Here is a 72,089-nt window from a genome sequence, read left to right as displayed (position 1 = left end):
ATTCTAAAAAGCTGAAAGAGCTTGAACAAGGTTTGGGCACGTCAAGTTCAGGGATTTGTTATTCAGCAAAAGTCCTTCCAGCCACTACCTTCAAAGTAACACTCAGTGAAGATAACAACATGATAAATCCCCTTCCAGTCCTATGCTGGGCTCTGGATTATGAATGGGAATTGCTGTAGGAGGGCTGAAGAAGTTAATGATTCCAGTTGTCTTTCACCTCTTGTGCCTGAATTCAGCTGTTGGACAATCACAGCATGAGGCTTTAAATACAATCCTCTCTACAGACCTCTATACAATCCATTTTACTCTAATTTTTAAGTAACTTGAAGCATAACTTGGGAACTGGCCTTTTATGGAGCTCTTGATTATGAAAAGATGAGTTTTGTAGGTTTTCTAGCTGATTCTTCACAGTGTCATAAACTGATTTCTCTAGGGAAATACATTCACTTATATAGTTAGGCAAGGGCTGTAGCACTGGCAGACTGCTGGCAAAGCAATCATAGATTTGACAGCTGTCCAACAGTTTTAAATCTAAAGACACTGAGATCTGTTTTCCTTTATTATAATGTACATGTTGTAGTGTAAGATACATTTCCAAGCCTGCACATAATTTCTTTGTTTAACTGCTATCCCTAGTATGAATTGCACACCTGTTTATTTCACTGTTCTCACTATTGCTTGGAAAATGATAAAACTATAAAACTACGAAACTACAAATATCCTACTGCTATTAATTGCTGTTTCTAAGGGCCCAGACTTGTTATTATTACTGATTTAAGTCTAGTTTTACATACTACATCTACATACTCAGATTCATATCTTTACCTTCATTTTAAGGTGACCCCAATTTCATGCATACAGCTGTTTATACATCAATGACTTTAAAACAGAAATAAAAATTGCAGGCCTTGAATAAATCACTCTTAATTTTTTGATCAAAATATAAATGTGATCACTGGACTTCACGAAATTATGGCTGTTTCCCCCTTAGAAACCAACAACGCCAAGAAAATAATATTGAACTAATGAAAATAGCACCATTTGAAATATTCAGTGAAACATTTTAGCAATCACTGAAGTAAGACTAGCTATTAAAGAAAAATGGGATGAGTCAAAAGAGAAAGCCTTTTGCTGTGATCTCTTCTGCAGCATAGTGACAAGAAAAGTACTGAGAGAACTAGGAGGTGAGCATATGCTATTGTTAAATGACTGCATGTGCTGATCTAGTTCAGCATGTACTTTTGGTATCCAGCTAGTTCCTTGAATGCAAAGTCAGGTACAGTTTTTCAACATCTGTGTTCACGTGGGTCCCAGTGCTGTCATCAAATGTTCAGAGCACAGGGTAATAAAGATTTATGATATCTTCTGGCAGTTCGAGGGAACACAAGGCACTCAAAGTGAATCTGAAAAAATGTTTAACCCGACTTGTCTGCTATAGTATACATTCAAAAACACCAGATAGAAAATATTTCTAATGTTAAAGATATTTTATAAAAAATCCAATTTAATAGAGACTAGTATGTTATCATTCTTAGTATCAAGTGTTTTACTTAAAATCTAGTACTATGAGTCTGTACAGAAAAACCTTGATTTTATCAAGGTCTTTGAATTTCTCTTTTATTTCTGTAGTCTATAATTCTATAATCTGATTCGAAGCACACTCAGATATAGCAAACCTAATTTTAGGAAGAATTTATTTTAGTGAAAATCATCTCAAATCAGCAATTAGAAATGCAATGTAGTAGAAAACAGAAATTCTATTTCTGTTCTCAGTTCCTTCTGAAGCAGATGTTAAGTGTTTGCCAAGAGGGAATGGCAGAAGAGTGTAGTATTTGCCCTGTTTTAAGTTGCAGAAGGGAGTGCTCCCTTGTGCTGGCGCTGCAGTGAAATAATCTAAGCAAAACATTAAATTAAAGAATTCTCCATTCATAATGTCAAATGTCAAGTACAAGTCAAAAAAAAAAGATTAACAATTAATGTTGCCCTTAAAAATCTTTTGCCTGGGGGATCTGAAGTCATGTACTAAAAACAGAGAATGGAATGCAAGTTCCATTTGGGGCTTCTTCCTTTTTCAGGAAAAATAATGTTTTACTTTGGCATTACATTATATAACCAGGAGTCTGTGTTCACTTCTGATTTAATGAGGGTGTCAGGTGTCTGGGTACAGACAATCTCAGCCACTCCAGCCTAGGTGTGAGTGGGTGTATTTAATGCTGTATGTGAGTCACAGCGAGTCTCACCAGTACTGCCTGTAAGGCCCTGGAACTCATGGGAACTCATACAAAGCTTTACATATTACTGCAGTACTGGGGTGCATGGAGGCTCTACACAAAGTCAGCAGATGAAGGCTTCTCTCTTCTGTGTAGGGCCATGCATTGCAGGTGCTCTGGCCATACTGAGCTGTGTGGCAAGAACGCACTGCCCTGGGGGCTCATAAGGCAGGCAGGCCCCCGCGGCAGGCACACACAGCGTGCAGGCAGAGATGGACCTTTCTTAGAGACAGCCACAGCTTCTTCCCAGGTGCCTGGGACTGGTGGCTCTGAGAGAAGCTGCAGTGCTACACTCACAGCACCAGCTCCCTGCACTACCACAGGGAACAACCTGGTGAAGGCCAGTGTGGAGGTGTGGGAGGATTCATCCATTGCTTTATGAAATCCACACCTGCAGCAGCATGATTCTTTCTCACTTAACTCTGAGAGAACCTGACTGCTCTTCCAGACACTCTGGAAATGTGGGGAAATACTGAGTGACTGTCAGCACCCATTTATGTTGTCACTCTGAAGCTGACATCTTGCTATCAGAAGAGTAAGAAGCAGGGCTGGTTCTGTCCCCCAGCTGAACCAGCTTGTCTGAACTGAAATTCCACCTCCAGACTGAGTGAGGTGGTTTCAGGTGTCCACAAGCAGTCACCATGCCAGTGTAAGTGCACAAGTAACACGTGCAATCCCTCAGGCACCACCCCCCTCCTATATAAAGGACTGGTGGTAAGGGTTGAAAAGCTGCCCTTAGTGGTATTTAACAATATGTTTAGAGAGATGGTTTTCCACATGTCAGATGGGCAGGACCTGCAGAATTGAGGGTCTCTGTATGTCTGGAAATGTGGATCTGTGCAACAACTGGTAGGACAGGCTGTTCTGGGCCAGTTCCAGCTTAATATGTTTGTGTACTTGGAAGTGGATGAGAATTTGTGCAGCTGCAGACCTTTACCAAATCAGGGAAGTTGGAAACTCACACTAACCTAGGTTTGAAGCATCTAAAACATTCTGGGTGTTTAAGGTTCTTAGAAGCAGGGTGATTGGTAGATGGCAGAATTAGGATGGGTACTGGCAATATTAGATGGTGTCAGTAACAGTATCCCGTGGTGAAGGTCAGGGTCCACATGGCAGCACTGACCTAGCATGCTGGAATACTATAGATATCAGCATCATCTCTCCAGAAGAAAGACATCTTGTGAATATACTTGGATTTTGCATATCCTTTGCTTAGGCACCTCTTAATAAGCAATACTGAGTTACCAGATACATTGGATTTTTTTCCTTGATCCTTAGCAGAGCAATCAAATATACATCCCTCTGTGACTTGTTAAAGGAGGACCTTAAATTCAAAGGTGAAAGATGTTTTGCTTTCAATGGACAGTATTTGTGCCCATTTGGTTAAATGGTCTTTCAGGAGACCTCAATATACTCATGGGACTTTGTTGTAGAACCAAAGTAATGTTGTATGATAAATATGAAGAAAAACAACATGCTTAAGTTTCCCAAAAATGTTAACACTGATTTAAAAAATACAGAGCTCTTACAGTAAGATGTAATATCATTTGCACAATATAATTTAAATTATTTTTATGGACATTTTGCAGCTTACTTTATATATTACTATCTTTCTTGATTATGTTATGTAGATCTGCAATTGTTGTTTTATTAATTTTTTTATTTGTTTGTCATGGGATGATTACATTTAATTATTATGCATCATATTATGCACTGTGACATCATTCATTTTCTGAGGGATACAGTGGGTAATAAAGGTACTTCACCAATTTGGGAGTTTTTAATTTCAAAAGCCATAAACATTTATTTGTTATTTTAAATGTCCATGTTTGGTACAGGACAAATTCAACATCATTTGAACATATTTGAATAAGGAAGAAAATTGTAAAAAAAAATTATAGTTCCTTAAAAGACCAGAAGAAACAATACGTTAGCCTTTAACTGACCTTTACTAAAGCTTCTTCCATACTAGATACCAAAAATCAAATAAAAATTGAATCCAGGTAATGTATCCAGTACTGTACTCTTACATAACTCACACATGCATGATTTTTTAATGTGATTTATTCGTCTTGACTCCACTAAGTTCAGCCCATGTACTGAAGAATGAATGTTTATATTTTCAGGGCTACACATCGGTGCTCTAACACATCTAGGTGAGGAATTGCTTCCCCAGATAGGTTCCTCCACACTGCTGTTACCTGAAGGAGTGTCAGCCGAAGCTCCCCGGGTGACCTTTCAGCTGCCACTCACAGAGATTATTTGCACGATCTAGCGCCACTTGACACACCCTTGGGTATCAAAGACATCTGCAGAGGGCTGGCAGACACCACACGACTGAAGACAGACCTGCACCGTTCCGAAGCAACAGTGGGAGTACAGGACATACACCACACAGCAGTGAAAATGGTACTAGACAGATATGTTTAAGCAGCTTATTTAAGTTTTTGCTTCTCTAGCTAGGTGGGCATTTTATCTGTATTCTCAAGAGGCTTCTGCATCAGCCTCAAAAGCCAACAGGCCTCCACACAACAAGTTACCCATCAAGGACATGACTGCATACATTTTTCTCATTTTGATTAGGAAGCATAAGCACTATTTTTTTCTTTCGCACAGCCTACAGTAACACCTTCATACATACACCTTTCTATTATTTTTCCAGCAGAACAAACCATAATGAAACTTCGGGTGTGCCCACAAAGAAAATACACAGTATTAAATAAACACTCACATCAGTATGATTACTTACCACACACCGGTAAACACATGGAACATTTTGAAAAGAGTAAACTTTAAAAGTTTCCCCATTCTGTTCAGAATTGCTCTACATGACCAAACACCCTACACAACAAAATCAAGATATGCCTTAGCACAGGGAGGTAAATGTGTGCTATGTTTAATCCAATTAACATAGTTACAAGTATCAGTGTAGATGCAGCAGCATAGGCCAGACATTATATACATTTATACTTTATATAAATCAGAATACAAGCCATACAAAAATCTAGCAACATGCTCTGAACCTTCTTGGTGTTTCCTTAGGCTTCCAGCAATCAGTGACCAAAGGATTGAGAGGTGATTTGTCTCTGGCCACTAACTTCAATGCCAGTTAAGAGACACCTTCCATTGCCTACTTCCTTATCTACTATTGCCTACTTCCTTATCTGTCACCTCAGTCTTCAGCAGCACCACATTCAATTATTTCTGTCACATGAAAAAGTGCTTCCTGATTATTTTTTTTCATTTATACCATGATTCACAGGATCCTTCTAATTCTTGTATTGTGAGTTTTGTGAATGCTTGCTTCTCGTTTTCCTTTCCACATCGTCCACTGCTTTAAAGATTTTTCTTGTACTGCTTTCCATCATCACTCTTCTAGGGCAAGAATTCTAAACTATTTAACTTCTCCACACATTAAAGAATAACATGGTAGTTATTCTTTAACTCTGAATGTCTCTGACACCCTTCCTTCAACTTCCTCTTGTCCTAGGCTACTATACCTTTTCCAGAGTGGCATAAGCAACTCCATACAGGAGTAAGAATACTTCAGTCCCAATTAAAATGCTTGATTTATTCCTTCTGTATACTTACTTTCCCTATCCCATTACTAAAAGAGGAGAAGTCATATAAGGTATTCCAGGAAATAACTTGCAGCCACAGCACTACAAAAATGAAATTGAATCTCTCTCTCTCTATTTATTTCTAAATATTATTATTCTCATAAGTTACTCAGGGATTGGCCTTTACTTGGCATAATTGTGCCATTTTGGAACTGACTGTAAAGAAATGCAATAGTAAGCTGTTCAATGTTACAGAGGGTATATTATACCTAAACCCACAGATCTGCAATCAAATACAAAAGTTCTGCTGAAACCAAGGTGCCAGGCAAACCAACTACTACATTTAAAAACCCAAAAACATATTCAATAACAATCCATTTGTTGCCCAAAGCACAGAAAAAAAAAGCAAGATTAAACCAAGTATCTCATGTAGAAAAGAAAAGCGTATCCAAGCAACAAGACTAAGACTCAAAAGAAATAGGTCATGTGAAGAGAAGCACTAAATTTAGTAATCAAATGTATATTCAGCAGAAAAGATAAAGAAGCTTTAGTGAAATAACCTAAAGAAAAACAAAAGAAATTAAGAGATTTCTGAAGCTGGGAGACACATGAGACAAAAGATGTGCACTTGATTGCAACTGTGCTACTGAAAAGAAATTCCATGATAGTTAGCTGAGTTAAATTTGTATGAAACATGAAATAACTCAGAGCAGATTTCGGTGCAGTATTTTATTTTCGGTCAGTTTTTCCCCAGAAGCTTGATAAGAGCTCTAGCTCTTTGAGTCTCTGCACGAGCAGCCTGAAGTTATGATATGTTAAGCTGGTAAAAGTTTTACTGACATCACAGGGTCTTTTAGGCAGCCACTACTATTTGCTTTTCATTGTAATTGGGTTGGTGACAGAGCTCTCCTCCATTACACAGAATCACACACATGACTTAAGTAAAGGTGTGACCACAGCTGCTGTTGGCATCCCATCTGAGCCCAGTCAGTTCGGCTGAACTTGCTCTCCAAGGAGCTTACCTGGAGGTGTGACAGCTATAGCTGTCTTAAGCCACACATGTGGTAACACTGAAAGAATCACTCTATTGTCTGAAAGAATCACTCTGTTCCACAACTTGCTACCAAAAAAAAAAATTGTACTCTCTTCCTCCCTGAAGGATTTCTACTACATTTCATATACTGTCCTGTTAAATCCTTGAACACTCACGCATGACATTTTTTGTAATAGGGCAGTTTCTGCCACTTCAGATGCATCTGCTTTGCCACTCAAAAGAGCTTTTCTTCCACTCTTAAATTGCAGGTTTTCTCACCTTTGGAGAAGGTCTGAGCTCCATGGGAACTCCCTGCCCAACACAAAGGTAGATGATGCAGCTGTGATAGTAGCTGCAGAACAGCTAAATTAGGACCTCAGGAAGAACACAGCATCCAGGAAAGGAAAGGGCTGACTCATGAGCACAGAGCCACTTGTCCTTTCCTCCTACTTAGCTCAAGACTCAGCAGAAGCTGTGCTCTGGGGGTGCTTGCTTCCCACAGCAATAGTTCAGCACCATTCTGCTGCTGTGGGAAGCAGCAGTTTCAAAGCCAGCCCTCTCCTGAGGTCCTGTGGGAAATACCAGTGGGAAAAAGAGTACACTTCTCAGAAAGGACAGCATATTTCCATTCAGAAGGTTAAAAAACCAACAAGCAAATGCAGCATATATGCTGCTATATACTGCAGCAATTTGAACATTATGATTACAGAAATGCATACTTCATGACTAATATAAATTCATCCTGTAGATGTGCTGTCTCTGGGAGTAGCCATTGACTTTGCTCTGTGGCACTGCTGAATATAGTGGGCAGAACAGGATTATCTAATGATGCTAAATTTGCCTTTATTTATCAGTAAATGACATAGCAGAAAATACTGGCTGAAACCCAAACATGGCAAGTGTGGGGTGGGAACTAAGATATGTGGTGTAAAGGGTAGCACTGTGGTTTGAATGTGAATGCAAAGGTTGAGTATATTTAGGAAGGACAGTGCATATCTGTCTGTCATCAGCATCCAGTACACAAACAGAAAAAAAGCCATAGAGAGCAAGAGAAGCAGCAGTTGCATGCCTCCAAGAGAAAGCTGAAAGAACAAACTGTAAGCAGATCTTATGCTCTGTGTAGTTTGATTCTCCCTCTTTCCAAGGAAATAGGACTTTGTGAACATTTTTTGGTAAATTAAAACAGTGCACCATAAAAATAACTGGGTTTTCTGTTCACAGCATTCCCTATTAAAAAAAAAAACCCAAAACAACTCATAAGGCTGAATCTGGCCAGCAAAGGCTACAAAGTAGAGGGGGAAAAGTATTTTAAACTGAACTTAAGCAGTTACTCATCTTGACATTGCTTTACAAAAGTGATCTTTATGTTGAAAATGCTAAACTCCAAGGAGAAAAGTATTTTCCACTCTACTACTACTTACTATTGCCATTTTCTGCAAGCTAGAATGAGTACAAATAACAACTATTTCTTTTTTTGCCTTATTGAATCCTAATACTTTATTATCAAAAGAGAACAATAAAAAGGGACATTTTCTCTCAAAAGAAGAAACAACAATTTAAACAAAACAAGTTGATTGACTTTAAATACTGCTTTCAGTGCTCTCTTCACACAAACAAAGCAGAAGATTTTACTAGTAAAGGTAAATTATTCTTTACTCATGTTGTATACATAAATAACTGGGACCTAACAGGGACAAAAAACTCTGAGCTATTTTGATTAATCTGGTTGAAAACACTTATTGTATTTCAAGTACAGAGATATCAAAATAATATTGTTAACAAAAAAGCCTGCAATAAGAACTTATTGCACAAGAGAAATGATTGGAAATTCTCAGGTTCAGAGTTTACCAGATACCAAGTACAATACCCATAGGAGGCTTCCTGTATTTACTCATGGCAGATGCTTGGAGATTGTTGACCAGTTTAGTATTACAACATATGCTTTAGGGATCAAAATAAAACAAAACAAAACAAAAAAAAAGAGATGTGGTTTTATGTACAAAGAAAACCCCAAAACATTGCACAAGTTTTTATTTACAACCAACAGGCTGAAGATGAGATCAAGATTACACCAGAGAAGTTGCACTGTTTCATAGGTAAATTAATTTAACTAGGAGCGGGATTGTGAGGAGGATCTTTTGGTTTGAAATCTTCCACTGGTATCAAATGGAGTGGCATGGGCTCCAGGCCATTAGACAGGACAGGATCCACTTCTTACCAAAGCCTGTAGTAATAAGAAAAGGGGCTACATTTTCAAACTTTAAACCAGAAGATTTATAGTTGATATAAGCATGAACTTTCTTATGATGAGAGTAGTGAGATACTGGAACAGGTTGCCCAGAGAAACTGAGGATGCCTCATCTCTAGGGGTGCTCAAGTTCAGGTTGATAGGGCTTTGAGTAACCTATCTAGTGGAAGGTGTCCCTGCTCACTGCAGTGGGATTGGACCAGACAACCTTTAAAGCTTCCTTCCAATCAAACCCTTCTGTGATTCTATGACATTAAAAACAATCAAAACAGAGGGCTGAAGGGTCCTCAGAAAGTCATGTTAACAGCCTCACTATACTTCTAAATTTCTGATTATGAAAGACATGCACACAGCCTGTTCTTAAAATGACAATGACAGACTATGATCATACCACTGGCAACTTTTTTCCAGTACTCTACCCTTCAAAAACATTTTTCCTAATGTTTAACCTAAAATATCCTTGTTGCAATTTCTGCTCCTGGTGGGCATAGAAAAGAAGTTACTCCCATCTCATCAGTAACTTCTCATAGACTTGCTGACTGTTGTCATTCTCCTACTCTTACTCTTCCTTAATTAACCAATCTGAAATAATTTGCTATTATCTCTAGGTCCCTTGACATTCTGGTTGCTCTTCAGGTGGTCCACATAATTTTTCACGTGCAGCATTCAAAACTAGCTTTACAACTGTTAAGCAAAGCAGAATTCCTTGCCAGGTCTTGCAAACTCTAATCCTCGTAATACATCCTAGCAGAATACTTATCTTTTTTTTTTTTTTTTTTTTTTGCAATAACAAGCCGTGGTTGACTCACACCCGGTCTGTGACCACTTAAAGCCTGAATTACTATTGTACAGAATTTCTACCTAATCAGTTTGCCCTACCAGCTGATTATTCCTTCCTAGGGCTGCATCTGTTTTGGCTGAATAGCTTTCCATTTTTTCCATATTTCTAACTTTCTAACTGAAGATAATTTTTTATTTTGTCCCTGCCCTCCATACCTATTCCCTCCCGGCCTGGTACATATGTGAATTCAATAAGCCTTTTCCCTTTTATAAGAATGCATCCATGTCACCAGATGCTGAATCTGTGCAATCCAACTTGATACATATTTCCATTTTGATAGAAAACCACTCTGTAACTCTGGTTTTCCAACAAGTGTTGCACACACCTAGCTGCAGACCAACATGGAACACACATCATCAACCAACATAGAACACACATTCCATATGGGCAGCACATAAAAAGTTCTCTGAAAATCAAGACATATTGGATCTAGAGCTCTTCTCTATCCATAAGGTATGTCATGTGGTTGTAAGGGCAATTAGATTTCTAAGATGTGAGTTCTTGTTGCCAGTTACTCATCCCTATATTATCTTTCAGGAATGTACAAATACATTTTTCACTATTTTTCTAGAAAAATTAATTTGCTTAATAATGTCATACTTTTTTTTCTCCTTCCTCTCTCCACCAGGCTTGTCACTTTACAGCCTCCCTCTATCCTACCTAGCATCCATAGCTTCTCAAATATGTTGATTACTGACACTGGGATTCTGTTAGCAAGAGCTTTAAATACTCTAGGACATAATTAAAGAGAGAATTCAGGCTGATTTGAAAATACGTGGCTTAAACATTCTACCCTTTTCTTAACTGAAAATGCACCTCACTAATGCATTAATTTCATTATTTTACTACCTTAGATAGTGAAATCTAGAAGGTACTGCATTCCTGACACCTTTTAGTCTTCTCACTTCACAATTAGAGTACACTTTCTATTTCACACAATTAATGAGCTTCTGGAGTGATGTGGGGGTTTTATTTTGCTCGCTAGTTGCATTTCATCTCATGCTTGTCCTGATTTTGTTCTCACATGCTTCTGTTGTACTTTTATTGTCAGCCCTTGTTGCATTTCATCTCATGCTTGTCCTTCTGATTTTGTTCTCACATGCTTCTGTTGTACTTTTATTGTCAGCCCTAACAACCAACATAAAAGCTAACTTACTTTCTGCTTCCCTGTAGGTTTGTCTCTCCAGTTTGAGTGACTTTGCCAAGCTGGTTTCTTAACTCCCAAGTTCATTGAAAACTGCCTTCCAACTCCTGTGGGGTCTCCTTGTGGGGAAACTCCTTGTTCCTGCAGATCACTAATCTCTCAACACTCTACTATGTCATGTACAGTCTCAACTAATGCTTACCCTGACCTTTTCAGGTACTTGCTTCTTTGTGGATGTAATCAAAACTAGAATAGCCTTACTGCTCTGCGTTGACTTCTCCAGAAAATCTGGAAGGCTCAGTTATCTCCAGTTCATGTAGGTATTGACAGGCGAGGGAGAGGAAACAAGAAGGTCGTGACACAGGGACACTGCTTAAATTACACGCCCTGTGTCATGCAGCAAATGTCTCATCGTCATGGGTTCTTCACAGCGACCATGTATGACCCAGACAGACACAGTCACCCTCTCACCCACCTGAAAACATGAGACCTTGTCTCTCCACAGCCACTCCTGTGTCTAGGAGGGAATTTTAGGTTAGTCAGGTGTGAGTCATGAACTCTGGAATAGCCAAGCATGACAAGATGGAAGTTCTGCCTAGCAACACAGCCTGTCACAGCCTCAGCTGCTGAATATACTGATATATTAATAAATATGTATCTAGGCCCCCTCTTTGCAGTTCACTCACTCCTTGAGCACTTAAACTTCTCCTGGCCTTCTCGTAGCTGACTCTTGCACACAGTTACTCAACTTTCTACTGCAACTGCCATGGGCACGTTTTCAAAATGTTGCCTATAGGGCGGACAGAGGCTATGAATGCAAACCCCCTCTGAGATGATGTGAACAGCAGCTCAGTCAGGACTGCTCTGTTCTTTACTCCCATCACATGATCATGGTGAAGAAACCAGCAAAACTTTTCTTACAATTCTCTTCAACTATACCTCTTTTGTTCAAGTGCCAAAATTCACAGACTCTGGTTTGCCCCAAATATTCAGTCCAGGACTGGCCCCTTACAGTCGCGGCCACCGTGTATCGATTTCCCAGTTCACAGACAGCCTGCTCCCACAGTGGGATCAGACATGAGTCCTGGAAGGAGCACAAGAAAGCTTGCCCTCCTGTACAGCAAGGATGTGAAAGGACAAGAGGCTGAGACAGACTGCTTTCCCATGTAAGGCAGGCCTTGGGAACAAGGAACACAGTGAAGCACTAGCCTTGCTTCAAGGAGGGCCTCCCATGTCACCAACATCCCTCAAAGCTTCCAGGAGTTTGGGAATCTGTAAAAATAGCCTCCTTATCCTCGCCACAGGCAGACATGTTGGTAGGAAGATGTTGGCAAAGTGAATGTGAAGAAGGATCTCCAAGTATTGAACAATTCTTGGTCAACCTATACTCATTTAGAACTCTGTCTACACCCACATATGTCTAGGAAACAGGAAGACATGGAGCAGACACACTAGGAACACAACAAGCATGTTGCCATTGGTCTCAAACTGCCACTCCAGTTTGGAGGGGAGCACAGAGTTCACAAAGCAGTAGGACAGATCAGAAGTTGAATGAGCTGTCCAGGGCTGCCGTGGCCCTGTGGACAACTGGGGTCTGAGAGGGCCCAACAGTATGGGTCTCCAGACTCCACTGAAAACTGACACAGTCAGGACTTTTTGTTTCTTCAATGACTTAGCCAAGGCTGAAACATCCTGCTGCCATAGTACTGAGGTCCAGAACCAGGCAGAAGCTCAGTTAATGCCAGGATTCCTCCCACACCTCAGTTAACACAAAGAGCCCTCCCCAGAGAAACACAGCCAACAGGACTCTGGGCAGAATTCCTAACTTACATCTTCCAGTGCTATTTGGGCTTCTGCTTAGGCTTAGCCACAGCTAACTCCAATTCCTGCACCTCCAGTTCCTGATGCAGCTGACAAACAGCCTTTTGTCCTGAAGGAGCACAGCAGAGGAAGTCAGACCTCCAGTGACAGCAATATATGGACATGAGATCCCAGGGGCATTCTCCCAGGGCTCCAAGGTCCTCCTGCCATCACAAACAGGTTCATTTGCAGAAACCAATCACTTTTATTTTGCTTTCTCTCTACTATTCCGAGGCCCCACAAAATGTCAAAATAAGAGCAGGCATAATAAATGACCTTGCTTTCATATAAACATGTTTAAACAGTCTTAGTCTGTAATACTTGGCTAAGTCAACCCCCTCTGCAGTTTGTTGCTCAGACTGATTTTAGCAAGCTGCAAACTGCAACTGCTGCTGTCTGGAGAAGTAGCTCACTCATGGTTAACATACCACTTATTACATAGAATGGTAGTGAACTAATTCAGTAATGAGGGCCAGACAAAAGCCTCACCAAACATCAATGCAGAAAAGTGACAGATTAAACAGTAGCAGGGACCATTGCCTTTGAGATATTTTCAGTGTCCAGAATTTTTTTTGAAAAACAAAAATGGAAAAATTCATCTGAACTCTTTGCTTCCCATTATAATACAGCTGTACTTATTCATTGACACTCCACTGCAACATTAGCCAACTGATGCACAACTGTCTTTTTCTACCAGCATTATCACAGTAATTTCTTCACACACAGAAATCCAGCTGATTTATCCACATAATCAAATCAGCTCTAAAGAAACGGAGTCATTCCTCAGTAAGAGAAAGAAGGACTGCTAAGCGGGAGTAGGCTGCTTGTACAAGTATACTCTTAAACAAGTGCAACCAATTACTGTTCGGGTGAGCACCACTGAATTAAAACCACAGAGATAATTGTGTCTGAACACTTGCACATTCCGTAAGTAGGATGTAAATTTCATTTATGAGGTTTTAAACTTACTATTCCATTGAAATTAGAAAGAAATAAAATAATAGCATTCAGAACTATTGTTTCAGGCTGTTTGCAAATTTTAGCAACCATCTTTGCAAACCTTTGCCAGCAATCATATAGTTCTATACACACTGACAGTCACTTTTCTTGTAAATAAAAATTTTCAGAGCAATAATAAAAATAAATACACTCTCCTGAGAAAAATATCATATTGCCAAACCATTGTGACACAGCCAAACAAACTTCAGCTGAGGTTGTGTAATCTCAACAATCACTGTTGTTAAATTGCAGAATGGTTTTAGCTGAGAATTATTTCAGCTATTACCAAATTCATCTTATACTTTTTATCAAAGGATTTCAGAAACCAAAAGAAACAGTAATTATCATCCCATTTGTTTTTCTAAAAACAGCTTTAGAGGTCAGTGACAAAATTCAGAAGAAACGCAAGACTTAAAATCTTCTCGCCACTCCTTCCACTTGCTGCACTTTGCTGCTTTGTTTCAATTAAGGTTTGTTGATTGCCTAACACAAATGCAGTTCTTATGCAGCTGAGCAATAACACAACAAATATTATGAGGCCAAATGCTGTCTAAAACAAGCACACCCCAGCATTCTCCTCCCCATAGGCACGGCTGCACTTAAGTCTATCAAAACACTTGAAAATGACAGTCGCAATAGGTATTCTACTTGGAATCGTCTTAGGGACAGTTAATACTTAAGTTGCATCCAGAACTCCTTTTTATACGTAAAAACAAACATTATAACCTGGAACACCTAGTGCAGGCTAGCCCTGCTGCCCTCTTTGCAGGCCTTGCTGAGCGAGTGGGCCAAAGGAATGTCTGCGGGGGAGCTGAGGCTTTAGTTTGGGTTCTGCTCCCTCCCCTGCTTTACTTGTCAGCTGTGTGCTGGCTCGGGGGCTTTGACACCTCTCCAATGCCACTGCCCGTTGTTGTGCCCCCCCTACGCACCGCTCGGTGGGAAAACAGTGCGGTAGCCATGCACATTATGCCCAGTGTGTACGGTGTGTACGCAGTTATGTCTGCACAGTGTACAGTGTGCACAGTGCAGGCTACACACACATGCACCGTGAGCCCACACTCACGGGGCAGGGACGCCCCTCTGCGCGCCCGGGAAGACGCGGCCCTTCTGCACCGGCGTCATCTGTGCCGCCATCCCGGGATCAGGAGCCAACCAACGGGAGCCTTGCTCCAGCCATGCCGCTGGCGGGCGGCTGGGGAGCGCCCGGGACCCGCTCCCGTTTGAGGGGCACCCATGCGCCCACACACACACCCCGGGGTCCGCCCGCGGCGCTGCGGGCGCTGCCAGGCCGCGCACGGCGGCGCTCGGGGCTGTGGGCGGCCCCACGGGGATGACGCAGCCGGAGGGCGGGCAGGAGGGAGGGAGTAAGAGAGGGAGGAGCCCGTGATGGCTGGTGCCGCCGCCGTTGCGCTGTCCCTCGCTGCGCTGCCGGCCACCGCCACCGCCGCCCCTCCGCCGCTGTCAGCTGCCGACCACCGCGCCGCCGCCATGGCCGAGGAGGAGGCTCCTAGCGAAGGGTGAGTGGAGCGGCCGCGAGGTGAGCCCCGTTCTCTCCGCGGCTGTCCTGGACGGCGGCAAGAAGCCTTTCGGGGCGCCCGGGCCGTGCCATGCCGCTACGGGTGCTGCTCTCCCGCCTCCTCCCGCCGCCGGCCCGGCTGCGGGTTGCGGGCTGCGGCGGCCGGCCCCTGTGCCGGGGGCTGCGTGGGCTCCCGCCTCGCCGGGCTCCGCGCTCCGCTCCGGCCCTGCCCGCTCCGGCATCGCCGCTCGGGCGCTCCCCGGAGTGTGGGCACACTGCCTGCCATGTTTTGCTGCCGCACAGCCCGCCTTCCTGCCATGGCTTCCCGCCTTCTGGCACGGGCAGGCTCCCGGCAGGGTTTGCCGCCGGCTCCCTGCGAGCCCGTGTCCCCGCTGCTTCTCCTTCTGCCCTGGCGCTCGGCCGTGGCTGGCCAGCTGTTGTCATTGCACACCTGTCTGCAGGCGTGTCCCTGCGCCTGTTCTACCGCTTTGCTTTGGCGTGTGTGCGCACTCCGACTGTCATCCACCCTTCCCTTTGCGCCCCAGAGGTCACACGCTGTATACAGTGCTGGCCCATGCTCCTGTGTGCCTCTGCGGCTTTATCTGTGCATACAGATACCCCATCTTCTCCTTCTGTACGTTCACTTTGATGTAGAGCAGACAGTACACTTGTCAGCCTATCTGTGTCATCATTCTGTACCTCATATAAGTAGGAAATGAGAGCACATTGATAAATTACAAGCATGCGCTGTTGCTCTAACATTTCCAGTACTGTATGCTAACTTTTTCTTTCCTTTCACTCTCCCAAGGCATTCACATCTACTGAAATAACTCCTATGGCATAAGTTGCCCTGACCCTGTTCTTAACATGTATCTCTAATACTTGTTTGTAACCACTTACACCCTTGATAAATGACTTTATTATAGCTAATAATCATTCTTCTGCCTGAAATTACATAGTTCCTCACTATATCTTTTGTGTGTGTACGTTCAGATGGTTGTGTGCAACTTACTAATCAATGGTCTGTTCTTCAATTCATATGTTCTTTACTCAAGTTTGCCTTCTTAGTGTATGCTTTATTTCTTGTTACACTTAAGCTTCCATTGCAGACCCATTTTTACACCCTTCCATTGCCCCCAAGCATGTTGTCTGTACCTGTAGAATAATTCAATCATCCTATCTCTGAGTTTGTTTACCAAACGTACTTAAGATATCTGCTGGTCACTTATCTCACAGTTTGTTCCATCATATTTTTTATGGTTCTAATCCAAACAGTGCTTTCTCGGAATATGTCTAGCTCTGCTTTAGTCATACATGTGCTTTATTCCTTCTGTCAGATGTGTAAATGTGCTTTATATGCATTGTTTACATTAATTTTTCCTCTTTCTCTATGCTTTAAATGTTAGGTGGTATATATCCTGTTACTGATTGCCTAGTTCTCAAAAACTAATTTCTTGCCTTTTCTTCTACATCTCCCTTCTTGCATAATTAAGTCTTGTGTTATTTTGAGAAATCAGACTTAAAATTCTTCAGTTATTTGCATGAAAATCATGCCATGCATTCATGACTTCTTAATTAAGTATATTGCCATTTGCATGTTGTCATGGTATGTGTTTGTTTTGTTATCTTCCAAAACTACCTGCATCCTCAGTCTTGTTCTTTTTTTAGTCCTTTTTCCAGCTTGGGATTTTGGTATTTCATCTTACCTATTTTCCTGCTCTGCCAGCTCAATCTGACCAGATCTGGACTATCCATCTTTTTCCAAATTCCCTGTTACGCCCTTATCACCATGTGTACACAGCATTCTCATTTTAAAGGCAAACTCCAAAATCTTCCCTTTCAAAGCACTGTACAGTTTTGTCAGCTCTGTAACTCTGCACTCTCCTCCTCTCCTCAGACTTAAAATAGCTTTATCTTCACCTCCACACAACCTCTGCAACATTACCCACCTGAAACTACAAGTGAAACTCTTCTTGGTTCTTTGTTCTTTCTAACCCCTTCACGGTCTTAAATACAAGTAGTTTGTAAAGCTTCTTTTTGCTGGTTTACAGGTTTTCTAAGTACAAGTCTTAAAATAGCTCTGCTTCAGCCTGTTTTGTTTGTGTGTTCATTCAGCGCATTAGCCTGAACTGCATTATGATCACACAGTGCTGAGTGCTACTGAGACCGTGCCAAGTGCCCTCAACTCCAGTTGCCTTTCAGGATTGCAGGATCGTAACACTCGTTGATCTGGACATAGGGTTAGGCTGAATTTTCAAGAGGATTACTGCAAGTTTCTCGTGTGGTGTACACAGCTGGGTGGCTTTTAAGGGGTGTTAGTTCTCAGAACTTCTGAATTATGAGATGTTGTTGTGGTATTTTTCAGAGTAAACTTCCCAACTCACTAAAGACTTCTAAGAACAAAATGTCATCATCCTTTTCCATTAATTCAAAAAGTGCATTTGTGTTGAAATATTAGTGCTTTTATTGGTCAGTTTCTAGCAATAATTAAAATTAGCATTTGTTCATGTTTTGAAGTCGATCAGTGGTCAGTACCCGGGGGAAGTTTATAAACAAGAGAAATATGTTAAATGATTTTTCATTTAGAATGCCATGGCAGTGGTAGGAAGTTACAATATACCATCAAACCCCTAGATTAAATTACTAGAGACAGGTGCACACAAAGAATAAATGCAAAGTTTATCTGCTTTGAAAACAATAGTATGACTCAACTTGTTATGCAACACACTTGTTTTGTTGCAGTTTGGTAACTGTGCAAAGCATGGTGAAAACAGAATAATAGTGGTTCATTAGCTTTCTGGAGGATCTCAGCTGAAAAATACTCATGAAAACTATTCATGACCCTGTCCTAACTTTGAATTAGAAGATTAACTAAGCAAATGCTTTAGTAGTCACAGTGACAGTGATTGTTTGGTTAACATGTCACTTGCTAGTGATTTCCAAACCTGTTTACAGCCTTGGACCTTCTCTGTGTAGGTTTTAGATGGAGAGTTCTGCCTGTGAGGCAGACAGCCTCGTGTGAGCCTTTTGCCAGTTTTGAATTCACTTATTAATTGTGGATGCAGCAAGACTGCTTATAGCTTGTAATATAACTAGGAAGAACAGCTACTAAATGTGTGTATACATACAGAAAGAGATCCCCAAACTGCAATACTGGGGTTTTTTCCCCCTCTGAGATAAGTAGAATCATTTTCTTTAAAACAAAACTTTAAGACATCTGCAGTTACAAGCCCACATCAAATTGCTTGTAATTGGCCTTTAGTCTCACAAAATAGTGGCTTGGAGTAAAGACATACACTCTAACACCAGCGTTCACAATCATTTTTGTGTTATCCTTCAAGCTTGTTTGTATTACAGAATTCAGTTTTGAAGTGTGCTGTTTGATTAATAAAAGAGGAATAGTTTATTAGGCTTGATAGAGCCTGTGTCTTCTCCTGGTAGGATGGTTCACAGTGTTACAGCATGAATGGACACTCTCAACTCAGAATTTTTGCTGGTTACATGATGTAGGTTTTAAAGCAAACTGAGTGGGTAGGCTGCTGAAAGCAGGGTCCTCTTACTTTTCTTCTTTCCTGTAGTGCAGGTGACCAAACAGAAGTTTGGTAGCTACAACTTGCATTTTTAAAAACAGTGAGATGTAAGTGCAGTGTGGAAAGCAGATGTGGAAAAAGGTTAAAGGTCATTTCCTTCCTCTTTTCTGATTTTATCTTTCTAGCTGGCAGAGTTGTGTCAGTCACAGTTCAGTACTTAAAGCCTGTTACATGCATGAGCTCATCAGAAGGTATTTGTATGAGCAGGTTTTCAGGCATATATGGGATTATTTCTAATGGTTTCTGGTGCTTGTATGAATTTTGTGAGGGAAGGTCAGTGTTCATCAAGATCTCTCATTTCTCCTAATGCAGACTAAAGGGAGAGAGGAAAAGATGGCAAAATGTAGCAGGGGCTGTCTTCTCATTCTGGTAGCAGAAGAAAGATGCTCATAACCCCACTTTCCAAGTATCAAACAAAGACACTTCTTCAGAAGCTGCCAAAGTAGAATTACGAGAGATCTTAGCCCCAGTGGAAATGACAGTGAAGCTATAAATCCAGAGGGGCAACTAGCTGTGGGACTGCTATAGTGCTGGTGATTATGGGTCATTAGAGAACATCGGAACATCATTTCTAGCCAGCATTGCATGTATATTTGAGTATATGAAAAGTTGTTTTAGAGCCTGCTGGGGCTGATAGACCCAGTCAGAGACCTACCTGTTTGAAAGGGACAGTGTCTGTGTGCTGGGGGTTCTCTGACTGTTCTGAACTTCTGTGGGAGACTCTGAACAACTCTCCCAGCTGACAAACTATTAAAATGTCTATTATTTTATATAGTGGTTTATTAAGATTTCTTGCTGAGGAAATTTTGATGCTTGTGTTTCATAACTTCCGAGTATTTACTTGCAATTCTGACATTCTTTTGGGATGGTTTTTTGTACATGGTTTGCATTGACAGCCAGGGAGAAGAGGGCATGAGAGGAAAGGTGAGTGTCTGCATTTATATTGGCTCAGAAAGATCCAGATGAGAAGCTGAGCAGCAGGAGAGAGGTCAGTGGAGAAGAGAGATTTGTGAGTCAGTGAAGCTGTGTAAAGGGATGAGGTTGATCTGGAATAAGGTTAAGAGGGTAGAAGGAGGATTTGAAGTGGCAGCAAGAACACATGGTGACATGGTGAGGAATGGCAGAGAGGGAAGGTGCTCTGAGTGTGTTGTACTAGAAAATTCAAGATGATAGGAGACTGTGGAAAGGTGGGGAAGACACGAGCATAAAATAAATGCATTCTCTAAAAGGAGATGTAAGAGCGCCTGTTGCCATTGAGAAAGTCTGCTCATATATTGAAGTGAGGGAGAGAAGGGTGTGGCAAAGGGCAAAATACAGAAATGGGGTGGGTTAGAGCTCTAACAGACCATTGTAGCATTTTTTTCTTGGTTGCATTTAGTAATTTGGTGTCATACTGACACAAAAGCTTCTTAATTACATCTTTACCTTTCCATAAGGGGACTTTTGATGGGATGACTTTTTAGATCCATTTAACTTCTTAACACTATTTACACTTCCTTGACATCTAAAGCATTTGTGGTGTAAGATGTAGTAGTCTGTGGTCAAAAGGGTTGTGCACCACTTAGGTTTTCCAGAAAATGGAAATGGGGATAGTGAGTCCAAAATGTTGAATACCAGTTCTTAAATTTTGACATAGGTAACTCTTTGTCACCTTAGGTGACTATAATAAAGGAACACATCACAGAAGCTGCTCTAATGAGTTGCAGTGAAACAACCCTCAATGTGTATACATACTTGTGTACAAGTGGAGTTTGTGTATAGCATGTTTGGAGCTGAGGGAAGTAATCATATGCTTTAGGTAGTCTTAGATCTGTGTTTTTATATGGGCCCTTATGGAAAAAGGAAAATATTCACCTTCTACTGTTGTGATCTAAATTTTGCACAATATACAACGGAATTTTACTAAAAGAGAAGCAGTGTAGAGTGTGGATGGGCAATGGAGCAGGTTAGTGAGAGGTGCCTGTTGCATGTGTGCTTTGCTCTTGTCCAGTTTGATGGAATTTGGGAACAGGCTGAAATATGGGCTGCTGGCATGGTAGGTATCAGAAGCCTGACAAGGCTTAAGCAAGGTTGAAGTCATGCAATATCTGAAGGGCAGCAGGAGTACATCAGTTGATGTATGAATAAAATAAGAGCAGTACAAAGTTGAATAACATCTGAGGGGCTCCAGGAGGAAATTTTAATTTCCTTAATTTTAGTTATGTTTTTCTTCACAAATTCTTAGTGCAGCGTGCACTGTGTTGTTTGTAAAAACACGTGAAATAGGTGGCATTGCCAAGTTCTATCTGATGTGAGTTTACTGTGGAGGGGGCAGAGGTAGGACCTCTGTGGTACCTAACCCGTAGTCTCTGTTACAATGTTGAGGAGTTTTGGTAGAGCTGTGTGGCTTCCCCCTTCTCCTCTGCATCTTTATCTCTGTATTCTCGTGTTATTCCATACTTGGTATGTAGTTGCTAATATTTTTTTTTCTTTGGATATTTTTTTAAGCTTTTAAATAAGAATGTGAAACTGAGTTGGATGCTATCACAGCTGCTTTGTAAGCAGTATGAGCATTGCAGGTGGCAGGCTTGAGTGACACTCCATGGGTAAACTTCATTCTTGTGGTACGTACTGAAAAAGCACTTGCCCAGAAATGGGCACCTTTGGGTGTAGCTAGAAAGAGGGTGGAAGAAATTATAAAAGCATAGAAAAAAGGATATGTATGGTTTAAAAAAAAAAAAAAAAAAAAAGGCAGTCCTTGGAGACTCAGGAAAGGGGAAGGAGGCTGTAATGATGCAAATTATACTGCAAGGTGTACCTGTGTCTGAGGTCCAACATGGAAGGGAGCAGAATTGTAGGTCCTCTCCACTTCTTGAATGCTCAGGTTGCTCAAATGACTCAAAATAGTCACTTTAAAGTAAACTTTAATATCTCTAAAATAGCCAGAAAATCTCATTGGTTATGGATTCATGTTTGTTAGGTACATTTTCAAGTTAATTTTGATAAGTAATAGTTAATTTTGATAAAAACGGTAATAAATCTTGCTTCTGGATTTTTATATTAATTCTGATGTTGAATGTTCTGAACACAGAGTTCAAGATGCAGTAAGTACATGAGGAATGCATTGTTTTCACCTCTGCCCTAATGTAGAGGAATATTCTGCAATAACCTATCATGGGTTTTGTGTTGGAATGGGGCTGATGTATGTTACACTTCCTAGAAATATTATGCAGAGGTTTTCAAAACATTCTGTTTTAATATTACTGAAGTATCCAATAGTTTCACAACATCTAATTGCATGGAACATCTTGGCTCAAAACTCATCTAAACAGAACTTTATGGGCAGGGTTATAATGTCATCTGGGAAAAAAAAAAAGTTACCCTTTTTTAACATGTTGACAATGATTTCATCCATTTTTTTTTGTCTCCTTGTGAAAATGGTAAACAGACATTTCTTAAAGCAAGGAGTTTTTTTGTTTCCATACTGTTCCTGATGCTTGCTTCTGGGTCTTGCCTCTTTAGTATGCACTTCAAGGTCTTTCCCTGAGGATTTTAGTTTTCATGCAATGAAAGTGAAACATGGAATGTTTTTCTTCTCCTGATTTTTGTCTGCAACTGCCAGAGTGTTTTGTCCTAGGAACATCTCATTCAAATTGTTGTGGTTGCTACATCTGACTTCTATTGTACTTGCAGAAGCTTTGTCCCTGGCTACACAGCCTGCACAACAACAGTTACTGTGTATGCCTGAATGATTCTGACTATATGCACTTCTCTCAGAAGACATAAGCATGAAAGAACATGCTGCACTTTAGGGACAGGAATGAAGGACTTCAGGGACTCCTAAAATTGTTTATGCTCTTGAGGTTCTCATGAAATCATATCCTGAGCCTTGTTGCAGAAACATCCCTGCCTAGTTAAATGTGGACTTGATGTCATGATTATATGTTACTGTCTGTCAGTGGCAGCTCTGACTTAAAAGCTTCATGTCCACCACCTTGACTCACAGTCTTTCTTTCCACCTTGATAGTTCATAGGTCTGCTGGTTAACTTTCTGGGTTTTCTGTAGCTGTGTTAAACCATAATTACTTGCTTTAAAATCTAGTGCCTTTTAAACCTGAATCTCACAGATCTGGCCCAAAGAACAGCCACCAAGATGGACCTTGGATACACTGATTACTAAAATATTTTTCTTTACATAGGGTTCTTGCCATGGTGATGTTGCTGGTAACTCTTAACAAAGAAGGATCAATTCTTACCATAATCAGTCATGTAAACAGCACCCAATAGCCTCATATTGCAGGCTATTAAATTAATGAAATAGGAAAGGAAAAGTTTATTATAACTCAATTCTGTCATGTATAGAAATGAGCCAGATGTAAACCTGCTACTTTTCTCTGACATTTTGATACAGAAAGTTTTGTTTGATTGTGTCATCCTTAACTGTTTCTTTTGCTTTTTATTTTTTTGGGTTATTATCCATAAACTTGAAAGTTAGCAAATAAATATAGAATTTGCTCTGAAAACTTAGTGGTGTTGATGGTGGAAGAAACCATCCTCTGTACTCTTAAGCTTTGTTTAGACTACTTATGCTGAGGAAAATGCAGAAAGCATCCAGTAAAAAGGAGATAATGAAAATAATAAAAGGGTATCTGTAGTTACTTCATTTAAGCATCCATCTTGTGTTAGCTGTAAAGTGTTTATAGAGCATTATAATAAAACAGTTTTATTTTTAAAATTGGCACTTTGCCATAAATTTGATATGCTGACCTCTTTATCAGTTATGAATACCTGATGCTTCTTTTCACTTCTTTTCTGCCCATTCTTAGTATTTCTACAACAACTGAAAGGGCTGAATGAGTTGTGAGATTTAACATGGTGTTTTTATGGGACGAGGTTTATGTAAGACCTTAGAAGTGTGAACCTTATGTTGCTTATATTTAGATTTCAACATATTGGCAATTTTGAATTCCTTTGCTAGCACAGTACTGCAAAAGTACTTTATGCATAAACAAGAGAGTAGAATCTGAGCTGCCTTTCCAATAGTTTACCTTTGTTTTTTTCTGTTACAGTGTAAGAGTCTCCTAAAGTGGAGCTAGCTCAAATTGCTGGGTGCTTATATAGCTGCATTGTCAGCTGAAAGACCCTGAAAATCCCAATGCCATTCCTCTTGGTGCTGGGCAGAAACAGTACCAAATTCTCTGCATTAATTTGTTTTTCTGTCCTTACTTACTTCTAAATGGTTGAAATTAATTCTGAGAGTCAGGAGAGGTGGGGGTTAGGGTTTTTCAGAGATCAACTTCATTCTAAGAAGATTTAAGGGTAAAGGGTAAAGCTTGAAGTAGTTCGCTCTATGTTTCAGCCTTTTTGAGCTTGCTCCCTAGCTAAAATCTTGGTAGTTTGCAATATTGTCTGCAAAAGTTCAATTAAAAATATTAAATGCATTTGTTTCCTGAGAGGAAGACAAACAGATGTGCAGCTCTGTTGCTTGTGCATTCGGTTACTTTCCCATAAACCTTCCTTCACAAGTTGCTGTGTATTTGTTGTATAATCTGAGCACTGGCTTCCTTACTGATGTAATTTTAAAGTCCAAATAATTCTTTGTGACAGGAAAATCTGTTCTCCATGCTCCTGTCACTGCTGCATGGTTTTTGGTCTGTACTGGGAATTTTGATTACCATACTGACTTCAAAATTCTTAGTGAAAAGCTGATTTTATATTCAACACCTTAGAAAGGTTTTTGCATGTCCTGTCTTGGTGGGTCAGAAATTTTTGACAGGTAATCATGTAGCAAAGGGTATTGTATTTGTTTACTCTGCTTTGGAGGAATTCTGTTACCTTTTTGCAACCTGTTTGCAAACCCCAGGGTTTTTGGTTTGCTGTTCTGCCCCACAGACTTTCCATGGGTCATATCAGCTAGGTCTGCAATGCTGGTGTATGTGGGGAGATGCCTCCATTGAATGGTTTCAAGCTTGCTACATCTTGTAAGCCATGCATTCATATAACTTTAATGTAGGTAAATTGTAAGCTTGAAAAGGGAGAGAATGAGCTCCATTTCTGTACATTTATATCTCCTGGATAGAGTTATAAGCAACTTCTGCTGAATATTTTTATGTGATAGAGCTTCCATTTTTTAAATCCACACTACAAGCCAGAAATCAAATAGACTGCTCAGCTGTTTCAGTACATACCTCATTGTTAGAATGTATGTTTTCAATTCTTCAGCAGTATCTTAAGTTTTCACAAACTTTTTGTGAGTATTTGTGACTGGCTGCAGATCCATTAATTGTGTTGCATGGAGTCAATTCTCACCAAGCTGAGTTGGGTTAATGGAGCTGACAGAAAGCTCCAAAATTGGTGGTACAACCAATTTCCCACATTCTTCATTTGGTTTGATCTGAGTAGTGGAGGTGAATGGGTGGGTCAGGCTCACTTGTACTTCTGCCTCTATTTGATTCTCAGTTCTTTTGAAAGTTACTCTCAGGCAATTCAAGCAGTGCTGACAGTAAGATCTTGATTCAAATTAACCTTCAAGCATCCAAGGACAAGCAGTATTACCCTGAGCTACACTTAACACAATGTTTATTCACTCATTAAGTGTCAAAATATAGTAATAATTATTTATTTTTATCCTTTCTTATGCTTGCAAGCATGGTCTCAGAACACTTGCTCCAACCAGCCAATGTATTAGATCCTGCCTGGTGGCTTGGCCCCTGCCTGTGGTGGTTGCGGCTCCACTTAGTCAGATGTTTGTGCATGTGTCCCTTTTGTTTGCATTATTTATTACGGTGTTTAATCATCAACATAGGCTACTGATGGTCCCCACTAATCTCCTAGGCTGACACTAATCACCTTGGCTTTCGCTAAGGTCATTCAGTGGGTGTCTCCAGGGCTTTCCCTTACCTTCTGGTCTCCTTCCCTAGATGTGTTAGAACAAGTGTGGAAGTGTGTGTAGAGGTCTGTTGGCAAGAGAGAGTGATTTCTTTGAATGCCTGGCAGGCCAGCAGCCACCCCACCTGCTAGCCTCTGATTTTTCCAGCCTCTCTTACTCCAGGCATTTTCAGATGGATGTGAAGAATGTAACTAACCCCAAATTGAAGATGCAAGGAATCACCCTATGTAATGCTTTGCCCTACTGCTGGTTATTGATTATTTTAGCGTGGATGTGCACAATGGGTTATGTTACTACATGGCCACAAACACACACACAGGTTAAATTCCACTGGTTATGTGCCTTGGTAATTTGATATGTAACATCTGTAAGTACATTTGGTAAAAAATTACAAAAAATTGGGCTGTCAGTTGCCAGATTTATTTCCCACTTTCTGAACTAGCAAGCAGCTCAGGCCAGTGGACCTCCTAACTCCTCAAAATACAAGATTCTGCTCTTGACTTTACAAAAAGACAGGTGGGAACAGAGTGTAAGGGAAGTGGTGGGTGATGAGAGCAATGTGGGGTCTGCCTCTTCTGGCAGTGGGTAGCTCACTTTCAAAGTGGAGCTACTGCTGGAATCTTTTGTTTTCTTCCATAACTCATCTCCATTGCTGGTGTGCACACTGTTTTGAAAGGTCCATTGCTTCATTTTTGACATTATGTAGCACTTACGACTTTATATCACAGAAATAATAATGATAGACCATGTAAGCAATGGAGGTTCCTGTATGCATTTAGAAGACACATTTAGCACAGATGTACAAAAGAAATGATACAACTGTAGCCTTCCAAAGTTATCAGAAAAAATATTCAAATATAATTAAATGAATGTTTGTTCTCCATGTGTGGAAAGCATCTAGCGATGTAGTAAATCTTTTCTGGAAGGAGGCAAACAAAGGATTAAGTCTTGACTATAGGTAACAAAATATTTTCTTCCTAAAATAGTATGTCTAAAAAATACTCACTTTTTTTTGTCTGAAAGCCTTTACCGCTTACTCTTTTAGTTCAGCAAGTACAACAGGACAGAATTGCAAACATAGTTTTAATTTTAAAAGCTTCAGCTTGCTAACTGTATTTGTCAAACTGTACATGTATGCAATGCCTCTTCTGAATTAAAATCTAAGTATTTGTAAACAGTTCTTGTAAGTAACAAAAGAAGGAGTGGGCAACTTTACCATTCTGATATGTTTTCCTAAATAATTTTCTTAAGTATCCAGGTGCCTCCCTAAGTCTAGGAAATAGAGTTCTGGGACTGTGATCTGTAGACATCACTTCTATTTCATTGTGGCCATATCCCTGTACTATTTTCTTGTTGATATGTTGCAGCTTTACATTTCTGTGAATAAATAAATAAGATCGCTGATGTAGTGGTTTTTCTGAGAAGAAACAGTACATTGAGTTTCAGCTTAAGGGAAATGGTGACTGGTTTTGTTTCTCACCCAAGAGTTAAGAATGAAAATGCCTAGTTGAGCATGTAACTAGCTGAAAGCTTGACTCAGAGGAGTGGTGACCTAGCTGTTTTTTAATAATTTACCAGAGTAATTCATAGCTCTGGACACAATTAGTGTTGTTGTTAAACTCGGATTTCACGGTTACTTGTGGGTGAAATTACTTCTGGCTTGTCCCAGCTTTAACTTCTTAAAGATCTTACTTTTAAATAAATGCATAGTTTAATGTGGAAGCAGAATACTTGGATGCCCGTTTTCCTATAAGGTGCTAAGTTCCTTCATTTCTTAGACTGCATGAGCACATGGCATGGAAGGATGTACAAACATCTGTTCCCAGCCCCACAATTAAAATGATGAAAACAATTCCCGTGGTCCCTCCTTAGAGCAATTCCAGTGATCTGATGGGTCAGGAAGGTTATTTACAGAACAGCCAGATATCAGTGTAGAGGAGTAAATAATACTGAATAGCAGTGGGTCTGAGTGATTGGATGATTAATACTTTCTGTTCAGATATGGTTTGGGGCTTTTTTTCTTAATGTCCCCTCACAGGTTTCTATGAATCTGAAAAATGTTGCTTGCAGTTGCATTGTGCATTCCCATAAAACCTTCCATGTCATATCATCAACTTAAGGAGCTATGCAGCTGTAGTAGGTCAGCCCCTTAGAATGTGTGGAAAAGATGCCTTGGGTAAAGAACTTGTGGGGCCCAATCTTTAATTTATTACTGATGTGTTGTGCACACTGAAAAACTGGACATTAGTAACCTTAATAGTCTTTCAGCATTAGATGTTGTATAACTAATACTCTCAGTCCTGAAAATTCTGTAACTAACAGGAAAGCAGTTCAGTGTAGAAAAAGAGTGCTAGAGAAAGTTGATTTGGTGAGTGACATCCTCTTCCCTGCGAGGAATGGTCCTGCAGTGGCAGCTTTGCACTGGTAGTCTAAGCCACTTCAGAAGCAGTTGAGAGACGGAAAAATAAGATTCTGTCTTAAAAACAGGGGGTAGATTAGCACCCAGGAAGAGCTGTACCAAATTGCTGTATCCTTTGCAACACTGGGCTGGGCAGTGCTGCCAGCTGAGTCATTCCCCCTGTTCTCATGGTCAAGCTGGCAGTACCAAGATAGCAACTGACAGCTAGAAAAGCAGCTTCTGTTGAGGGAATTGCTGGTTTGTTTTCCTCTGGGACTTTGTTTCTAAGTTCATAATTAAACTCCTAGGTTTTTGCTTGGTAGGATAAACCTGCTTATTTTTCACTTTTTAAATTTAGAATAATAATCAGTTCAGGTTAGGCTGGTGAAGGCAGCTTTTTTGGAAAGAATAGGTTCATGCAAGGTTATGCATGTGCAGGCAGACTTCCAAAGTAACTTGAGAGGAGGCTGGAAACTCCAGTGATTGTTACGTATCCTGCCAAGCTAGTTGGGTTGATATGAGGGTTCATGTCTCCAGATCAGTATGCTGTGATAGGAGGGCATGGTGGAAAAACTGCTCACCCTTTGAAGAATGCCCCTGTTTGTGATGCTACCTTATAAAAAATGGAAAAATGAATTCCCTCCCACTGCAAAAATAGTATTCTTCACACCAGGTACTTAACGTGGGCTGTCTTATGAAGAGCAGCAAAAGAAATGTCTTCAAAGAATCAGTGCCAAAAATTACCTTACATGCTGCTCAAGACATTTTTATTCTGTATTGCTGTTGTAGGTTCGGATGGTTATTTAGCTGGCTTCCTGCCTGGTGTCCCACATCACTGCTACACCTTAAAGAGGCTGAGGACAAAATGCTAAAATGTAAGTCTTTGGGTTTTAATAAGTTTCATAGATATAACTAGATTTTTTATAAATTAACATTTAATGTAATGAGAGAAGTTTTTCATTATATCTTTCACACTGTGATGAAATAAACAGGTTTTAAATTACATTTTCATTTTTTACTTATGTAGATATTTGATTAGAAGCTATCTCCTTTGAAAGAAGCTCCTATTTGAAACGTGGTTTCAGTAGAGTGTACTTTATATTTTGTCAGGTGTGTGTAGCAACACAATTTTTTCCCCTTTTTTCTCCAGGTATTGCAAGCATATACAATAAAAGATACGTGTATATATCTAATGGAAATAAAATATGGACACTGACATTCTCTCCAGACCTTTCAAATAAAACTCCACTTGTTCTCCTGCATGGGTTTGGAGGAGGTGTTGGACTGTGGGCTCTCAACTTTGAAGATCTCTGTGAGAACAGGACCGTTCATGCTTTTGATCTCTTGGGATTTGGGCGTAGCAGTAGACCACACTTTGACACTGATGCTCGGGAAGCAGAAAATCAGTTTGTGGAATCCATAGAAGAATGGAGAAAGGAGGTGGGGCTAGAAAAAATGATTCTGCTTGGACACAACCTAGGTGGATTCCTGGCTGCTGCTTACTCCTTAAAATATCCATCAAGGTATGTGAAAATAAAGAAATAAAGGGATTCCTTTTCTGTATTTGAGTATTGATTTTAATATAGATTTTCTTTCATCAGGCTCTTTGTAGATAATCTTTATATAGATGACTGTGATGATTTAAAGAATTTGTACAGAATTCTAAGACCAAAGTATGAATTGTGTGGTTTGTTCCTTCCAGGTGAAGGAAACACGTAGATATATTAAACATGATTATATATGTATACTATTTCTGTACCTCTGTATACTTTTCTGTGCCTCTTCAGTTCAGTACCTCCTTGCCATGTTACAAGATGAAATAGCAGTGAATATATTTATGGGTGAATGTTTTGTTTTAAAGATGGCTTTGTGAAGGGAAAATAGGCCTGTTTCTGCCAAACTCCCCACTCTTACGGATAACATTGAAACTTCTGAATATAATTCCCCTAGATAATTTATGCCTATATCCTAGCAGTCAGCCTGGTGCCAGCAGAATGATGTAAAAATTATTTTAGTGATTCTTTGACTTAAATTGTCTGTATACCACTTCATATTTCTTTGTAAGACAACCCATCTGCAGCAGTTCTCTAATTTTATTTCATCAGCATTTTCTGCACCATATTTTGTCCAAAAGTAAATATTTTTTTCCCCCTTAAAGTAGAAATTTCTTTTATAAATTGGGTTATAAATTACATATCCCCTGCTGAACTAGGATTTTACCAACTGAGGCAATTCTGTATCAAAAAATGTCATTGCTTTTGTTGGGGTACATTTAGTGGTCTCCTGTGAAAAACTGAATGTAAGCTTAACTCTCCACATCATATAGCAAATTCTGTATTTTACTAAACATATCCTATTCTTTTCTATTCGTGTCAAGTTTCACTGTTTCTTTGTTTCTCACTTGGATATATTTGAAATAATTTCATGCATCGTTTTTCCCTACAACACTTTGCCTTTTTCTTTCTGAATGGACAGCACAAGTGGCTGGAAATGATGTGTAAAAGTAGGTGTGTTTCTAAATCCAGAATTGCAATAAAGATATAAACCTATTAGCCTTTTAGTTATAAACCAACTTCTAGCTAACTGTAGTTAGCTTTTTGTAGGGATCACTTATTTCCTTACCTCTTTTTCCAAAGTATCTGTATATGGCACTGTCCTATCCCTGTGGGATGGGAATATTGTTTTTGCCCACTGCTGATTTACATCAAAAGTGATGCTTTATTTTTATGCATCACTGCGCTTAAGTTGGGATTAATTAATTTGGAGATGTTTCAGTTTGTGCTCTCACATTACTAATGTTTTTCTGAAATTAAACTAAGACCACCAAAATAACAAATTGACTGCTAGGGTCCTAAAAGAGCATTGAATCAAGTGATAAATATAGCACAGCTTTCAGTCAGGTTATCTAACAATGCATTAGAGGCTTAAAGGATTCTGGATACATATTGTTAGGAAAGTAGATCTGTTTCTCCAAGCATAGATGATCCGTTAATTTGCTACACTGTACCAGAGTCCATGGAAAATCCCAAGCTACTAATCCAAAAAGATTCCTGTTTAGCATACTGCCAACTTGAAGTGGGCCATGATTTTCAAATAGTGCAATTTCTGGACATTTACTTTGGAAGTGATTCTCATGGTCAACTTCCTGTTATACTGGGTTATGTTTTAGGCTTGTTTACCAAAAGGAGAAATGCCAAACAGGAAGGAAAGTATTAAGAACGGAAATGTGAAACGAAGGTTACTTTATTTTTATTGATTTGTTTGCCATATTATACTTAATGCCATAGTTTGTGCAGAGTGTTTGGCTGTCCTGAATGGCTCCTCATGGCTTTCTCTGCTGTGTCTCTGATCTCTCTTGCTTGGTTTGCACAGTTAGATTCTACCCTGTCCTCTCTTACTGTTGCTGTTTGCTGCAGGGTGCGAGTATTCTCATAGCTGAGCTGACAACCAAGAAATGTCTTTGTTATGTTAATCCTTTCCAACCGTCATTCCAAGCCCAGGTTTTTGGTTTCCCAACTGATCATAATCCAGAAAAAACTTTTGGGATAATTTCTGGCATCATTTTAGGCATGATGAACTATTCTGTGTTATTATATAATCTGGTGGCTTTAACAGTGAAGGACGTAATGAAGGAAAACGTAAAGATAAAAAGGTAAAAAGTTAAAGATAAAAATATAAAAACCATAGACGGATTTAGATTAGATAAGACTTTTAGGATCAAGTCCAACTGTTCACCCAGCACTTCCAAGTGCACCACGAAAGCATGTCCTTAAGCACTGCATTCACACATCTAAATACCTCCAAAGATGGGTACTCAATCACTTCCCTGGGCATAGCATCATGAAATGATATAGATGGGAAGGGACCTAAAGGATTATCTGGTTCCAACCCCCCTGCCATGGGTAGGGACACATCCCACTAGACCAGATAGAACAAGATAGCCTGTTCCAATGCTTGACAGCCCTTTCAGTGAAGAAATTTTTTCTCATATCCAGTCTAAACTTCCTTGAGGCCATTTCCTCATGTCCTATTCCTTGCTACTTGGGACAAGAGACCAACCCCCACGTTGCTACAACCTCCTGGCAGGTAGTTGTAGAGAATGATAATGAGGAATCTGAAATGGAAAACCATCTTAAAATGGAAAACTATAGTTAAGAGTCACTTTTTCCCAGAAATCACCACTATGTAGGACATGTAAGAGTAGGTGTTATTATGAGATTAAATGGAAAAGGGACAATTAAAGGGAAAGGGACAATTCTAATCTACCAGGATGAATTAGAATTTTGCTTGAGGGGAACCCACAGCACGAAGTGATCAATAGTTGCATGTGCTGGAAACTCCTACAGTGCTCTCTGTACTGATATTCCTTTGAGTAATAATTTTACAAATCGCCTCTTTAATGTTTTCTTTCATGACCTAAAATCAATAAATTTGGAAGACGACTGATAGTTTAATTCTGCCTTTTTCAGTTCAAATTTTACTTTGATGTTTTTTCAGTTAAATTGTGTCTCTTCTTTGAACAGAGATCTTAGACTTGTAGAAACTTCGCTTTAATGAAACAGATGCCATTATCCTCTTTTCTGTCAAATTAAACTGCTCCTGCAAATAATGAGCATTTAGATTAGGTTATTTTTAAAAGCAGAAACAAGACTATCCTTTCTCTCAAATGTTTGTGACAGTGGGTATCTGTAATATACTGAGTATCTCTTGGTGACATATGCTTCCATGTTTCTGGTTCATACGTATGATTAGGTGCAATTCACTCTCTAATTAGTAATTGAAATCAAAACGGTTGATGAATCAGAAACTAGGTAATAAGCCTCTGTGATAGAAGTGACTAAAGTAGGCTGTATTTATGTATCTGTAAAACAGCACGTTTTCATCATGCTCACTTAAAGAAAAGCTACTGTACTTTAAACCACTGAACCTTTTTTGCCAACAGGGTCAAGCATCTTATCTTAGTGGAGCCATGGGGTTTTCCAGAGAGGCCTGACAATGCTGAACACGAAAGACCAATTCCAATCTGGATCAAAGCACTAGGAGCTATATTGAGTCCATTTAATCCATTAGCTGGGCTAAGAATAGCAGGACCCTTTGGTGAGTTTTAGCTACTCTTAAATACCATTTCTTATTTTGGTTAAACATAAACATGGAGCAGATAGCGCATTATGATCAACTTTTTTGCAAGTCTGTATCAGCCGCGAAGGAAAGAGTTGGAGGAGAAAGTGAGAGAGGTTGAAGAAAGTTTGAACTCTTTAGGAAAGAAGGCAAACTCTTGCTATTAGAAGTGCTAGTATGATAGTCTGCAGCAAGCTACACTATATGGTCTGTACAGGCTTCAGTTATAGTGAGTTGGGTGTTGCAGATGTCTGTTGGGGAACATGACAAAGCGGTGTGAATGTGAAAGGTTTTTTCTGGTTGCCTCTGGTCACAGTCCATTTAGATTCCCCTTCTAATTCAGTTTGATGAGCAAATGGGATTTCCAAATGCCCTTAACATTAGAAGGCAGTCTCTCATAAATGCAAGAATCTTTGGCCCGAGTTTAGAGAAGTTGAAACTGGGTTCTTTCCATTAGCCATTTTCTTACTAGTCTAGGAAATCTTGTGGGCCTCATTGGTATCCTGCATTATGGTGGCACTTCTTATTTCCATTTCTTCAACAGCACTGATGGAATGGTAGATAAACTCTCTATACCCTAATACTAGGGCTAGGTAGGGCTAACCAAAAATACTGTGGTTTTAGTTCATCTGGGGAATGGGGAGAAGAATGTAATAAAATCTAAAAGTCATTATAGCTATTCCTTCTAGAGGAGAAAGAGGTTATCTGTCTGTTACTCTCTGTGCTACTGAATTATCTTCTGGAGAGGCTTGGAAAAATATATCCTTCAGATCCCTCACAAAATATAATTAATTAACAACTTCATCATTTTTGGTATTCAGTCTGAAGATAAACTCATGAGATTTCTAGGCATTGTTTACATTTAAACCACATCTGTTTCTTAAATCTATTTCTATAGAATATATATTTCAATATGCTGCATATGCTGATTTGTTTGTTTCTTTTCAATAGTGTGACAAATTTAGTTTTTCAGACAAGCAACATGTTTTGTACAAACAGATTATTTTTTTTTTAAGTAAAATACTAATTTGGTTAACAAAACAACCTGGAAAATATTGAGTGATACGCACTGATTTAATGTGTTCTATCCAACAACAAGAGCATGCATAAATCAATCCACATCCACATGGGAAAATTCAAAGCTGAAATTGTCTTCCTTATCAATAAGTGAAGTCAAACCGTGCTGCAGAAGCAGACTCTGTCCTGGCAAGATGCCCCCACACCTAGCCTTGCTTATAGGTTGCCATGGGGGGCAGTGCCTTTAAAAAATTTTTCATCTGTTTCTCACTGCACTGGTAAAAAAGTTTTCCATCACCAACTTAAGTTCTTGACAGGTGAAACTTAGTTCTTAGAGAAGGCAGGTCTAAACACTGCTGCAAGTAGACATCAGACCTAACCTGATGAAGACACTGACTGGTCCCTGGGTTCGTTCTGCCTGCAGATGTGTTTAAGCTGATGGGCAGACTTAGTTGATTGAACTTCACTCTAAAGTCAATTGCTCTTATTCAAAGCTTTAAGTTCAAATGTGAACCAAGTTCATTGGGATATCACAATAGTATCCCATGGATGTTTAATCAGTCCCACAGGCAAATACTTAAAACTGAAAGAGAGACAGAATCCAGAGATGTTTTTTCTTTGAGTGGTTTCCAGGTAGTTGATTTGCATGTTTTCTTTCACTTAACCAAACAGTCACCCAGGAGTTTCACAGTTTGATGGGGGTTTGATGCTTAGGTTGGATTTCTGAATTCCATTTCTAGAGCTGGATGCCGGAAAATTCCTCACAACAGAAATGTCAGTGTGACCACACCGTTTTTGTGGAAATCTGTGTCTTCAGTGTTAGAATTTCTTACAGTATTTTGATAGACACTGTGGAGAACATCAGCCAGACAATTCAGAATTTCTTCAATAAATATTACAACAATGATTTACAGTCTAATTTCATTCCAGATTTTTTTCCAAGTTGCCTTGAATCCTTGTTTCATTCTCCCCTGTAAATTCACAGGGGGAAAGTGTTTTGGAATTGGACCCACAGACAAAGCACTTCTTACCAAAACAGACAGTGAATTCTAAAATTTGATAACACTTCATGCCGTGGCCTCTATGCTGTTAGCGGGACAAGGCACAGAATTAGTCTCTTTTTTCCAAGTACTCTTATTCCAAGCCAGCTGTGTTCACTTGTGTCCAAAAAACCCAAACACACAGAAAAAGAAGTCCAGCAATTGTACGCTATGTAGGGAAAACAGAGCAAAGCCAATTGCCAGATTTTTACAAATTCTTCATTGCTTTGGGAGTTAAATCACTGTTTCATAAGGGAATTATTTTCTCTTGCACTGTATTCGTTTTCTAAATCTGTTTCAAGCATGCGTAAGGGCGTGTTGCAATAATCTCCAGGTTACGAAAACATAGATCACTGTGACAAGGTCTACATAAATAATACCAGGCCTTTGCCCAGGACTGGATGGGTAGAAGTGACATCATCATAATTGCACAGATTAACAACAGTATGAAGTTCGGCCGTCTGAGAAAGGGGAAACATAAGTATGAATAGTCACAGTCAGCTCAGTGTCCACATAGAGACCAGTGCTGAGTATCGTTCCTCACAGATCACTGTTGGGATCAGCTGTTACACACCTTTGGCAGCAGCACAAACTGTGGGATCGAATGCGCCCTCAGCAAGTCTGCTGATGGCACCAAGCTGTGTGGGCAGCAAGCTGTAGGGGAGGGATGCCAGCCAGAGGGACATGGACAGGCTTGAGAGGTGGGCCCATGCTGACCTCGTGAAGTTCAGCAAGGCTGTGTGCAAGGTTCTGAACCCAGATCAGGGCAGTCCTGACCACGTCTGAGCAGAGAGTAGATGGAGAGCAGCCCTGAGGAGAAAGACCTGGGGTGTTGGTTGATGAGAAGCCCAAAATGATCCAGCAATGTGTTCTTGCAGCCCAGAAAGCCAACTGCATCCTGGGCTGCATCAAAAGCAGCGTGGCCAGCAGATTGAGGGAGGTGATTCTCCCCCTCTACTCTGCTCTCATGAAACCCCAGGTGGAATACTGCATCCAACCCTGGGGCCCCAGTATAAGAGCATTGGAGACATTCCCCTTGGAGATAGTTAAGAGGAGGGACGTGAAGATGAGCAGAGGGCTGGAGCACCTCTCCTATGAAGACAAGCTGAAAGAGTTGGAATTCAGAAGAGAAGGCTTTGGGGACACCTTGTAGGAACTTTCCAGTACCTACAGGGGGCCTGCAAGAGAGCTGGAGAGCAGCTTTTTACAAGGGTCTGTAGTGATGGCACGGGGGTAATGACTTCAAATGGAAAAGTTAGATCAGATATTAGGGACGAGTAATACTCTTAAACTAAGATTAGCCTTGTGGTGAGGCTCTTGTCCCAAAGATCCATCTGGTCAATGTAAAAGAGGCTTCTTAGAGAAATTATTCAGAAAAGACGCTTAAGTTTAGAAGGCCTGAACTGGCCCCTGAAAAGACCCGCTTCTCTATTGGCTTGTTAGGAGAGCATAAGGACAAGGGTTTTCGGCACTAAGTCTCTTCATTTATACCAGTAGTTGTGCCTTATGTTAAGATTTCTACACCTGTTTTTCATCATAGACTTCTGTTATTTCAATCACACGCTAGTTAGATGAACTAGCTTCGGAAGCAGACTGTTCTGTAAGAGGAGAAGGCAGACTTAAGCAAGAAGACAGCCCAGCTTTTTCAGCAGTGCCTCCTGGCCCTGAAAAGTGTAGTGCATTTAACCTACCCAGTGCTGCCAGTGCATGCAGAACATATTGATATCGTGTGAGACTAAACTGGTGACAAAAAGACAGTGCTTAGCCCTTTTGCTGGTCCCCATTGTAGGTTTCTTCTGTCGCTGTAGTGACCCTACTCAAACATTCCCCATATGTATTTGGTGGCGGGAGCAGCATAAAATTCTTTACAGTATTTATATTTCATTCCTGTTAAGTGTAATTCCATCGTGTTTTGCTAAGACATGCAAATGGTAAAACCAAATACAGCTTTAGAAGCCACAAGTTTCTAGGGGATGTGTTCTCAGGGCTCTAATGAAAAGCATTAGGCAATCTGATAAAGTAGTTTATACACATTCCCCCTCTAACAGTGTTTCCTGTTTTAACAGGATTAAGCCTTGTTCAACGTTTAAGACCAGATTTCAAGCGAAAATATTCATCAATGTTTGATGATAACACTGTGGCTGAATATATCTATCACTGCAATGTGCAGTCACCCAGGTGAGTATGAATTTCCCAGTGTATGTTTCAAAGTCTGTTGTTCATTTACTGAGTGCCTACTACTCCCTCCAATGGCCATGGCAGCAGTGTGCATGCTATTTTTTTAAAATTGTGGCATCTATTATATTGAAGAAAAAGGTACCGTTGCACTTTTTCTGAATTCCAGATACTGATAAATGTAAAAAGTATCCTAATTCTATATTTATTCTCAATTTGTGTTAATTCTGTGAGAGTTTGAGCATTTTACTTAATTAAATAATTGTTGGAGAATTTTAATGTGTAAAGAATTTCTTTAAAGACTTTAAAAATAAGGCATTTAATTCTTTGAAGTGCTACCACTCAGTCTTGCAAAAACCTGGGCTCTTCCTGTTGAAAATTATATGTAAACCTTGGAAACTTCCTTTTCTTAATTGTAAAAAATCCCAACCTCATGCACTCTGTGCTACCAAAAGGCATGGATACTCTATTTTAGATGAAAAGCAGGTCCAATGGCAATTGAAATTGTTTTTACCCTTTTGAATGCCTTGAAGTGGTGAAACAGCTTTCAAGAACATGACGATTCCTTATGGATGGGCAAAAAGGCCAATGCTGCAACGGATTTCACAGATGGATCGAGACATTCCTATCACGGTGGTCTATGGAGCACGTTCATGTATAGATGGCAATTCTGGCAGCACTATCCAGTCTCTGAGACCAAATTCCTACGTGAAGACAATAGTAAGTTTGACTTCTAAAGAAGTTGTTTGTTTTTTGTGTGGATTTGTTTAAGTCATATCTATGTGGCCAGGTTGGATGGGGCCCTGAGCACCCTCGTCTGTGCGGAGGTGTCCCAGCCCATGGCAGGGGGGTTGGAGCTAGATGAGCCTTAAGGTTCTTTCCAACCCAAACTATTCTATGACTCTCTTTTTTCATACCAGCTGTGGAAATGGTGTCACTTTTGATTTAGAGCCTGGGGTAATAAGTTCTGTGTTCTGTAACAGAGAGAGAGAGAGAAAACAAATGTTACATCAGAGAAAACCTAGACAAAAGTGTTGAGTCCCCAGGCTAAGAACAAAACTTGCTGTAGCACTAGAAGCCAAACTCGATCTGTGAGCAAGGGGATTCTTTATTTTGTTCTACAATATACTAATAGAAGTAGGTATTGTGGTCACTGAGTTTCAAACCACACCACTCATACTATTTCCATATATATATATATATATATATATAAGATAGTAGAAAGGCTCTGATAAACTTTCTTCATCTGTCTACATAATGCATTTGTTCCTCTGATATGAGAGTAGTTTGTACCTGGTGCTTAGGTTCTTGTGAGCATCTTTTTTTTTAAGTCATTAAAAAATAGTTAGTGTTGTGTTACTACCTAAGACATTTTTGTTTAGAGGTATGATATTGTCATTTAAAATGTGCGTACTTACAACTTGATGTGAATGTGCACACTGCATTTTTTGTCGTTGATTTCTATAAAAACAAACTAAAAGTATTCTTCACACATTTTCACATCAGTCAGCTGTGAAATTGAACATGCATACATGTTAAAATGCTGTGAGGTGATAAAATATTTGAACACACCAGCTGTGATGGTACTGATATCTGGAACTATCTGGACAGAAGTGTACAGTATGTAATGTTGATCGTATACTATAAGAAGTCACCCAAATAAAATTTTATAACTTGATACAGCTGAATTTAGAGCTGGAACTCAGAAAAGACATTGTTATCCAACTTTCTAAGTGTGTTAAAGAGCACAGATACATTTCATAAATGTTGACATCCAGACTGAAATTGTCACTTAACTGCTTAACCAGAGAGAGGGAGTTGTAACAGAAAGTCACTGTTAAAAATTGTACAATATGTTGCTGGGATAAGCTTATACCATTCAGGGAGATTTCTTTTCCACTCTCGTCAGGGACTTTTGGAAGGGACTGTGGAAATGATATTGTATTCCAGGTTAAAATTTTGCCAAGCCACATACAGATTCTAAAAGGTAAATTGGAGTGGTAAGATTGCAGGTATGCTCAAAAACCCATAGGAGGGCAAGGGCTCTAATGAGACAGAGATGTGGACTGGCCGTGCCGTGTTTGGTAAAATGCACAGGGATTCTGTGGTTTTGTTACATGCATTTATTCCCAAGTAATTTTTACTTTGAGTTTCTGGGAGTTCTTAACACAATAACATAACAATAACTTGCAGGGGATTTGGTTAGAGACTTAAGAGAGGGTGTTTTTAGGAGGGTAGGGGAAAATAGGGTTTTCTTAAAGATTAGTCTTGAACTGACTGTAAAATAGAAAACAGGTCAAGTACCTTTTCTGTACACTGTGGTGACAGTTTACTTCGAGCATTTTTACAGAGAATAACAAATTCTAGAAATAGGTTATTTGAGTGGAGAGCAAAGGGAATCAAGATACAAGAGAAATTTGATATGCAAGGTATATATATGTACTAAATTTGATGTGCAGTGACTTGTTCACGCTTCATCGGTGGGGTTTTTTTTCAACAAGGTGAGTAGTTGAATAAGCAGTAGTTTCACTTTCTTTTCCTTGTAAAGTTTCTTTACAAGGAAAGAATAATTTGGTATTCCTTATGTTTAGAATGTTTTTTAGGTTGTGTAATGCCAACTCTTAGGTAATGTGTAAAAGCCAGGTTCTTCTCTTGTCCCAGTATTTATTTGTTTATTACATTTTTGTGATATTGACGTGCTTTTTCACCTTCATCCTCCAGGCTATCCTCGGTGCGGGTCATTACGTGTACGCTGATCAACCCGAAGACTTCAACGAGAAAGTGAAAGACATCTGTGACTCTGTGGACTGAATGTCCTCTGTTCTTTAGAAAGTCATACATAGATAGCATTTAATGGCAATGCCCTCTAGGAAATCACTAAATAATGCAGAGCTAATGGAACAGGCTCTGTTTGCACACTGTTTCTTCTAAGAAGCCATTTGCACACTTAAACCACTGAGTGCCTATTTTTGGGGGGAATGAAGAGGTTTGAAGCTAACTTTGTACAGCTTTTTTTTTTTTTTTTTAAATTGTCCTGTCAGATACAAAATTACATGTAACTTTTGAAACTGGAATTTTCTTCAAAATTTAATTGAACTTTGCACATGTTGAACTCTCTAAAAATACTGAATTCTCCAACATGGGGAACTGTATCAATAGAGATACAATGTACAAAATGCAATTTGGTTTCTTTATGAACATTCGTTTTTTTTAGCTGATGTTTCATAGCAATAATATGAAACTGCGTATGTATTTTATTTTTGGAACCCAGAACTCCATATAAAATATTTTAAGAAGGTTTGTTTTTTAATTGGAGTGGTAACAGCTTATGAAAATGATTTTGAGAAAGGGATGGGGCCAAAATAATAAGCAATGTCTGTCACTGAAATATGTTTGTTAGTTTATAAGGAATTGAGGCTCAATATTGGGAAATCCATCTTCTGTTGGATTTTATTTCCATTTATCTCAAGGCATCCTTTTCCATCTGTGTACCTTTTACGGAAGACTCAGTTTGTAAGAGTCGATGATGTCACCAGCACTCATGCTTCTATAAATATTTTGATGTGCAGATTTCTGTGATTTAAAATACAGAAGATGGCTTGTTAGTTACTCCACCTATTTTTAACACTTTACTGTAAGATATGTTACTAGTCTAAATCTAACAGTTGTGGGTAAGCTGATAAGGTTTTGATTAGGGCTAGGAGATATCCATCTGGATAGTGAGCCTATTTCCCATTTTCTTTCAGTAGAAAGCCTAGTCCATATTTTAGTGAATTTGAGCTCAAGGAGAGGCAGAGGCAGAATATTGATGTTCTCTAATTGGGAACTACAACAGCTTAATGTATTTTATTTAACATTCAGCCTCCTTATAGGAAGGATTATTATTGGAATGAACAATACCACTGCAATGAATTGCAATTACATGTTTTGGAGATTCTTTATATATTTGAATTGAGTATTTCAATATCAGAGATAGTCCAGTCTCTGTTGTTTTTTGAATTATAGTTCCATGGTAGTATTTCACATGCCTAGTAAATTATATTAAGAAAAATACTTTGTCACTTTAAAGCCAAATAATGTGGTTGTTTGTTTTTTAACAAGTTTACATAAAACTATTGGTCTGTTTTTGAATATTAAATTGACTACTGAAGAGTTCTTGATACTTTTATACAAAGAGAATTTGAATTCATGATAGCACCATCTGAAAGCTTGAATTATGTGCATTTTTTTCTCAAATTAAGGAATAGTTGCACATATTCATGATGTGGAAGGCAAAGATGCCTAAAATATTCAGGAGACAATGTGATTATGTTCCCCAGCAGAACATAGTCTCTCTTACTGAAGGAGATATTTGTCTATACGGTGCTATGTAAACATCAAACAGTTTTTGTGACTGCCTTGACTGGTAGCACTTCATATCTAGCAAGATAAATATTTTAATTAAAAAATTGAATTAAATTACTTTTTCAATTAGCAGATGCCAGAACTGTAAAACAAAATTTTGGGTTATTTGCTAAAATCTTGAAAATGGAAAATCAGAATTAGCAATTATCAATTCAGTTTTTTAATATAAGCTATAAATTATCGGTCATGCCACCGTTTAGGTGGATGCCTTTAGCATGTTGGTTATTTTTCCCCCTTTTCAGTGTCTTATTTTGTGTTTATCAACTTAAACAGCTGTTTTAGTTGTGCATAAAAACCTAATGCAAAAACAAATTTTGAGTCTCCTTCAAATAATAAAAGGTGAAACAAATTGTTGGAATTTTCAAATAGCACTTACTGATGGGAATTGTAGATTCCACATCAAAAGTTGGAAGTAGGGATAAAAATTGCACACTGGATGTAAATATTGTTTTAAATATACCTTGCTTTTTCAGCTTATTGTACTAATAAGGCTTATTGCTTATGTTTTGCACAATAAAAAAAATCTTTAATGTTATATTTTATTAATGTTAAGCCATTATATTGCTTTTTTTTAAAATCATGTGCAATTAAGCCCTAGAAATCAAGAGTTATTAGTAAGTTGAGGTAAATGATCCAAAATACTTTAAAAGTACATTAATGCTTATTTTCAAATGTCTCAATGTTCTTAGGTTTCCTTGTATTAACTTGTATTAACTGAAGTTGGTCAACAAGCAGCTGCAAGCTGAGAATGTTGTTTGTATGTATAAGGATTCTGTGTTATCCTCCAGGAAGTATTAGATGCTACTGTGAAGGTCGAGATGGAATTCTGAATGTCCTACTGTGTGCAATGTAATCTGATCAAATTACTTTAATAAATGTCATAGGAGGTGCTGAACAGAAAATGAATGGCTGAAAAGACTTGGGAGCTAGATCTTTTGTGAGCAATTACTGCCTGGAAATAATCTCAGTTTCTCCAGAAGTTCTGTTTCAGTGCAGTGACCAGTTGCTTAAATGTACTGTGGTGAAAACTGAATGCTGATGATGCTATTTTTATTACAGCACTATAAAATAAGACAACAATAACAGGCATAAAGGCACCCAAGGATCTATCCCATTCTAACATCGAAATGAAGACAGCTGTGTACCAAGGCTAGAGCATAACAAAAAGAATCCAAAATATTAATAAAAATCCAATATAAACTGCCTAAATCTCCAGGACACACTCTTCCTGAGGTTGTTGTGATAAAATTTATTTAAAGTAACTTAGTAATATTTTGTTTGCTATGGCTGAGTTCATCTTGTGACTTATTGAACCCTGCCAGATTAGATTTTAGTTCTGAATAACTGATTTTCAGAGAACTTGTTGATAAGACTCTATAATAAAATGTTCACAACCATCACAAGGAGCTCCCTGTTTGTATCTGATTGTGAAATGGAAATGGAAAATGTGAATTAATATGTGTTGATCATGGAAAAATGGGTCTAAGCAAGAGAAATGTCATCATCTGGTTTCACTTGGATTAAACCAATGCTGGCCTTTCTTTTTAAAAGTTAGCTTTTTAAGGTTGCTGCAAGTGTTTGTGCTGAACTGGTGTGCCAGCCTCTGTCTGAAATGCTTTCTGTGGTCATTGTGGTTCCTCAGATTCCCACCCCTTCCAGATCACAGTTACTCAGCTTTTTCACTGGGATGAAAACAGGACTAAATGCGATTAAACACATCTGGAATTAATGCATGGGCAGACGTTTTCAGGAATGAAAATGCCTGTTTTGTTAGCATTCATTAAAACCTGAGCTTGCAGAATCTTAAGGCTCACAGTCAAGTGCTTTTAAATGGATAATTTCCTGGGGCTCCCTGGCATATCTGTAATTTTGTTGGGTTCTTTTGGCCATTTGACCATCAACCCATCCGGCAGTCTTTGAGCATGGCAGCACAGCCATGTTGCCTTGAAGCCTTCATCGAGGGATTTATGTTTTGTAGGAAGCACAAGTGAGACTTGTGAAAGGATGAGGCACTACAGGAGCTGAAGAGAGACACATTTTAGTGGGAGTGGTAAGATCAGAACCAGAACACAGGTGTGTGCAGCAACTGCCTTCTGGTGTTAGTGGCAGCAGGAGGAAATGGATGGAGCCTTCAGGTTTTCAGGCAGGTGATGGACAGACCAGTGTGGAGAGCAGAGGCATGTGGCTGGAATGACAGCCTGCAGCACAAGGAACCGTAAGAGCTAGAAAAAAGTGAGGCAGCTGGAAAGAGCAAAATTCAGGTGCAGAGCTTTGGGGTGGGAACATTCAAGAGCCAGTCAGCTGTGGAGGAGGATAAGGGAAAGGTTTGGGCTGTCTAGTATGCAAATAACACAGCTTAGCAAGGTAAGGAGGACACCTGCAGTACCAGCTGGAGGGAAGTCTGGTTGGAAAGCTTGGATCTACACTATATGGGGCACTTTAAAGTTTTGGTATCCCTCCTTTGACTAAAGCTTGTCCTTGGAATGCAAGTGTTTTTTCCCAAGCTGGACACCATTCCCTCAGACTGTTACTTGGACAGGAACCTTAAAGAATTACCTCTCATGCAGCACTCAAGAAATCATGGGAAACTGAATTTCACAAATCAGAAGTGAACTGATGGTAAAGCATGTGATGCGGGAGTCACTGGACTGCCTGAGGTAAGATGAAAAATCAAGATGTGCAACAAGGCTTGTCACTGAAGATCATAAATTCATCTTTTACAAGAGGAGTGGCTCTGTTCCAGTTTGCCTCGTCGCTTTTGATCACAAGGATATCCTACCTTAAGGTTCGGATGTGGGTAGTAGAATGTAAAAGTATAAAATATGGAAATATTTGCCACATATACTTTAAGAGGCACAAGTAGCAGGAATGTACTGAAGACGTTTTTAGATATGTACATAATTTGCATTAGTAATTAGCAGCAAGATGAAAGCGGTGACAACACTACAAGTTAGGTGTTTGCTTGCATTTTATGCTTCACTTGCAGAGGAAAGCTAGCAAACTGAAACTGTTAGTTTTGGGAAGCAGGGCAGGGCTGTAAAATGGAGTGTGACCCCAAATGCATGCTAAGGAGTAGATGTGCTTTGAAAATGAACTACTGCAAAAGCAGGATCTCCATATATTTACAGGTCTATTTCTGCACTCTCGAATTCACCTACTTGATGTGTAAATGACTGGAGCTGTGAATGGAGCGAGGTGCGGCTGTCACTTCCTTTGTAATGTTGTGATGGTTAAATGCCTGCCTGATACCCACCTGCCTTTCTGCTTTGACTTTATTTAAGGATTCTCACACTCACTCAGAGCTCAAACCTAAAATGGAGGCTAAAGAGCTCAGTCCATGCAAATCCCGCAGCTAGAGACCCTCTCTGAAAAGGAGATTATTAATCATGTCTACCCAAGGTTCGTATTCTTCTTGGTGCCTGCCAGAAGTGAGATTGCTTGTCCTGCGGGACACGGAGCCCCTGTGTTCAGTCATGTACCATGGCCAGTTCTGCCTCATCAGTAACCCCAGTAGATGCTTTGGTGAGTACAGAGTTGAGGAAAATAACCTGCAAGCACAGTAGAAGGACAACTCCGGTGGTGGGGTCATGCATGGGGGAAGAAAGACCAGCACATGAAGATTCCTGAGAGTGGTGGGATGGTGAGCCCCATCCAGCACTTGACCCTGGTTTGTTTCCCAGCTTGCAGGGCCTGAGCACCATGCTGCTGTCAGATTTGCTTGCTGCACACCCCCAGCTCATAATTTATATTTCCCCCTGTCCAGCTCCCTGAGCTGCAGGATGGAGCCTTTGAGCCTCTTGGTCATCTTAAACACCTCTGTCAAAGCATTCCACCAGCAGTGAGCCTGCTCACAGCTGAAGCCACTGTGGCTGTTCCTGCAAAGGAACTTGGCAGAGCAATAGTGGGTGCAGGTGAGGCACAGAGAAAAGTGAGAAGCCAGCTGGCTCGTCCCCTGGCACTGACTCTTCCCTAGCTTTCAGCCCCTCCCTATGCTCAGCAAGAGGCTTGGCTACACAGGACGTTCCCAGTCAGGAGTGCATCTTCCTGGCCAAAAGTTGCAGAATCACAGAATGGATTGGGTCGTAATCTAAGATTTCCTGAACCCTGAAAGCTGCATCCAACCTGAATTATCTTCATGGAGATCTGCCATGCCTCAGCCCCTATGCCAATGGATAACTCTTCTGCACAGGCTGCACTGGGAGTTTGTGCATCACCCTGAAGCAGCTTCTAGGGTATGTGACACCTGCTATAGTTCCTGACAGCAAAGCCTGCCTGATTACATTAGTTAGTGCCATGCTTTGTTCACACAAAACAAGAATTCAGGTGTGTCACAGGGCAGTTGTCATCAAAATGATGCATAAACTATTTTGGAGGTTTTTTGAATACAGGTAGATTTCAACAGCAGTTTGGGGGACAGCAGCTGCTAAGCACACAGTAGTGTTTGCCTGTTGTAGAATAGCTATAGATTTGTTTTATGAGGGTTCTAAAAATAGTTTTTGCTAAAATGCTGGAGGGTTAGCGAGAAAATGAATGCATTTATTTTTATCCCAGCAATATCTGGAAACAGATGAAAATCCAGCCAGGTGAGTCAATCCAACCTCTCATCAAGTCACATCTTTAATTGATAGGCAAATTATCACAACAGTATTTCCCCTGGCTCCTTCAGTGCAAGCCGGCTCCCAGCTGGGGCTGTGCATCCCTACAGTCCCAGTATCTCCATGCCTGTACTGTTGGCCTCGTGGAGCAGGGATGGCAGGAGCAGGAAGGGAGGGGGACACTGTCCCCTCCTTTCCCCCATGGGCTGGGAAGCTGAGGCTCTCTTCTCCTTTGCTCCATCAATTCTCCGCAGACCCCACTAGAGGGGACACGGCGCTCCCAAATCACCCCGGCACTTCCTCCGGGCTCCTCTTCTGCAAGGCGCTGCTTTTAAAGAAAGAGCTGCACTGCAATTTCTTCTTCCACGCTTGATAGATTGATACCTAAAGGCATGGGGCAGGGCTGAAATAGGGATTCCAGCCGTTCGATTCACGTCTGTCATGTGGGAAAGGGCAGGTTGTGGAAGGGCTGAGTGTGGTGCCATCCCATTAATGTAGATCCCTGTAGTACCGCATCTTTGTTTTATTTATTCTAATGCCTTTTCACAAGGCAGAAATTAAATCCACAAAGAAAGACTAGACGTTGGAAAGAGGAGGGGGAGCACAAATGAACCTCCTCTGTTATTACAGACGAGCCTCAGAATGAGAATAAATGGTGATAAGAGGAAAAAATAGCTGCGACAGAATTATTAAATAAGGGGCAACTTTTAAAGTGGCTCCAGTCTGGCTTCTAATTTTGTTCCTGTAATTTGATTGCGGGTTTAAATGGGACTGCTTAGACATTAGATACTTCATCTGCAAGCAGCAGCAGGTAAGCAGCGCAGGGGGATGAGCCAGGGCTGGGCGGGTGCTGCCCTGCCCGCCCGCGGAGAGGGACGGAGGGCGGGGGAGAAGCTCCCTTCCTTCCTCCCTTCCTTCCATTCCGCCACAGGCAGGTGTTGGACCCCAGAAATGGGCTGAGAAATGGGACACGGGGCACGGACCCCACAGGAACCCCCTTGTAAGAGCCCCCTGTCTGTGCCAGCCTCGTCTCTCGCTCCGGGAGATGCAGCAGCACTTGGCTGGCCGTGTCCTGGGAAAACCCTTTAGTGAAAAACAGTGAAGGTACGGCTGCAGAATCCTGCTAGGGGCTGGCAGCAGCACAAGGGTACCTCCAGCCTCCATTGCAGCCTGCCGCCACTGCATGTCACTGTTAGGACAGAGCCACCCAGACTGAGGTGTGTGCAGCTCTGGTGGGGACAGACCCCGCTGTCCCCCGGGAGGCACCGCCCTGTGGAGATGGGCTGTGGGAATCCAGCACCCAGGGCCTGCTGCCCCGTGGTGAAAGCACGCAAAAAACTGAGTGTGACCTCCAAAAATGGGTTGTCACCAAAGTGACAGAAATGAGTAGTCTGAATTATGTTTCATTAAAAGAGTGGGGCTTTTTCTGAGACAGGCACCAAAGTAGAATCTGGTGTGGATAACTGCAAACAAGGGGGTAGGAAGTGCCCTTCCTACTGGTCATTCCCAGTCAGCCCAGTTCCTCACTGAGGAACTGAGGTTGCACCAGCTCCCGCTGAGAGGAAGGGATGGTTCACCAGACCTTAATGGTAGGGTGGGGCACCGTGGGAGCTGGGGCAAGGTGAGATTCCTTCCATCAGCTCCCCCACTCAGGATGGTGATCAGCCCATGGCAGGGAGTAGGATTTGGCCCTACTACAGCAGGATCATGGGGTTGGCCGGCATGCCAAGGGGTGCTGGGGCAAACCTGTGAGGCTGAAAGTTCACCCCATGGTTTAGAGGATTTATGGCCACAGCTGTGGTGGAGCCCATATGGGCATTGTGCTGCTGGGCACCTGCCTTCCCAGTATGGGTGTTGATGGTGCAAGAAGAGGTGACACCTTGGCCCATGCCATTCCCCTTGTCTTCATTCCTATTTCCAGTTGGAGATGGGATTAAGGTGACAGACTGTGTGAAGGATGATCATGTGTCTGCCTCAGAAGCACCTACTACAGAAACAGGGCATGATTCACGGTTCAAGGGGAAAACTGTGCCAGGCCTCAGTCATCAGGGGACATGGCTGTAAGTAAAGCAGAGACTCTTGCCCTTTGTGGCCCTCAGCCCCGTGTGCTTCTGGACATCTAATAACACTCTCTGGAAGCAGGGATATATGCTGAGAGGGGAAGGAAAAACACCTGCAGCAACGTGACCTCTTTGTTTGATGGGAGATACAGAAGGAGAGATGACATTTCTGAAGCCAGGAGTGCACTTATAACACAGGCTCATGGTGGGCAGCAGTGTCACCGTATGCAAAGCTGTGTTTGATCGACCCAATGCCTATATTCATCACCATGTGCGCCAGCTGCAGCAGACAAAAGCATTATAGTGTCCCAGTGGCATTTGAGGAGATCACCTGGGATATGTCCATGACACCCTATGACTCCTTGGACCAACCCTCTCAGCCCTTGTCATATCATCTCCCTATCCTGCTGCAATCTGCTCTCCATGTTACCACTGAGCCCAAGTGCCTGGCCCAGACCCCGTGGCCAGGTCACATCTCTCTATTGCTCCTGAGGGACTCAGTGTTGGGACAGGAACAATTTAGCAGCCCAGCACTTCCTGCAATATTGAATTTCTTAGAGCACCTTTCAGATTGAAATCCTCTAAAACGCTCAGCTGCTTGGCAGATCCCCCCAGCACACTTGCACAGGCTGTTTGTCTCAACAGGATATTAAAAAGAAGAGGTTATAAAAGCAAGGCGTGATACGAGGCGAGGCTTAGCTCGCAGCACCAACATTTATATCCTCTCTGCAGCTCATGTTCAGCAAGCAGGAAACATCTGCAGCCCTCACTGCCTCCTCCTCATGCCCTCCTGGGCTGTCACACTCCCCTGGGGGCTCTGGTGCTGTGATGGCAGTCGAGTACACAGGTCCCACTGGGCTGTTTTCTCATGGGGGACCAGGAAGCCTGTTCCAGCTCTGCCTGGGGCAGCCAGCCTGCCTGTGTTCTGTTGCCTGCCTCTGGTCCTTCCTGCAGCATGGACTGTAGTCCTGTGCTGTGGGTGGCTTCTCCTCGGCACACACACCTCGCTTAAACATTGCTGCTTATCTTCAACCTCATCTACTTTTGCTCTTAGCTGGATTTCCTGGTGGCACCCTGGTTGTGGCTCACCGTGCCAAGGGCTGTCAGTGATCTCCAGGTCCGACCCGATTTGCTACGGCAAATCCCCATCACTGGCCAAGTTGTGTTTACTCAGTTTCCCAAAACTCCTGAAGAAAATTCCCCTTTGCTATTTGATGCCCATCAGCTCCACATCTGGTTAACCATTCAGGGCAAATGGTATTTCCCATGATATTATCAGGGAAAGAAAGAAAGACCAGGCATCACATCCTGCTGAGCCCCAGATACTGGAGGTGCCCCAGCTGGGACAGGGTGCAAAGGGTGAAGAAATGAGCAGTCACAGAGGGCTATCCACTGTGACATGAAATGGCATCTCTCAATTTTAATATCAAAATAGCTGGCCACATTTTCTCAGTGTGTGCAGAGATAGCTTCCTGTCCAGCTCCAGATCCCAGTGATCAGGAACACATGCAAGAGAGATTCTCTCTGTCATGGCTGCCCTCTCTTACAATTGTTTATTTCTTTTTGCCCCTAGCCCCTCAGTCATTTTTCTCCTTCTTCCTCCCTTCTGGTTTTACAGTCACTGGATAGACAGGCTCACAGGCTATTTTTAGGTTTCCAAATTACTTTTCAGATCTATTCTAAATTTGTCTCCCAGTAATCTGAAATCTTGACATTGCAGGAGCGAGAATCAAGTCTGAAAAAGGGGAAAAAGTTTAAGGTCTGTTATGCTGGGCTGGACCCCTTTGCTGTGGCAGTCTCTTGGTCTTCCTTCTCCTCATCTCTCACCTGTCCCACAACCTGTACCCTGACCATCCTGACAGGGGCAAAGGGTGGTTATTCCCACCCAAGCAGCCTCCAGGACCAGGGATGCCTGGAGGAGTGGGGGGAACAGAAGAGCCCATGAACAGAGGGGGATGGAGGCAGTACCCCAGGGTCATGCTTTACCTGGGTGCTAAGCAGGTGCTTAGCTGGGTTTGCAGCTGCAGTGCATTGAACTCCCACGGTTTTTGTACCTGCAGAGCTCCTGTGGGGGGAAGAAGTCATGTTTTTTAAAATTAACCAGGAAAACAGGTATTCTTGAAAAGGTGATGCTGCAAGCCCAAGGCAAAGCTAGGAAAAGGAGGCAGGAGTCCTGCTGTGCGGTTGCTGTGGGTTGCTCTTATGCAGAGCTACAAAATAGGAAAACTTTAAAATATTCCTTAGGGGCTGGGCACCCTTTGAGCCACTGCCAGCTCCTCCCTGCAGTGCCTAAAGGATAAAGCTTTTGTCCTTACTTCTAACACCCTGCAAACAGCAGACCCCCAAACCCTCAATAATTGCCCTTTTCACAAACCACCCGCAAAGGATTTTATCTCGTGGCCTCAGATGGATGAAACCTCTGGCTGTCGGGACAAGGCTGTGCTCCCGACACCCCGAGCCAAGAAGCTGTGAGGACTAAATGCTTTTAAAAATAAACCATTTCCTCCTCTGTCGTTCCTGCCAGCCAGTTCCTAGGCAAACCTGCAGGATGATGCGCTGGGGTGGGGGGAAGGGGAGGGAAGGAGAAAAGGAGGGAAGGAGTTAACCTTCTTCCCATGGTAAAGCACTGAGGCTGCTTGCCAGTTTTCGGAAAAGCTGCAAGTCATTCTGCCAGGACGAGGAGGAGGTTTTGAAGTCTCTGGGATGTTCTCAGGAAAGTGCCGCAGTACGAGCCCAGCTGAGCTGGCATGACAGGCGGGGAGGGGACCTACCCGAGACGGGAAGTGCGGAAAGAAACCCCAAGCAGGAGCATCCTGGCAGGATGCAAAAATGCTGTTGTCTTCAGGTTTCCTTCCTAACCTTCCCCCCTCCTCTGGCCCTCATCCTTCACGTGTCCCAGCCCCACTGTCCCAGACACCTCCATGCAGAGAAGTAATCTGGGGAGTGAGATGATGCTGCGAGCCCAAGGCAGGAGTGGGAGCAGCCACCACAACCTTGGTTCCCTGGATCACTGGAAAATAATGGATACCCTCTGACTGGGGGAGAGGTCTGTCAGGGGTTCTCCGAGCACCGTCTCTCTGTCCGGAAGGGAATAGCTGTGCCTGCCTCCTCCTCTTTCCCCCCAGCCATAAAGATCCCCCTAGCCCTAAAGATCCCCCAGGTATTCCCACAGTAGTTTCTGAGAAAAATGTGCTGGAGTTGATGGAACATAAGGGGGCATCTTGCTATCAATACCCACTTCCTGGGAGGAAAAAATGTTTTCTGGAAAAAATAGCAGTCCACGGTGCATTATATTTGGAGAGAAGATAAGTAACCCACCAAGGTAAAATGTCATCAGCAAAATACAGGGGGTCCCATCAGGCGCATCTCGGTGGTGTCTCAGCACAGTGGCTGCACTGAGCATGTGGTGAATACCCAGAAAAGTGAAGATAGATTAGGCAGAAGGAAATAAAACCCCACTGAGTGATGCCACTTTGGAGCCCAAATTAGCAGATTTGGGAAGCAGAGGCGGCAGGATGGAGCAGCAATGAAAGGCCACTGAACTGCAGAGTTCCTCTTTTGGGGAAAAAAATATCCCACTCACAGATGGATCCCACCTTGATTTTGTTGCTTGGCAGCATAAAACCCATTCGATTAAAGACATGTAAAACCACCAGTGTAATTTCCTGGCTTATATTTTTACGTTTAAAGCATATTACATCCAGCACGACCCAGTCTTTTGAGGGAAGCTTTGGTCAATTAAGATTAGCTGTCATTCCGCATTTATTACCATCATTTATGAATTCTTCTCATTGCCAACAGGCAGAAGGAGAAGATGGTGCACAAAATAAATAAATAATTGAGGGAGAAGCTCATCAGGTCCCTGATTTCTATCCCCCTGCCATCTCTGGCAAAGCTCTGAGATCTGTGAGTCAGCACAGGCGGGCTCTGGAAAACCATCGCCGTTCCAGCGCTGCTATTAACCCGCACACAGATTCTCCTGATGGCCCTTGGGGTGAGTCAGGGGGGCATGAGCAAGGGCTGTCTGCTAGCTGGGGTGCCGCTGTCCCTAACCTATAGAGGTCCCAAAGGCACTGAGCCTGTGCTGCACTGGGCATTGCTGGAGGGAGGGGATTGGTCTCGTGGGACCACCAGGCTGACCTGGCATGGGAGTTTCTGGCTGTGGCTGCCCACAGTGGGAATGAAGCATATGCCTCGTGCTCCAGATGGGTGGGAAGGTGGTTGGGATGTTGGCACAGCACCCTCATTGCACAGCTTCAGCCTGGCAGAGGGAGAGTGCAACCCCAAGACGCTCAGCATACAGGGATGGGTGTGGCACTTCTCAGCCCCAGACTGTATAGGGGCTGCACCAAAAAAAGGGCCAAATTGAGAGAAAACATGGGAAATATTTCAGATATATGTACCTAAATGGGCAGTCCTAGAGGCCCTGTGCTCGTGGGAGTGAGTCAAAACCTTCTTTGTCTATTTACACCTTCAGTCCCTGCCTTGCTTGTGCAATTGCATAATAACAGTATGACCTTGAGAGAGAAAAACTAGCAATTCCAGGATGCTGGTTCAGATGATGAGAGCTTGTGTAACACTGTATTTCTGGCAGGCTGTCACTCCAAAAATGTATGTCCCTAATCAAAGGTAGCTCTAAAAAAAAAACCCCACTTTTCCCCTCTGCTACCACAACACTATTTTCAAGGCATAAGTTGTTAGCAGCACATTGTCGGCTGAGGGGTTAAATCCTCATGTCTTTTACATTGTGTGATGTGCACCTATCATTTCTGCATAGATCTAGAGTGAAGATGGAATAGCTCATTACTCATCAGTGACAAACAAAAAGTACCATGAATCAAACTAATGGTTATGGGGGGAAAAAAGAAGATGATTGGGTTCCCATTGTTCAATGTCTTTCTTATCTTTCAGCAGCACCAAGGAGCAAACCAGCCCCTGGTTTGTGCAGAGCACCTTCCACCAGCGAGAGGAAGTAACCCAGGCACTAAACCACAAGTCCTCTGCACAGTTAATAATTAGAGAATCTGCTGAAATCAAAAGAAAACAAACATTGATTAATATGGCACCTAGAGGGAAGATAAGGGACAGGTTATGGTTCTTGGACAATGGGTCTTGCAAAGCTCACGGAGGCGGTGCTGGTCAGGGTGAGGATGCAAAGATTCGTTATCAGCCCACCTTATCTGGTGAGGCCCTCCATGGGCTGGGCAAGGCTCCTCACTGCCTCTTTGTAACGCGCTGCTGCAGCCCACCTGAGTACAGCCTCCTCAAAGAGCGAGTAAAATACGGGCAAAAAGGCAAAAGGGGCCCAGCCTGGAGGCCACAGGCCAAAGATCACTTGGTACCCTGCACCTGGGCTGGGGAAAACTCTGCTGCCAATACAAGCTTGGGCGTGAACAAAGATTATGCTGAGGAGAACTCGATGGTGTGGGTGAATGAAAGGCTGGACATGACCTGACAACACGTGCTCGAAAGCCCAGAAAACCAACTGCATCTTGGGCTGCATCAAAAGTAGCATGATCAGCAGGTTGAGGAGGTGATTCTGTCCCTTCACTCCACTCTGGTGAGACCCCACATGGAGTGCTGTATCCCACTCTGGGGTCCTCAGCTCAGGAAGGGCATGAACCTGCTGGAGTGAGTCCAGAGGAAGCCCTGAAGGTGACGGTCTGGAACACCTCCCCTATGGAGAGAGCTGGGATTGTTCAGCCTTCCAGTATGTAAAAGGAGCTTACAAGAGAGCTGGATAGGGACTTTTACAATGGGCTGTAGTGACAGGTCAAGGTGGAATGGCTTTTAATTAGAAGAGGGTTGGTTTACATAAGATATGAGGAAGTTTTCACAGTGAGGGTGGTAAAATGCTGGAACAGGTTACCCAGAGAGGTTGTGGATGCCCCATCCCTGGAAAGATTGAAGATCAGGCTGGAAAGGGCTCTGAGCAACATGATCTAGTTGAAGATGTCCTGGCTCATTGCAGGGGCCTTGGACTAGATGATCTCTAAAAGTCCTTTCCAGCCCAAACCATTCTGTGATTGCTATGGTTCAATTACAGCCCTGCACATCCTTTTCCCTTGGGAGTGAGGACACCATAGGTCTCATCCAAAGGGATGTGAAGGCAGTAGGACAACTCTCACGAGGTCACATCCCTCCTTTGTATCTCTCCTTGGACACAAATCAGTGTTTTATCAGACCATCTTCAAATCCATATGTGGTCACCACATTGTTTCTCAACTCTCTTAATGTTGAGGCACACTCCTCACAAGGGTGGCCACAGCCTCCATCTCCCCACAGCAACATTCATGGCAAGGAACTTCATTTTCCCCTGCAGCATTATCTTTCCATGTCCTTCACTTCCAGCACTGGTCCAGCACTAAAGTCTTTCAAGCAACTGGTCACAGACATCCACATGTAAACTTGGAATTACACTGACTCTTCTCTGAATCCTTTTCTGCAGTATCACCTCTTTGGGGTCACCAGAGGCCTTCTGTTGCACAGGGAAGAACTGTCACCCTTTCTTTGAATTCCTGTCATTTCTGATGAGAGACTTCCACACCCTTTTCTTAGATAAGGAAGTTTTCATGAGGTATGGATCAAGAAAGGAAAACTTTCCCCTTGTAGCTGATGATTACAAATATATTATTATGATGATTGCCTTAATTGTAATATCCTTTGTGGAAGCTGTGGAAATTCAGTCCATTTGAACCCCATGTGCTGCCTGGGGCCCCATGCTGCCTGGGGCTCTGTGACCTACAAAACACAGGTTCCTGCTCTGCTGAGCCACTGAGGGCACCATGGGGCAGCCGAAGCTCAGAAGTCTGCTGCAAGACCTCAGCTACCTCCTCTATTTCCCCTGCCATCACATGCTGCTTTCAGGTGGAGGTACACAATACTTTCAAAGCAAACTCCCCTCTACCATTTTGCCCTCCCAAAACCAGCTGCTACTTATTCTTCCCACCCTGCCAGAAGAACCTTGGCCACACTGAGAAGCTCCACCAGCAGCAGCTTCTCTGAGCTACCCCTTGGTTTCCTCCTGAAACCTCTCAGCTCTGGATGACTCAAGGAAACATTTTGCTTGTGATGCTGGGAAAATTCAAACCGACCTGGTGTGTTATGTATGATGGGGCTGCTACTGAGAACTATGATGTTTTTTGGCACTCAGAGAAGGTGGTAAGTGACTGGTGTGGATGCAGCAGGTCCCTGGCACAGTTACAGCACTTACTCTTTTGAGTAGAGGTGAATTTTCAAATGATTTGCAAATAAATTGGAAAATCTGCCTGAGATACAAGTACTTTGGAAAACACATTCTTTGACAAATTTAGCAGCAGTTTTCAGACTTGTGCCTTCTCATGCATGTGCTGGAGGAAATGTATAGATGTTTCTCCAGCCTTCCCTTAGGGGCAAAGTGTTTCACATGTGTTGCTTTCATGGGCTGTCAAAGAAAGGTTAGGTGGTTAGGTGAGTCCTTCTCCTGCCTTTGAGCACTGAAACTTTGTCACTCTTTGGGAAAGGAAAAGGCAATAGTGGCTGTCCCAGGGGTTGTCCCATTTCATAGAAGATGGAGCTCCCTTCTGGGAGAATGGGGCTGGTGAGGTAGCACAATTCATACACCCCTTTAGAGAAGAGAAAGGTGGAAGTAGATATCTGCTCATAAGTGAGGATGTTTGCTGGGGCAGGAATGGTCTTAGGAATGGCAGGAATGGAAGCTGAAAACACTGGGAGCTGACACATTTTGGAAAAGCACAAGGGCTGTGGGATATGTGGAGAGGATGTGGACAGAAGGGCAATGAGGGGCATGTGCGGGGCATGAGCTGCAGAGGCAGCAGGGAGGTCTGCAGGGTTTGCAGTTACCTGCTTCAGCAGCTCTGCTTCACAAAACCAGCTTTGTTCCTCTGCATCCCTGCAGGAAAGCCAGAGCTTACAAATGAACATGCTCATGAAAACCCAGATATGGAAATAGAACTGGTATTCTCCAGATTTAAGAAATTACATTTCCTGAATGTAAAAGTGTTTATTTTGCAATTCACAGTCACTGTACCAGTGGAAGCTCCTCAAACAGATACACACACACTAACAATAAATACATACATGGATGCATGATTAAAGAAAAAAATGCAAACTACATTCTGGTATCCTCCTCTCCACAGCCCCTGCCATTGTAGTCTGTAGAGGTGCAAATTTGGAATAAAACATCTAAAAATCTGGAAAGTCACAGTTGAGGCATCCCCAAATACCTGACTCTGCCCAGTGTTGTTAGCATCAGAAAAAATAGAATTTTTAGATAATAATGAAACTGTATTTTAGAAGACAGGTTCATCTAGTGCTGGAATTAAAACTAAATTGAACTGTCATAGCTGTGCAATTATTTCACAGTGTCACTAAGGAGCAGGTCTCAGTCATTAAGGTTTGCCTCAGCCTAACAAATATACAAATCCTTATTCTGAATAAGTTTGGATTTTCTCTTGAATTTAACAATTGTTTGTGTTTTCAGGATTCACAATGTTTTGTTTTGGCAGAATCAAAATATGTCAGTGATGCGCTTTTCCCTAGATATGGCTGCTCTAACTTGCCCCGGTCAATGCCACAGGCTTTTGGTTTTCCCTGCAGCGAATAGAAACAAAGAAGCCTAAAAGTGGGTTTAGGGAGTTATTAAGGGGATATACAATATTTTCACACCTTTTAAGGTATCTCTAGTGAGAATTCCTTGACATACAGGGGCAGTGACTAGCTATGAAACAGTCACAAAGTTCTTGCTCTTCACGCTCCCGGTCATGGTTCACCATTTCCCAGGCAAGGAGGTATGGATGGACAGACTAGAGAGGTGCTGTCAGGTGGATGTGTGTCCTAGAGCCTCTCACTTATTGATGCACCTGCAAATGCATCTGTATTTTTCTGCATGACAGTGTAAATGAAAAAGCCTTTTTTCCCTTTCCACCTCCCACCTCCTCCTTGGGACTGCCTCTGTTACCTAAGCGCACATAGACACCACATGAGATGAAAATGGGATGAACTGTCTGTCTAGATGGAAAAGGGAACGCTAGACAGGGAACCAACCCACCTCTGAGTGTTGTAGCCCTTGGTGTGAAATGGTGGTTTCAGCCTGGTAACACCCAGCTCCCTTGCACATGGTCCTTGTCTCCGCTTGTGGGGACTGAGAAGGGATACCCATCCTGTCCCTGCTGTTTTCCACCTGCTCTGTGGGGATGTGGTGTTGTGGGGAGGCAGACAGAGCCCCACAGCCAGCCCCACCATCCGGTGCTTCCCTCCCATCACTGTCCCTGCAGACTGTAACACATCCCACTCCACTGTCCCGCCTCACATTCCCTTAATGTAGCAGCCACACAGCTTTTTTTTGGTGGTCTTTCCCGTCTGGGATTGTGGCAGCAGGTCTCGAGGCTGCTCCTAGGCAGGGAGGTGAGTGACATGGGGCCAGAGCCAGGAGACAGGACCCCCTGGTCCCTCTCTTTGCTTGTTGGAGCTGACCTCCTGAGAAGGCAAAGTGCTGACCACAGATCTTCTCCTCTTCCTCCTCCTCCACTCGCTCTGCAACAGTAATGCACATGTGCTTTGTCCATAAATATATTATTTTGTGTTCCTGCCAGCCCAGACTAATAGGGCTAATGTTTCCTGAGGAGCAGCCCAAAGCTACATTAGCCGCAGATGTTTGATTGATTTAAAACAAAGAGCCTGACCGCCAAACTGCTCCATATGGTTTCTCTTCCTGTCACTTTGCCTGCAGGGTTATCTCTGAAATGCAATTAAGGTGCTTAAAAGTACATTTTCAGGAAGATGCAGAATTGATGAGGGTGGGTTTGCCGATGGGTGCCTCCAAATTGTTAGAGCAAGAGCAAGGAAAGTCATGCCCTACCCTTAGCAGCTGCACACATGGTTTTTCCACTTACGTGAAGACCTTGGGAGGGGAGGCCAAAAAAATGCCCCCATTGTAAAGACTTTGCCGTAGATGTACTTTGCCAGTACTCATGTCTCTTGATATTCCGCTCATTTATTATTGAAGTCAAACATTTCTCTAATTAGATATTTACTTATGAACTTAAGTGCTGCAGAGATTTCATTCGACCTCACCTCTCCTCCACTCACTCCCACTGCCTGGGCACTGGAAATGAAACCCCTCGCCTGTGCCACTCAGGCAGCTGGGTTGAAGACCCAGTGATAGTGCAGAGGACAAGCCAAGCCCTGCTGGTCATTTGCTGTGAGGAGAGTGCCCTGCCTGCCCACCAGGGGACTGACACTGCCTGGGGACACCCACCCAGACACCGCAGACCCAGCCTGCCAAGCCTGGCTGCTGAAACCCTCCCCCAGCTCCCTGTAGGGCTGAGACCCCTGCCCCATCCAGCTCCTATCAGGACCACAGCCTCGTATGCCCTGAGGGGGTTGAGGAGAGTAAAGAAAATTTATGGCTCCTTTGGTTTTAATGCACAGAGTGGATGTCTATAGGTGAAAGATGTGTGCTTCTGCATGCCAATCCTTCATCTTCCCCTCAGCTCAGCTGACACAGGGAAAGGCAACAGCCCCCTACTCCATATTTTTTAAGAATTGAAATGCACTGGTTTCTGAAAACAAACTTTTAAAATCCTTTTCCATGCAAAATTTCCAAAATTGGTACCTGATATCTGGCACCTTAATCCATGTCTTGGTGTGTAAGGAAAGGAGAGTGTGGTAAGTGACCTGCAGTGACCTAAGGCACAGCCAGGTCCCCTCTCTGGACCGCAGAAAAAAATACCCATGGATTTGAGGAGGGAACCCCAACCCATGGTGTGGAATTAATATCATACTATGGAAAATAGGAATAATTACGTTGCAACAGGTCTGAATATTCATGGCAACGGTACATGCTGTAAATATACAACACTGCAGGATAATTATCCTGGTGCTCAACTCTCTTCAAACTAGACCCCTGTTAACCTTGTCCTTACCTCTCTCAAAATTAAAATCCTAAGGTGATTCATCACAGAATTTCTTGGTAACTTCAAAAATAATTGCTAAGTAGTTTTCAAGCACATAAAATTACCACACCCAATTAATCTTATCATGAGTGTTAAAGCAAGGTTGTTAAATGGGCCTTAGATCTAAATAAACTCTTGTGTGTGTATATGTAAATATATATATATATATATATATGTATGTATGTATGTATATATGTGCTGTGAAATGAGGCTGCATTGGAAAGGAGGACAGCAGCTCTCAGAAATGCATCTTTCTTTGTCACCTGCTTTGTTCTCTAGTTAGGCATTTGTAGAAATATTACCCTGGCTACTGCATAGTCCCTAAATTCACATACGTGATCACCACTATCCAGATCTTTGTAACTATTTAAAGTGAAGTTTTTCACAAAAAAACTGATTGTACAAACAACACCATATTGCACGGTGTTTATTTTCTTTCACGGGCTTCCAGAGCAAATGTTCTTCAGCTCCAAACAAGAGGAATAGCTTGCTTTCTTTTTTTGTCTGTGCTGCAAAATCAACCTGAGATATGAAACCTCAGCTGTTTTCTCCTCCTGGCTTTTATACTCCTCTCAAAGAAGGGAAACAAGGATTAGAAGAGTCTACCCAATCTTTGCTACCCTGAAAGATTAAGCAAATGCATTTAGCCACTTTCTGATTCATGCCAACACTCCTGAACATCGGTAATAAAACAGCAGAAAGGCTCATTCCTCCTGTGTGTGTGTGTGTGTGAAATGGGAGGGTATGGTCCTTTTCAGGGAGTGTACAAAACACATTGCTGGCTTGAAGTACCTTCCCTCTGGCCTCAGCAGTGCTGGGTGGGAATTTCATCAGCAGGAGGTCCCATCCCTTCTGCGGACACAGACCCAGGCTCCACAGAGCCACGCTGGCTGTGGTGGCACACTGAATGTATGGATGCTCCTGGTGGAGCATCCACCCACATCTGCTGTTCCCATGGGACAAGGTCCTTGCCAGGGCCGCTGCAGAGTCCACCTTTGAGGGCTAATAGCAGCATGGCCCTTATAAACTGCTTGAGGACAACACGCAGCATGCAGCTCATAAATAAAAATAATTTTTGCCACAAAGGTCTGTATTTGCCCACTGGTAGGTTCTGGCACAGACATTAAGCACCTGAGGCCTGTGGTGCTCGAGGAAAGTGTTGGAATAATATGATGGGTAACTGGAGTCATCCAAGGTGACAAAAATTCCCGCCCAACAATTTACCATGGCTATAATCTGAAGACATTTCCTTTGAAGTGAAGACCCCCACAGGGACCCAAACACTCGATTCAGAAACCTCAAAGCAAGAGGAGTGGAAGTGGCCTGTGGTTTTCCAAACTGAGCACGTCCTTTAGGCTTTAAATGCATTTTACAGAAATTATTAAAACTAACTTGTTAAAATTGACAGGGAGCAAGATTCACAGTATGAAATTTGAGAAAAAATGTACAAAAACTTCTAGAAAGAGAAAGATATTTTCCTCTCCTGCACTCTGCAGCTTTGCATTTACATACAAGGTTGAATCTGCAATTTCCTGCTGTTTCTCCTTTCTTCTGATAAATTTTTTTAAAGAGAAGTGCCAGGAACGTTGCCAGCCAGGCAAATGTACTGCGAGGCGTTATTTGTAATGCTCCTCCCCAACCCCTGCAGACAGCTTTGTCCCCTGCCTTCTCGCCCTTGCAGGGCTTGTGCCTGAGTAATACCTGTCCTTGGATGTTGCTGCTCTCGGTGCCTGCTGTGCCTGACATCAGGGTTCCCCATCCCATCTCTGGGACACCCCTGTTGCCCTCTCTGCACGGGAATAAAGCCTGATCTTCCCTTGAATCTGAGTCTCTGGGAAAACATTGCTGAAAACTCTGTGTGAGCAGCTCCTTCCCAACCAGAGGAAAGGATGGAACCTGGGACCAGAATGCTGTGAGCAGCAGGAAATGTGGACATGTTAATGGGATATAACCATGGCACTGAGCCACTTTGGACCCTTCTCTGATTCCTCCCTAAGTTACAGCAAATTCAGCTGGTTCTCAGAGCTACGCTTTATCTCCCCTTTGGGAGGTTTCTGGGTCAGCTGTATTAAAATGCATTTATTCTTAAGGGGGTCAGTAATCTGACACAATAGTGATGTACGAGTGAATGGGGAGAATACATAAATTTCTAACAGTGCAGAAAGAAGAATCCTGGAGTTTTGCTATCTGTAAAAACGGAGCATGGGATCTGTCACTTCATGTCACGACAGCCAAATTAAACAAATGCAAGATGACAGGAGGAAAAGAAACAAAGGACTTCTATCCAATTGCTTCCAGAAGCATATTAAATTATGAGGGCACTTGCTTTTGTGTTAGCAAATAAGTATTTAAATGGACCTAAAATTCTTCATATTCTGAAACTTGGGTTTATCTGCATAGGAGAAATGGATGCTGTGGACACTTGTTCCTGAAAGGGAAATGGAGGACAGAGGGCACCTTTGCCAGAGGCTGTAGGTTGCCATGTGGGGGTTCCATGGCCAGGAACGGTGTTGAGAAGAGCAGTAGGGAGAGTGAGAACACCTGGGCATCTAGTTTTGAATGCTTCCATCACCACTGCTGAAGCAACTACTTGAGGGTATTACAGGAGCCCCTGAGATGAAGACACCAAGCAATAGCTCAAGTTTTCTTTTCACAGCAAGAGACAGACACAGAAATGTGAGCCACATTTAGGTCATTTGAAAGTCCAGCCTGACTAGGAAAAGGTGAGCATGGACCTGCCACTCTGAGATGATCTCAAGATCAAAGCGATCTTTTTGACCAAGCCTGTGAAAGCTGGACTTGGTCAATGCAAACGTTCCTCATCAGAAATGCGGTTTGGAAAGACAAATCCTGGCAACCTCTGGCCTGTCTGACGTGCTGCGCTCTGGCAAGTGGTCAGAGCAGGCTGCAGCAGGGCTGAAATGCGTCACGGTGAAATGGAAGTGTGAGTCAAAGACACTTTCCCCTGGGTGCACACAAGGAAGAGGAAGGTGAAAGTGTCAGGAAACATCAGGACACTCATGAGAGAGAGAAAGCAGACACTGAAAGACAGCTGTGAGCAGTGACAGACCATGATTAGGTGCTTTCCCAGAGGGCAGGGGGCCACCCACTGCCACAGCCTGGGTACCTGAAGGCTGATGCCTGAGCAACCCATGAAGGATCCCAGCAGGAGATGGCCCCAGCCTGGCATGCACGGACAAGCCTTGGGAGCCCCAGAGGGAAGGTCAGTACCTGGACCCAGGAGGTCTATGCCAGGACAGGAGTGCAATCCCAGTGAGGTGAGGAGAGGTGCATTCCTGAGGGAGCAGAATGGCACTGCCACAGCTTTTGGGCCATTTTCTTCTCCCCCAGCATTAAACAAGGAGGGCAAAAACGAGAGCTGAGGAGGTTGGAGTGGCGGATCAAAGCCCCATATCCCCACCCATCTCTGGGCCATCCTGGCCAATGCTTCTCCAGCTATCTGTTTTGCAGGTGGTGCAGGTGCAGTGGTGAGTCCCAGGCAAAGGGAACTTGCTGTTGGCCAATGTCTCCCATGCAGAAGGCCAAGGAGCAGCTTCAACTCTTCTCTGGAGGAGCAGGGAGGGCAGCAGGTAAAGAAGCCGGGGCAGAACACCTGCATCAGACCTGTGCACAGCAGCAAAATTCTCCGCCTATTTAGAAATTGTTCTGCCATGTTACTTCTACCTGTGCAAGGCCAGGAGCAAGGCCAAGTTCCTCCCTGTTTGAGAAGAACTGCGAAGAGCCTCTTTGGATCAAAAACTGGCATGACCAGACCCTTACATATTGTTGAATATTGAGGGAGGCAGAGAGGGAGGCAGGGAGGGAGGCAGGGAGAGAGGGAAAAAAAAGAGAAGGCCAAATTCCTTTGTCACATACCCTGCTCTAAGTCCAGAGTAATTACATTAAATGTAATAAGCCTCCACACTTCCTTCCCCACTCCCACAGGGGAGCAGTCATTTGTTGCTGGCCAATTCCTGCAGCAGCCAATGTCCTTACCTACTGCATTGGCAGAAATCTCCTGGCCAGAGAACCACAGAGAGGAGAAAAAGCTGCTGCCTTGCTTGCACTGGCTTCTCCTTCTCCTCCTCCTCTTTGCCCAGGGAGAAAAGAAGCAATGCCCCTCTATTAAGGCATCTAAAAGCAAACACTAAATTTTCTACACCCAAGCTATCTGTGACTCTCAGGGGTGCTGCCAGTCCCAGTTTCCACACTGATTCACCACCCTGCACCATTTTCCTCTCCATCTACCTGAGGGAGATTCCTCCCCAAAGAAACACAGGTCAGTAGCTTCTTCAGAGGAATGCCAGCAAGACTCCTGCAGGCTGGTGGTGGCCAGCTCCACTCAGCTCTCTGGAGCCACAGGCTGGGAAAGTGGGGAAACCATGGAAAGATTTTGGCTAAAAGGAGGTGGTGAAGAGAAGAGGTGTAAGAATAGGGAGCAGAACAGTTTGACCTTCCCAAGGCCAGGGGTACATGGGCAGTGCTTCAAGCAGCATTCAGTTTCCTAGACCCCAGGCAAAGGCTTTCCTGGCAGTCCAGGTCCCCCCACTGCAGCCCACACAGCAAGGTGCTGGGCACCATGAGAGCATCCTGCCAGCCTGGCAAGTCTCCTCCAGGTGTAGATGCAGAAGACCACGAGCAGAAGATAGAGATGATTAATCTTCCCACTTTGTGTGCCACAGGCCTGATCCCTGCGGGGCTGGTTGCCTGCAGTCCTCATCACCTGGGGGTTTTAAGAAGCTGCACCTCTCAGACAGGAAGTCTGCTCCAGGGAGCTGTGAAGCCATATATAATAACTGCACGTTGCTATTATTAACTAGAGCACCTGGAGGAGGTGACAGCAAAGGCCTTATGGAGGTGATGAGTAGCTGTATTTAAGCCTATCAGTTTCACCAGAGGAAATTTTGGGGCCTTGACATAAGAGGAAAGCTGCCTTCAGCACCTGGGACTCCTCTCTGCTTTTCTTTCCCAAGCAGGCAAATATTTTCAGGCACGTAAATGAATTCTTTTGTGCTCAATCCCACTAGGCATTTAACACAAAGCACCAACACAAAGCAAGGGAGGGAAAGAGGTGAGATGCAATTCCACCCTCCCCCCCCCTCCTCCAACAGCAGCATTTGAGGAGAAAATCCTCCAGAAAAAAAAAAAAAACAACCCATGCTCTGCTTTCTTCTGACGGTGCAGGCTGATTTGTGCTGTCTGTAATTGTAATCAAAGTTAATTTAATCCTGGTGTGGAGGTTGCTGAGCAACTGAAGACATTTATCCAGAGGAGACAGGGGCTGTAATCATGTCACCTCCAGTGAAGTTGGTAGGGCAGCCACATAACACTGCTAGAGCAGAGCTGTGGGTCACGGGAAAACATTGGTATTCATGGTAGGCACAGAGGCCAAGGGAAAAGCACTAAGGTCACGCCAAAACTGTGCTTTCTTCCTTAGTACAGACAGATTGGATCAGATTTGGAATAAGGCCCCATATGGGCACCACACACGAAGGCACAACTTCCCAGAGGATGAGCAGAGAGTGCCTGTCTGGCTTACAGGCCTGTGGCTGTAAGCAAAAAGGTGCAATGCCAGAAAAATGGTCAGTCAAGCCAGTCTGTGTCACAGGCAGCCCGCTGATGCCGCCTTTCCTCAGAAATCCCATTTTTTCCCCCAAGGAGCTACAAGTCCTCTGTCTCAGAGCTGAGAGCAGGGGGCTGTGCTGTCCCTGCCAGCTTTGGAGGACTCGGGGCTGAGCATCCAGCAGCCAGAGCCCGAGGGAGCCGCCCAGGGAAGGCGCGGAGCTGGCTCCCTGCTGCCAGCTTTGGAGAAGGATGGGAAGCTCCAGCACTGCCGGAGAAGCTCCTCTGAGCTCGCTAAGAGCCTCGCAGGGCCCCTGCTGAGCCATCATCAGGGCCATTTGCCGGTGATGAGGAGATTTCCCGAGGTCGTCCCGGTGGGCACCTGCTGCTGCCGGGCCAGCCTGATTAAGTGGTTCAGCAGGGAAGGAGGGGTCCTGCCATCAGTGCCTCAGCAATCAAGGAGGATTTTTTTTTTTCCCCTTCTGCTTTTTCTTTATTTTTTTCTTTCTAATTATTATTTTCTCCAGAACCAAAGAGCTTTCATGAAATTTAAAGGCCTGTGGGTGCACCAAGGGCAGGAGGAGGATGGGAGCCTGCCAGGGAAAAGGACCAAAGTGTGGTGGGATCCCAAGCATGCCAAGCGGCTCCTTACCCCAGCTGTTTCCTCCTGTCAGACCCTTTTCCTTTGGAAAAGTAGGTACTGCAGAGCCACCAGAATCCATCTCCTACTGCATTGGCCTGGCTGTCTCTGAAATAGCTGTTGCAGGGGGAAAAAATAAATTATTTTATTTTTTTAAAAGGCATGTTGGGTTTCTAGCTGAGAGGAGGAGCAGCTTGATGACTTAGGAGGTGATTGTGGCTTTTCAAAGCAGAGCTTTGAACCCCATGTTGAAGTGACCAAAAACTTAGACATACATCAGGAAAAAGACAATGCACTGAGCAGTAACATTGCTGAGTGTCACACCTTGTGAAACAGTGACAACTCAAGCCAGCCAAAGCAGGAGAATGGAGCAGGTAAAACCTAATTCCAAGAAGATTTCCCTAAGACAGGCTTTTTGAAACCAGAAAAGCCATAGGAATTTATTTAGCTGTTTATTTTGTGCTGCAAAGTTTGCTACCTTTTCCATAATTTTGCTCTTTTTCATAGAATTCTTTAGGATGGAAAAGGTGTTTAAGACCATTGGGTCCAACTCTTAACCAGACATTGCCAAATCCATCACTAATCCATGTTCCTAAGGCTACATCTACATGGCTTTTAAATACCTCCAGGGATGGTGACTCAGCCACTTCCCTGGGCAGCCTGTTCCAAGCCTTGACAGCCCTTTTGGTGAAGAAATTTTTCCTCACATCCAGTGTAAACCTCCTGTGGTGCAACTTGAGGCCATTTCCTCTTGTCCTATACCCTTGTTACCTGAGAGAAGAGACCGACATCACAGCCTCCTTTTAGGTAGTTGTGTGCTGTGCCCAGAATGGGCAAGATTGGGTCATTTGTTTTCAGTGCATGACAGCCATCTCTCCTCCTTCATCTCACACCTTTCAGGGAGTAAAGGCTGTAAGTGCATGACATACTGGGTATTTTCCTACCCACCACTCACCCCAGCACTCTCCACAATGTGCCCATTCCAGGTGGATGTGGCTCTTCCTCACTGGGGGAGGCTGTGCTTCTGCTTGCCAGCCAGGCTATTTGCCAGTCCCCACTGCTCATTTGCTTTGTTTCGAGCACTTGGTGGTGACAGCAACACTGAGAGTTTCCCTGCCCTGGGGAGTGCCAGGGAAGCTTCAGAGTTCTGTGCCAAGCCAGCCAGGGGAAATGCACCAGCCAGACTGTGCTGGGCTCAGGGCATCCAGAGCTCCTCCACAGGAAACCCTGGGCAGGAGGGAAGGGTAAGGCAGTGCTGAGATGTGGTTGTCAAAAAAAAAGGAGGGTGAGCAAAAACATAAATTAAAAAAAAATCCTGAGCAATTTACTTCTGGGAAAATTAAGATGCAGTTTTGATTAAGTCCCATACCTCTTGGGTTGTCCAGGCTTTAGTTTCACACCCCACTTTTGGTCAGTCCTGGTGCCAGTGGTTCCTTGAAGGAAATGCAGAGATGAAAAAATGCAATGCATTTAATGAAATCCTACCATGGAAACAAAAATAACCATTGATGCACAACCCTGCACAAGACTGTTTTCCATTTTCTCCAGGGGAAAACTCCTCTGAAGCCCCACCAGCTTTCTGCAGTGTTTTTTGGCAGATGGTGATCCAGCAAGGCTCCCATCCTGATCCATTCCTGTGGGGGTTGAGGTCTTGCACAGGCCCTACCTATACCTCATGCATGAAGTTTTCCCAAGGCGACTGAGAATACAAGAACTACAGGAGTTTCACCCGGGCAGCAGGTTGGGTATCACAGCCTAACTGTGTGGCACATCTTAGATCTCTCCAGCTCCGTGTTGCTCAACAGGGAGAGAAGTGAAACACCAAAGCATTCCCCTTCCCACAAGGAGATTCAAAGCCAGTCCCCAGGTTTTCAAGTTTACAATTATTCCTGTGTTACAGGCTTTCTTTTCTTCTTTTTTCTTTTTTCTTCTTCTTTTTTTTTTTCTTTCTTTCTTTTTTTTTTTTTTTATGATAAAGGAAATATTAATTTCATGCTTGGCTTGGTTCTCGAGCAGGAGCATTCTCCCTTCTGCACTTTTTTCTCCACATCAGGAGCTGCTGAGCCATTTCCTCTCCCTGGGGCCATGGCGATGGGCTGCAGACAGAAGGTTTTTATGCCACGTGGCTGTTTAGCACCAGCATGGAGGCAGCAACCCACCTCCACCTCCAAACCTGACCCCTTGTGCTGACTGGTGACATCCCTGTGCTGGAGCTTACTGTGTAAAATGTCTGGGAGAAATGCAGCATGCCTCAGCTTTGCTTTAAACCATGTTTCCTGTGATAGAATCCAAAGGGTTATTTGATCATCCTAGAACCAGTTTACATTATTTTCTGGGGTTTCTTTTCCCTGACAAATTGCCTCAAAAATCCTCAAACTTACAGAGCCTTGGATGGTCCATTTGCAAAAATAAATCTATGTTGTATGCATGCCAATAAAAATCGAATATTTATCTCTTTCTTAGTTTTTCTAAGTGGCGTTTGTTCCTAACACCTTTAAAACCCTCTGGTTTTCTGAAATTTTTTTCTTTAAGTCAGTGAGTACAGAGAAAGCAAATGCAGAAGCAGCATTTTCAGGAGCTGGCAAGGCTACTAAAGATTTATGCTGACATATACGCTGTGCCTATGGCTGAATTAATAGTGCCGCCGAAGCATTTGTATTTTCTGGGTTTTTTCACTCTGACATTAGAAATGGAAGCACAGCCACACCTGCACACAGGGAGTGTGGATGGAATGTGTATGGAATTCATCTGCAATTCTTCCATGTTTTCTAAATTAGATCACTGTTGAGGTTGCAGATCCAGAAATATCATCCAACTCCCCTTTTTCTCTCCTACATAGGTGAGGATTTGTCTTTCTGTGGAACTGGTCTTCAGACCAGTTTTACACCAAGATATTTTCATTGACTTCAGTAAAGTTTATGTTCATTCATCTCAATATATCTGACAGCAGAATCTAGCCCAGACTGAGGAATTTCATTTTTCTCCTAAATATTTTATTGCTTTTTATTTTAATAAAAAACTGAACTAGAAATATTTTCTTCTACTGAAAAATATTGAAAAACAATTTTCTTCTTTCACCTCCAGAATTCAGTGTTTTTCAGAGCCAGAATTCGGCTTCCCACACCGCAAGGTGAACCACTTGGAGATGTCAAGCAGTCTATTCATTGCTCAGATTGTATTTTGATGCTGCTCAGAGTTCCCAGGTAAGAAAATACATTCAATCATTTATAGCTGTGAACCAGAGCAGTGCCTTAAAGGGAAAAGAAGGAAGGAAAGAAGAGATGTAGGTTGTTAAGTGAAGGTGGAGAGCAAAACAGATGAAATTGATAAAGTGGAAAGCTATATTATTCACTCCAAAGCTCCATTTAGTCCCTCTGGCCTGGTAGTTTCAGCAAAGTGAAACTCTTGCTGGAATCAATACTGCTATCATTTCACAAAATTACAGTGGTTTGAACAGAAAACCAGTTATAAATCAACTTCGTGCATGGACAGCTGGAGGAAATATTTCTTGCTTTGAAGATTTGGGCGCTTCAAAACTAGTAAAGAGGATCTTGGCTCTCCAAGAATCCATATTTACTGTGTTTCTTGGAAATAGAAGCTGCTGTTGCATATTCAAACAAGTCAAAATAGCAATGTGAAAAAGGCAGTGCCTTCATTTTAATCAGATCAGAAAAGAGTGTGCTTGATTTCAGTGAAACTTGGGTGTTTTGGAGATGGTCCCATTCTCTGGCACTTGCCAGGAGTTCCTTCTTTTTCATATGCCCAGCCTAGATCCCATAGATCCCATAGATTTTGAGGGACTTTTGCACCTCACCACTTTCAGCTTAATGACTCAATAGATGTATGGGTAGAGCCTTTCAAGACTTTGCCACAGGAAGATGCCCAGCCCCCAGCTTCCAGGGAAACGGACTGGACTTGGAGACTGACCTTGTCTTCAGTATTTTGGGAACATGTACTTGAAGATCCTTCAAAGAAAAGCATGAAAAGCACAGCTGATGCCCACCTCAGGAAGGTCTCACTACATTCTTCTGTGTTTTCTTTAATCACTCTGAAATTCAACATTTTCTGTACTTCTTGTTTTCCAGTAAAGATATGTCAGATAGCAAGAAATTATCTGTGTGGGTGCTGGACGCTTCAGAGATATAATGCATAGCAGCAAAGAAGTAGGGAAAGAGTGTCTCCACATCTGATTTCTTGTTCTGGATAGAATAAACACCAGCCACAGCTCCATGACCATTGACTGGCCAATGCGTTAAGCCTGAGGGACTCTTAGTCATCCCTGCTACTGCTGGAACCCCTTTCCTCTTTTCCCATGAGGCAGAAAGGGGTGGCATTGGGAAGGCAGAGCTGGGAAGGGTGCTGGAATGAGGCAGCCCTGCTGGTGAAACCACCCCAAAGCCTGAAAACATCCCAGGTTTCTAAACCACAGCTTCTATCAGAGCTCTGTCTTGAAGCAACAGACTTTGGGATGTGGTTGCCTTTGCTCAGCCCTGCTTGCAGTGACAAGGCCAGTCCACTGTGTCCTGACTGGGTGCTGCCAAATTGAAGAGGTGGGGATATAGCATTTGCTAACTTGGGTTTGCATCTGAGGTAACTCTGCTTGTTTTCCCTCTCAGGTGCTTGTGAAATGTGCATTTGTGCAATATCTAAGCATCACACAGCTGTAATTATTTCTGTTGGTTCCCCCCTATCTCTTGCATTTAGTGCACTGGAATTTTCTCTTAATTTTGTCAGATATTTCTGGAAATTGCTTAGTTAAATTTGAATTCATTAAAGACGGCAATCATCATTATTTGATAAATAGCATCATTAAATCCATTACACAATAAAATATTGCAAATAAGAGCACAAGTAAATATTTGCAAGAGTATTCACACTGTATTTCCTCTCCTGGCATTTTGAAAAGCTCTTTTATTGTCTCACAACAGAATTGCCAAGTAGCTACAAATGCTCATGCATCATCTGCAAGCAAGGGAGAAAAAAGGCTGCTGTTTAATAAAATTTGATTCATCCAATCAGGGAAGGGAGGGAGTAACGTATGATGTGGAGAGCCAATTGGGTGGCATGTGCTCTGACGATTAACACCAGCCAATTTGTCAACGAGACACAAATAATAATCTGTAATCAAAAATAATTCAAGTGACTGAGGCAAATAGACACACTTACTTGAACCGTGACCTGTTCTTTACTTCATTGGCATGAAAAGAGTGGGCTGAGGGTATTGGGTGAAGGACTCCGTCGGCTCAGTTTCCAGATATTTAGAAATCTGGAGAATGGCAGGGCAGGCTGGGAAGTGCCCCAGGAGAAGCAGGGTGACTCTGAGCAAGGAGGGGAAGAGCACCTGCCTGAGAGTCTGGGGGTCATATGGAGAGGACCTCATGGGACCCCACTGAGGCTGGTCCTCACCTCCAGAGTGCTCTTCTACTGCCACCTTCCCACTGCCCCTCTGAAAAGCAAGCAGAGAAGATGAAAACTGCCTCCACCTCCAAAGAGGGTTCAAGGGCAGCAGTGGTTCCATGGCCCTTGTCCAGTGGCTGCCTGTGTGGGGTGCCCCGTACTCCATGTGCTCTGCTGCTGCTGTCCCAGGGGCAGGCACCCACTTGCAGGGACATCCAGCTGCCTGCAAAGAGGGGTGGGAAGGCAGCAACAGGTTTTTATAGCTTATTTCAGCCAAACAGTCACACTTTGGAGCCGAGGCACTAGTAACAGTGAGCAGGCAGGACACTTCCCTAATGCTTAACAAGTCAAGCTCCGTTGCGCTGGAACCGAGTCAAGGAGGCAGGAACCATTTAATTAGACCAAAGCAACTGACAGCCACTGTGCTGTAAATCTTCCCTTGCTGCCTTTGAGGTCTCTGGTCCTCTGTGTCTTAATAGTAAATGATATCTCAGTGACGAGAGAGAAGGGAACAAACATGCCTCTGCCTGTTGCTCTGATGGAACAGGACAGCAGGACTTGTAAGGGATCAGCTCACAGGCCAGGGTAACAAAGTGGGGCTTCTACCCAGGTTTCCTGGGTAGCTATAAGATGATGCTCACAACAAAAAGAGTCAATTAGAGACTCAGTTGTGGTTCTGTGCATGAGGAGGAGGGAAAAACCTCTGCCAGCATGTTTGCAAAACCTCTCTGCTGACCTGAACCAGTCCTTTCTATAGGCTGCTCCATCAACACCAGTGCTGGCACCAAGCTGAAAGAGA

General features: G+C 42.6%; 1 protein-coding gene across 1 annotated transcript; it reads left to right on the top strand.

Annotated features, from left to right (window-relative positions):
• Window positions 1–15,319: 15,319 nt before the first annotated feature.
• Window positions 15,320–42,616, top strand: ABHD5 (abhydrolase domain containing 5, lysophosphatidic acid acyltransferase). Its single transcript, XM_041466520.1, has 7 exons — window positions 15,320–15,472; window positions 29,117–29,202; window positions 29,478–29,850; window positions 33,270–33,424; window positions 37,569–37,680; window positions 38,211–38,397; window positions 40,399–42,616. The coding sequence occupies exons 1-7, from the start codon at window positions 15,342–15,344 to the stop codon at window positions 40,486–40,488; spliced, it is 1,134 nt and encodes a 377-aa protein (XP_041322454.1). The 5' UTR covers window positions 15,320–15,341; the 3' UTR covers window positions 40,489–42,616.
• Window positions 42,617–72,089: the final 29,473 nt, after the last annotated feature.

The sequence above is a fragment of the Pyrgilauda ruficollis genome, unplaced genomic scaffold, assembly GCF_017590135.1.
Source record: "Pyrgilauda ruficollis isolate IOZ18807 unplaced genomic scaffold, ASM1759013v1 scaffold2, whole genome shotgun sequence".
Classification (NCBI taxonomy): Eukaryota; Metazoa; Chordata; class Aves; order Passeriformes; family Passeridae; genus Pyrgilauda; species Pyrgilauda ruficollis.
This window is presented reverse-complemented; position numbering and strand designations above follow the sequence as displayed.

What these genes read in the sequence shown, in the direction of transcription:
- ABHD5 (XM_041466520.1), top strand. Translation starts at nt 15,342, where the DNA reads ATGGCTGGTGCCGCCGCCGTTGCGCTGTCCCTCGCTGCGCTGCCGGCC. An exon ending in TGAGGACAAAATGCTAAAAT is followed by an intron (nt 29,203 to 29,477) that starts GTAAGTCTTTGG and finishes TTTTTTCTCCAG; the next exon opens with GTATTGCAAGCATATACAAT. An exon ending in AAGAATAGCAGGACCCTTTG is followed by an intron (nt 33,425 to 37,568) that starts GTGAGTTTTAGC and finishes CTGTTTTAACAG; the next exon opens with GATTAAGCCTTGTTCAACGT.